The 72,089-nt window shown below is 39.9% G+C and overlaps 3 protein-coding genes across 3 annotated transcripts; 2 read left to right on the top strand and 1 right to left on the bottom strand.

Annotated features, from left to right (window-relative positions):
- Positions 1 to 9,540: 9,540 nt before the first annotated feature.
- On the bottom strand, positions 9,541 to 14,953 carry LOC104111985 (acetate--CoA ligase CCL3-like). Its single transcript, XM_009621809.4, has 3 exons — positions 14,587 to 14,953; positions 11,930 to 12,520; positions 9,541 to 10,725 (listed from the first exon to the last, which is right to left on the bottom strand). Exons 1-3 carry the CDS (start codon positions 14,800 to 14,802, stop codon positions 9,829 to 9,831), a joined length of 1,704 nt encoding a protein of 567 aa, XP_009620104.1. The 5' UTR covers positions 14,803 to 14,953; the 3' UTR covers positions 9,541 to 9,828.
- A 22,883-nt stretch (positions 14,954 to 37,836) lies between these two features.
- LOC138898797 (uncharacterized) lies at positions 37,837 to 39,557 on the top strand. Its single transcript, XM_070184898.1, has 5 exons — positions 37,837 to 38,067; positions 38,547 to 38,666; positions 38,751 to 38,888; positions 39,012 to 39,158; positions 39,306 to 39,557. The coding sequence occupies exons 1-5, from the start codon at positions 37,837 to 37,839 to the stop codon at positions 39,555 to 39,557; spliced, it is 888 nt and encodes a 295-aa protein (XP_070040999.1).
- Positions 39,558 to 53,014: 13,457 nt separating this feature from the next.
- On the top strand, positions 53,015 to 53,386 carry LOC138898796 (uncharacterized). Its single transcript, XM_070184897.1, has one exon. The coding sequence runs from the start codon at positions 53,015 to 53,017 to the stop codon at positions 53,384 to 53,386; it is 372 nt and encodes a 123-aa protein (XP_070040998.1).
- The last annotated feature ends 18,703 nt before the right edge of the window (positions 53,387 to 72,089 follow it).

Below are 72,089 nucleotides of genomic sequence, written 5' to 3'. Positions count from 1 at the left end.
CGTTACAGAGAATTTGTCATTTGCGCTCACCGTTACACCTTCTTCAATGGCCCTCATAATTGACATTAAAGAAGGGCATGATCCTAGGACCTTGTTCCCTAGGTGCAACTATAAATAGTGAGCTCTGTTATCATTATAATGAACACGATTTTTCTAGCAAACTTACGTTATAATCAATAAAAAGCTTCATACAATTTTACTTTCTTGTTCCTTGGTTTCATCACTGTTGTGCCCGAAAGCCCTGTCCCCCAATAATTATTTTTCGTAATTGTATCTTCATTTCAATGCTAAGTATTGTGTATTTCTTTAATTATTTTATTATTTCAGGATCAAATTAATCCACTTGTCTAGAAACCACGTATAAATTCAAATGTACCATTTTACGTGTAAAAAGTTTGGCGCCCACCTAGACAGTTGTGTAATTAAGTTGATCCTTGCATTTTTTACTAACGTGTTCTGATTATTTGTCTTAGCAAAAAATCATAAGAAATCACAGATAATGGTGTTAACAACACACACAATCCTAAGGTTCAAGAAGACCAGCTTCATCTCGAGGATTCCATCAGTGACACCCGAAATGAGGGAGACGATGACACGCTGGTCTACGACAGGCGATATCCACGACATGTTCGGGAAGCAACTCCTGATGATGCTGAACAGGAGCATGTTGTTGATGCGGTAAGGGTCCTACAAGAACAACAACGGATCATTGTAGGCCACCTCACACGGCAGGATAAGGTTATGACAGAGTTGAAGCAGGCACTGTCGGAGGCTTCAAATAATGTGAATAGATGAGGTCCAGTTCCTCCCGGCGCTCCCGCGAATCAAACAACTCAGAGGGTCGACAACAACACCCCAAGGGGAGAGGTTGGATCCGATGGGGCTGGGGGGAGTGGATCCGGACCCAGTAACAAAAATGATCCCTTCAAGAATGAACTCTTACGGTTTATGAGGGAAGTGAACGCCCGCATGGACCAAATCTCGGGCGGACCACCGGTGCTGAAAGGTCCGGAATCAATGAAGTATACTCAGTTTCCATACAAACCAAGCGTGGCACCAGAATTAATCCCGAAGCGGTTTAAAATGCTCGGCGTGCAAAATTATGATGGAACAACAGACCCTCAGAAGCATATTACCACCTATACAACGGCGGTGAAGGGGAATGATTTAGCTCCTTACGAGATTGAATCTATTTTGCTGAAGAAATTTAGAGAGACTCTCACGAGAGGATCCTTGATGTGGTATTCACTGTTACCCGACTATTCCATAGATTCCTTTGAGATGCTCGCAGATTCTTTTATTAAGGTTCATGCTGGGTCCAGAAAAGTGCAGGAGAAGATCCTCCGTGCCAGACGATCAACATGATATTCGGGGGGAATAAAATTAACGGGGACACCTTCTCGGTAGCAAAAAATATGAAAGTATCGATAACCCATAGCAAGAGACTCCGTGAAGTTGCTGAGACGATATTACTTTCACGGAAAAAGAACGCAAACGGATTGTTGCTACCGCACAACGACGCATTGGTAATTTTTGTAAATGTTCTAGACTTTAAAATCAAATGTGTTCTAGTGGATCTAGGAAGTTCAGCCAATATCATACAATGGAGAGTATTGGAGCAAGCTAAACTCACTGGAAGCATCATTCCGGCGACAAAACTTCTCGCCAGATTCAACCTTCGCGACCGTGACAACCCGATGAGAGATTTTGTTGCCCACAAATGCTGAAGGGCTGATGAAAACGACTCTTTTTGAAGTGGTAGATGGTGACATGGGATATAATATTATTCTGGGAAGACCATGGTTGCGCGAGGTGAGAGCTGTACCGTCACCGTATCATCAATTGCTCAAATTTCCAATGCCCGAAGGAATTAAACAGATAAGGGGCGACCAACCGGCGGTAAAGGAGATGTATATGATTTCGATCTCCAGTAGCAAAGATGAAGGAACACGCGGCATAGAAACTACAGGAACCGACACCCACTCCCGAATTGAATGAAGTTAGCCCGGGGGTAGAGGCATCAGAATCTTATCAGGTGCCAAGGTATTTCCAGGTACCAGAAGAGACAGATGCAACAAAATCCACGACGGAAGAGCTCGAACGAGTTGCATTGTTTGACTAGTTCTTATAAAGGAAATTCCACTTGGGGACAGGACTGCACCCCGAGCACAGATCCGGCTTTATTTAATTTCTTAAATTTAATGCCGATTATTTTTCTTAGTCGCATGCGGACATGAAAAGTATCCCCACAGAGGTGGCCATACACAAGCTAAGTTTGGACCCCAACATCCCTCTAGTAAGACAAAAGAAATGCCCTATTGCGGAGGCCAAGAATAAATTCGTCAAAGAAAAGGTAACTCGCTTACTCGATATCGGTTCGATCTGAGAGGTAAAGTATCCAGACTGGCTAGCTAATGTAGTAGTAGTTCCTAAGAAGAACAATAAATTTCGCATATGTGTAGATTATAAGGACTTGAATAAGGCGTGCCCAAAATACCCATTCCCACTGCCAAACATCGATCAAATGATTGATACGACGGTCGGGCACGAGTTAATGAGTTCCCTCGATGCTTATTCCGGGTACAACCAAATTAAGATGAACCCGGAGGATCAGGAAAAGACTTTGTTTATAACGAATTTCGGCACATATTGCTATAATGTGACGCCCCTCAGGTTGAAGAACGCCGAAGCCACTTATCAACGGCTCGTAAACAAGATGTTTGAAAAACAAATAGGGAAAACTATGTAATTTTACATAGATGATATGCTCGTTAAGTCTTTGAATGCAGGTGATCACCTTAAGCATCTGCAAGAAACTTTTCACATCCTAAGGAAGCATAACATGAAGCTTAACCCAGAGAAGTGCGCATTCGGGGTCAGCTCTGATAAGTTCCTAGGATTTCTGGTATAACAAAGGGTGATTGAGGTAAACCCCGATAATATCAAGGCCATCGAACACATCCCAGACCAGCTGCCAAGCGTGAAGCAAGTCCAAAAACTCATGGGGAGATTGCCCGCTTTGAGCAGATTCATTTCTCGGTCATTAGAGAATTGCCACCATTTCTTCGCATTGCTCAAAAAGAAAAACAACTTTGATGGACCCCGGAATGTCAGCAGGCTTTGAGAGATTTGAAAAGGTACTTGTCAAGCCCTCCATTACTTTTGAAATGAAAGGAAGGCGAAACACCGCTGGTATACCTCGCAGTCTCGGAGGTAGCGGTAAGTGCAGTTTTGGTCCGTGAGGATGAAGGCACGCAATCTCAAATTTTTTATGTTAGTAAAATTTTAACGAGAGCGGAAACTCGCTATCTGCACTTGGAGAAGCTGGCCTTAGCTCTCATAGTCGTCACATGGAAGCTGAGGCCCTACTTCCAATGTCACCTGATAGCTGTAGTGATCACATTTCCCCTGCGGAACATCCTCCACAAACCCAAACCCTTGGGTAGGTTGGCCAAATTGTCCGTCGAAATGAGTGAATTCGACATAGAATATAAACCAAGGACTGCAATTAAGTCACAATTCTTGGCTGACTTTGTGGCCGATTTCAGTCGGATTGTTGCCTCTAGCAACCAAAGAGGCAGTCATGGTGTCAGAATCGACATCGGGAGTTTGGACCTTATTTACGGACGGAGCCTCCAACGTAAAAGGGTCCGGGTTTGGCATAGTATTAACCACGCCTTCGGGAGAAACCCTAAGGCAAGCTATCAGAACGGTCCCTTTGACTAACAATGAAGCAGAGTATGAGGCTTTGATTGCCCGACTTGAACTGGTTGGGGACTAGATTCCGAGGTCATAGAAATCAACTCACAGATGGTGGTAAATCAGGTTTACGGGGTCTTTGAAACCATAGAAGAGCGCATGTAGCAATATGTGGTGAAGGAATAGGCTCTGCTGGCTCGATTTCGGGAGTGGTCAATTAATCACATCCTGAAGAAAATACAGAAGCGGATGCACTGGCTAACCTCGGCTCGTCGACGTAAATGAAGGGATCTGAGTCCAGGACGGTGGTATAATTGATACACTCGGTCCTGGATGCAGATAGCTATTATGAGGTAAATACTACTAATTTAGTCTGGGACTAGAGGAATGAGATCATCGATTATCTTGAGCACGGGAAATTTCCCGAAGATTCCAAGGCATCTCGGGCGTTGCGTGTCAAAGCAACACAATATAGCTTTAAAGGAGGACAATTATACAGAAAATCTTTCCAAGGACCGCTGGCCCAATGTTTGGGTCATCCAAAGCAAATTATGTTATGCAGGAGGTCCACGAAGGGATATGCGGAAACCATTCGGGCACATATTCCATAGTGTTAAAACTGGTAAGGGTAGGATATTATTGGCCCCGCATGGAATAAGATGCCAAAGCTTTCGTACAAAAATGTGGTAAGTGTCAATGCTACACATTACTAGTACATCAACCTGTGGAACCACTACATTCGGTCATATCTCCGTAGCCATTCATGAAGTGGGGGATGGACATCGTCGGACCGCTGCCACTAGTTCCCGGTAAGGTAACATTTCTTTTGATTTTAACTGATTATTTTTCTAAGTGGGTGGAAGAAGGTCCTTATCTGAAGATCGGCAAACGCGAAGTGGTGGATTTCTTGTGGGAAAACATAATCTGCAGGTTTGGAATACGAAAAGAGATAGCATGCGACAATGGGCCACAATTTATCGGTGCAAAGATCACAAAGTTCCTTCAAGATTTGAAAGTAAAGAGGATCATATCTTCACCCTATCATTCGAGTGCAAATGGTCAAGCGGAGTCAACGAACAAAGTGATTATCTCAAACCTCAAGAAAAGGTTGGAAGCGGCTAAAGGTAAATGGCCTGAGGAACTACCCGGAGTTTTATGGGCATACTGAACAACGGCCAAATCGAGCACGGGGGAAACTCCGTTTTCCCTTGTGTACGGAGCAGAAGCCTTAATTCCAGTGGAAGTAAGGGAGTCTGCCTTTAGGTATTTCCAGGCAAGCGAAGAAGCGAACAATGAAGCGATGTTAGTCATCTTGGAGTTACTCGATGAGTGCAGGGACTTGGCACATATAAGGATGACAGTGCAAAAGAAAAGAATTGAAAGATATTACAATCGAAGGGCCAACCTTTGTTACTTTAAAATGGGAGATTTGGTTTTAGGGAAAGTAACTCAAAACACTCGGGAACTCAACGCAAGGAAGTTAAGCCCAACTTAGGAAGGGCCCTACCGGGTTTCAGCTATCACCAGGAAAGGTTCGTAAGAGTTAGAGAATCAGAATGGAGAAAAGTTGCCAAGCAATTGGAATGTGGCACACCTCAAGAGATATTATTGCTGACAAACATCGTTTGTACTGAAAGTATGCGCTGCACTCTTTTTTCCTTCGTCCAGTTTTTGTTCCAATTGGGTTTTTCTGGCAAGGTTTTTGACAAGGAAGAAACGAAAATCATACTACGAGAAAGTTTCAACGGCAGCAATAAGACCTTTAATAGCAAGGCACGCAAGTCAAGAACCACTCCGGGGCGGTTAGATAATCTTTGGCTCTATAGCAAAATTCCCACTGGAAGGTTACCCAACCGTTCACAAGTGCAAACCACTAAAGGATTGTTAGATAGTCATTTGCTCGATAGCATAAAATCCTAATGGGAAGCGAAGTTTGTTACCGAGCGAAAGGTTGTCTAGTAATTCATTAGTGGGATCCTCGAAGGTACATGATTCCCAATGTTCCAATTCGCATTCTTCACATTTGAACATTGGGGGGAGGGATGATATGGGAATGCAGCAACAATGATTGCCACGTCAACCGGAGCACAAAAACCGGGAACATAATTGTGTCATAGGGACTACGCGGACAGCCCCGTAGAAACAAGTTGTATAAATTAGCCACAAGAAATGGCAATCTCTTTAACATAATGAATGGTTATGTACTTTTTGAAAACGAAAGGAATAAAGTAAAGTCCTTTTATTTTCCATCTTATTTCTTGTCTAATCGATGAATTGATTTTATAATTTGGAAGTTAAACAAGTACTTCAAGTGCTAGTGCTGTAATGAACATGAGACGTCCTCTTCAAGAGCACCGTAAACATAAGAGGGCCCTATCTTATGAAAACCCTCGTGTTAAGGGGTTGATTTTGGTAGAACTTATGCCCGGAATCAAAATGCTTTCGAGGAAAAATACACCCAAGGCTTCACATAATAAGACGCAAATAGTAAAACTTGCGCAAAACTCTTAAGCAAAACGAAGAGAATGCAAAGATTAAAACTTGCATAAATGTTCAAACGAAAGAAAGACTCAAACAATACTTGAGAAAAAGGATGCTTTTATTTACAATAACGTGCCAAAATGGCACAGATACAAAAGTTGGAAAAAGAAAAGAATAGCTAAATTGTTGCATCTCCGGAACCCGGAGGAAGAGAAGTGTCCACGCCCCCAGGGGAAGTGGGTAGATCCGCCGATGGCTCAATATTTTGGCCCTCATCAGTTTGACCTACAACATCTTCACCTTTCGTTTCCTCTTCAGTTCTCGAAGTTTCAAAATCGGAACCGGAAGAACCAGAAGAATCAGGCTCTACCTGGAGACCACTTTTAGCAGCTAACTCAAGCTCACGGGCCTTTGCAATTTCGGCATCAAAGTCAATGATACCAGCTTTGGCCTCTTCCAAGGTTTTTCTCTAAATGTTGTACATAACGTAAGTTTTCTCAACAACGAGGTAAGCCTCTCGGTGCTTAAGTTCTTCTTTGAGTTGGGTTACATCGGGAGAAAGGTTTTCCCGGGCGGATCTACCGGATCTGAGGCTAACATCAAGGTCACGGATAGATGAGGTAAAGAGCCTATTATGCTCGATAGTTTTCTTATACTTCTCCTCTAGCTGGGCATGTTTCACCCCCGCAACAGTAAGCTCGTCAGTTTTGGAGTTCAAGGCTGCCTCTAAGTTGGTCAATCTTTCAGCGGAAGCAGCCTCGCGGTCGGTTGCAGCAAGAACAGTGATATGGACTTCAGCCCTTTTGGCCCTGGCTTCGTCAAATTTAACCCTCAGCGGGAAAATCTCTTGGCTAAGGGCTACCACTTCTTGCTCGCTTCGCTACAAACGAGTCTCCAATACAACAACCTCAGCAGCTTTTGCTTCCAATTTTGAGAGGCGAGCGGCAGTTTGCTCCTGCTCGGCCAAAAGTTAATCCCGTGCGGAGGTAAGTTCTTCCTTTTCCCGAATCAACCTTTGGAGGCCCTCGGAAGCAAGAAAGTTGGCCTACAGAGCAAGAAAGGCAAACCTAGGATATTTTCAGGAAAAAGCAAAAGAAATAATGAAGGAAGTAAAGAAAGTATCACTGCGGCGATGTGCATGGCATTGTTCAACAAGCACTCGAGAGAGAGAGCCTGTATCTTTTCCCAATCTTTTTCTGAAGCCAAAGGCTTCAGATAGTTAGCAAGTTCCACCGGTCGGAATAGCAATTAACATCCGGTGGAAACTGAGAGAGTAACGCTCCTCCTCCTTTGCGGATCTTCTGAGGGGGGAGCATAGTTTTTCCCCAAATTCCCATGAACTGGGGACCGGAGGAGAAGGACACCCTCTTCTCGGGTAGATGTGGCCGGTAGAGATGATGTAGCAGTTGATGGTGTTGGTGATGATGGAGGTGAAGCTGATGGAGTTGAAGGGTAAGAAGCAGATGCGACAAACGCAATGCTGGTTGTTGGTTGCTCGTCAGCTGAAGATGGAAGGGACCCGGTACTCAGCCCCAAAATACCGGGCGCAACGACTAGGACACGGAAGCGGGAGTTGGCATTTTCCACCATTTCATACTCCTCCCAGAGCGTCGAGACATCGTCCTCGGCCGGTGTAACTAACTCAATGGATTGAGAGGTCCGTTGAGTTGAGGAAGGTCGTCGTCTTCTATGTAGAGAAGCTTCTTCCTCGCTAGCTTCTCTATCATCGTCAATCATCACGGTATCAATGGCCGGCCCGGGCGGAGTGCTCCTTACCACGACTTCCGGAGACTGCTCGGGGGAATCTTTCTTTGCCCTCTTATTTTTCCCTCCGGCTGCAGAGAAATTCCTTCTTTTTGGTTGCTTGTTCTCCGGCCGGGGACTCCGAGAAGAAGCACTTGTACCAAAGACAGGCCCGGAGACGCCTGTTTGTGAAAAAGCTTTTTGCAGCAGCCTCGTCGTATCAGCAGGATCAGCCAAAATGTCCTCATCGGGGACAACAACTGAGCCTTGGGGTAGACCTAAATTCAACAGAAGGAAGGATTCAGATAATTTTCTCATAAGAAAAGGTAAGGACATAACAAGTTAAACTTACCATGATTTTTGTCCTTCCACCCGTATTTCAGGGACATTTCTTTCCACGAGCGGGTTCAGGCGCGGTAATGTCCAAAATCTTCTAAACCCATTGGTTCAGGCCCTCAACCCTAGGGGGAACCCACTGAGCAGCTGAGGTAGAAAATAGAAGGAGAGTTAATAATGACGAGGACAAGATCTTTAACAAGGAAAGAAAAGAGGTTGATGCGTATAAGTAAAGGTTTAGGCGGCTAAATTCGTGGCCATGATTACCTCGATAATCGGGAAAAGTTATGCTGAATTGTGGGATGACGCGTGTTCGGGACATTAAATATGGAGAGACGTGTGTCTAATCAACCGTTAGAAGTTTTTTAGAAGGAATCATAGTAATTCCCGCCAAAAAGAGTGTTTCTACCAACTTCCTGGTGACACAAAGTTATGTCACCGGAAAGCAGGGGGACTATTTGTATAGGGTAAAGTATGCTATGCTACGTGGCTGTCCAAAAGAGGGACACGTGGAACCTAAGGCGGGGATAGCTAAAACCGAAGGCGATTGTCCCGTTTGTCACCGGAAAGGATAATGTTCATAAATATGCAATAAATACCCTCCGTCCGGTAGTATTTAATGGAGAATATTCCACAACATTTAGTGCGCTGTCCGTTAGAGAGAATTTTCCATTTACGCTCACCGTTACACCTTCTTCAATGGCCCTCATAATTGACATTAAAGAAAGACATGATCCTAGGACCTTGTTCCTTAGGTGCAACTATAAATAGTGAGCTCTCTTATTATTGTAGTGAACATAATTTTTTTGGCAAACTTTTGCTATAATCAATAAAAAACTTTATACAATTTTACTTTTTTGTTCCTTGGTTTCATCACTGTTGTGCCCGGAAGCCCTGTCCCTGAATCATTGTTTTTCGTGATTTTATCTTCATTTCAAGGCTAAGTATTATGCATTTCTTTAATTATTTCATTATTTCAGGATCAAATTAATTTACTTGTCTAGAAATCACGTATAAATTCAACTGTACCGTTTTACGGGTAAACATAACTTAAATACACTAACTAAAAAAGTATCTGGTAAAAGGTTACTTAGCTTTTCTTAAGATAACCACATATATTTAACTATAAACTGTTGCATGCAATTACCTTGTAAATGACTTTCTTCTATGAAACATATAGACATTAAGAAACATACAACTCCATCAATTTCCAGTGTCTTAATAATAAAGAAATTATCAAGTGGTAAGATGACAATCTGAGATGCTGTTTCATAACAATCATTTACCGAAAACATAGTGAATTACTACTTCATGAAAAGATCTGGCATTTCACCAGAATATCAAGATACAATTTACCAAACAGCTTGAAAATGCAATACACATCTATAGTTCATGGTAAGAAAAAGTTTCACAGTGCCGTCCCATGATTATCTGACAAAACCGACTCGTAAACCTTATTTATCTGCAATGAGAGTGAAGATACACAAAGAGATGCATAGACCGATCACTAAACAGCAGATAATTTATACATACAAAGACAAATTTGACAGCAAGTCAATCGTGTTACATCTACAATCTACTCTTTCTCACCGGTCCCATCTCCTTTGCCTTTGCCCTTAACAAGTGCTTCTGTATTTTCCCTGTAGCTGTCTTTGGCAATGGTCCAAAAACCACAGACTTTGGAACCCAGTACCTTGGCATCTTCGATCGACTGAAGTTCATAATATCCTCTGCCAACTGTTGTTGATCCGTTTCCTTTACATTAGGCTTTAATGTCACAAATGCACAAGGTGACTCCCCCCATTGCTCATCAGGCCTTGCAACAACAGAGACCTCAAGTATTGCTGGGTGTTGATATAAGATATTCTCGACCTCAACACTACTAATATTTTCACCACCAGAAATAATTATGTCTTTTGATCTGTCTTTTATTTCTATATACCCATCTGGATGTTTTACAGCAAGATCACCAGAATGATACCACCCTCCTGCAAAAGCAGCTTCATTGGCTTTAGGGTTCTTCAGGTAGCCTTTCATCACAACATTACCCTTGAAGACGATTTCTCCCATCGTTTTTCCATCGGCTGGAACAGGTGTCATGTCCTTTGGGTTAATTACATCTAGTTTCTCCAAGCTTACATATCTGACACCTTGACGCGCATTGAGACGTGCTTGGACATCTGTGGGAAGTAAATCCCATTCTGGCTTCCATGTGCATATAGTGGAGGGGCCATAGGTTTCGGAGAGGCCATAAGTGTGTAAGACACGGAAGCCACGTTGAGTCATTGCAGCGAGAACTGAAGGAGGAGGAGAAGCACCAGCTGTGCTTACATGTACTAGACGAGGCAGGGGAAGGATAGTCTCTTCTTTTGGGGCATTAACCATGGTGTTGAGCACCACAGGTGCAGCAGAGAAATGGGTCACACCAAGGTGGGTTATAGCTGAATAAACAGCCTTTGCTGTTACCTGCATATGGACCCAGGACAGAAATTAAAGGCAAACTTGTCATGAACCAGCATAAGCAAGGGAAGAAAACTATGCGTTCAACCAGCCTCAAAGACGTTATGTTTTTCTTTTTATCTCCATCTAGAAATTGACCTAATTCCTAAGAGCCAAGTACTCCTTTTCTCCTCTCTTTCTTTTTTTTTTTTTTTTTTTGAGAATGGTAACAAGTGCCCCTTTTCTCATAGCGTATTCAAACTTATCCGCACTCTAGAACTCATGCAAAATCCTTTGGGGTGTTAACTAGGAAGTAAGCTACGTGTTACTACTTTTTTTAATGAACATCCTAAGATAGTAAAAATATTGATATTTTCTTTTTAAGATTCTTCTAGTCGATTAACCTACTTTAGGATGAAATACTGTATAATTGTTTCTTACCCTGATAGTTTGAACAATAAGATGCCATTGCTTCTTGTTGGTGACTCGCATGTCTTGTATGATCAGATGACTAAATACTGATTTTTTGTTGAATTTCAGCTTGGAAACTGGAAGGGGGGGGGGGGTGTGAAGTAACTAACTCCTCCATATTTTTCAAGAGGATTCTATCTACATCTCCGTTTATAATCACCCATTATTTGAACATTTTATCATGTATGTGGGAGAAGAAATGAGTAAAGGTAGATAGCAGAAGGGGAAGGATTGTGCTTTTTTATTAGTGAAATAAGCAGTTTTCATTTTATTAAAAATTCAATGGTAAGAGTTGGCAGTTCATATCTTTTTATGACCCCCAGAACAAGAATTAGGAGCGTCTTTCTAAAAAAAAAAAAAAATAGAATTAGGAGAGTGGGCAGAGCTCTTGGAGAACATAGCAGGCAGCAAATGCTATCCCCCCACGTTTCGACCCTTTTTTGATGGATAAGGCTAAATACTTCTGTCATATACATTCAGGTCATACAAAAAGGAAATCACCAGATACGCATCTACTCTAAAACAGACTTGTCAACTAAAGTGGCGGGGCAATGTGGTAAAAAATAAACAAACATGACTTTCATCTGTTCATTCGTATTTCTATTGTACACTCTCATGCCAAAGCCTGGTATCTTGTTATCAACTACATTTATCCTACATTATTTGCATGTGCATTAACAAGGTTGCACAGTACTCAGAACTAAGTACCATAAATAGGACATATGAACCTCCATGTGCAAGAAAAGAGCCAAGCGATTACCTGTCTAAGACATATGTTAGTCCCACAAATTGCAGCAAGTGTCCATGTGAAACACCAACCGTTGCAGTGAAACATAGGTAGAGTCCAAAGGTACACAGCTCCCTCTTTCATACTCCAAACAACAGCATTACTCATAGCCATAAGATAAGCTCCACGATGATGAAGCACCACTCCTTTAGGACTAGCTGTCGTTCCAGAAGTATAACCTAGAGCAATACTTTGCCACTCATCTTGCGGTGGCTTCCAAGGAAACTCCGGATCACCAGTTTCCAGGAATTGCTCATATTCAATTGCCCCTTTCTCTAACGCATACTGGACTGGGGCTGGATCACAGTTTTTATCAGCAATAACAATAAGAAGTGGTCGATTTGATTTTCCTTTGCTCTTATTTTCTGAAAATTTTAAAGCTTCCTCAGCCAAGGAAAAGAATTCTTGGTCCACCATGACAACTGCAGCTGTGCAGTGATCCAAAAGAAAAGCAATTGTGTCTGCATTTAAACGAACATTGACAGCATTTAAAACAGCTCCAGCCATTGGAATTCCAAAATGAGCTTCATACATAGCAGGAACATTTGGTGCAATCACTGCAACCTGCCATGACGCCAAAAAGGAAAGGACTTAAAAGGCTCCCACTGGATACCAGAAAATGCATTTTGTCACGAGGATAAAACTGTACATCCATAAAGAACTATAGAAAGTTCCTGTCTGTCCATTCAATTGATATGGAGAAACATGCGATAGGTGATGCAACATTTAAAAATATAATACTCCCTGCGTTTAAATTAATGTGAACATGCTTGACCGGGCACAGAGTTTAAGAAAGAAAGAACTATAAGACTTTTGAAACTTATGTCTTAAGCATGTCATAACATTGAGTAGCGATAAAAGCTTGTTATTAAGAGTAAAATGGGACATTCAAGTTAAATTGTTTCCAAATCTACTAAGGGGCAATTCTTTAGAAACGGATTAAAAAAGAAGATAGGGTACATAAACTGGAATGGAGGGAGTAGTTTCTTTAACCCTGAGGAGAGGCTATTCAAAACCTGATCATTTGTATCCAAAATATTACATTTTCAATCAAATGTACTCTTCTTCGAAGACAATAGGTTTAGCTTATTTAGACTTTTAGTGAATAATCTGGAAGAATTTTAGGAAGTTACGGGCTCCCTTCAATTGTAACCAGGACGATGCCTGAAACATTTGTAAAGTACAGAACTTCATTAGCGCTGATTTTTGAATAATGTAGTTTACTCACTTTAGCAACTCTACTCTTATTCACCCTTTCTAAGTTCCCTAAAATTCCTAAAAATGGGGGTTAAGAAGTTTAAAGTAAGAACACATAGATATTAACATTAATATTTATTTGGACTCCTGATAACCCCAGAACAAGAAAAAAAAAATGGGGAACGGTCAACTCCATCCAGAGAATGAACCTACAGAAAGGCAAGGCACAAAACCATGTGATGAATCTGCCAGATATATGAGCTTTATCAACAAATCAAAGATCTTTCTGTAATTTCCAATCTAAAGACCAATCTGACTCCACCCACTCATTTTCTCCACACGGGACAGTGCGAGCTAAGTCTGTAGACTCTGTTACATTGTTTACATAAAATCTCCAATAGGCCAAATAAGTATTCCTCTTCTTTCCCTCGTATACCCAGAAAATTCAGCTAACGCGTATGGTCAGTTTGTGATCCCTAAAGAGTAAATGCGGGAGTATGGAATGAAGATGTAAGACAGTTTGCACCAAACCATTCAAGTTGAAGTGCCAAATTCTCACTTAGCAACGGATGGAACTCCAACACACCAACTCATGTCCAAGGCAATTTCTCCTAGATATTGGATACTATGCATTTGCATTAGTCTATTTTACATGGACTAGTGTCCAAGAATCACCCTTATCCATACTGCATTGAGTCTTGAGAAACACTATCAAATATGCTATGTAGATCAGAATGGTGAGGACTGATGTAAATCAATGCCAGCAAAACCCCCGATGGAATCTCTATAACAGTGGCAGGGTGCAAAGATCCTCATACGAATGTAGTCTCTAGTAGATGTTGGAACAGATTCTTATATGATTAACTACGAGTATCTCATCCGTTATACTGATTTGACCAAGAATAGAAAATAGATTTGCAGGGATCATATTGGATTAGATCAGTGTAGAGGAAAAGTTATTTGGTTTAGTCGAATAAACCAAACAAGACAACGTCAAAACAAATTACTTATCAAACTAGAGTAATCTCATACATTTCACAAAAATCATCATATTGCCTTTACTTCCATGACAGCAATTAAGCTTAATTAAAAAAAAAAGGAAATCCGCTGCTGCAACACACAAGACATGAAACAAACTAACAACATAAAGAAGCAAAGGAGAAAATGGAAATTACTCTAATAAGAAAGAGGGGAAAAAAAACAGAAGCCCGATTCTTACAAAATAAAGCTAGTGTTGCCCATAAAAATCCTTTATACATAGTCTATTGTTCCCACTGGTCCTCCGGGATTTCTTGATTATAAAAAGAAATCCTTTATACTTGGTTAAATCAATTCTAAACTGATGAACTTACCACAACTCTCTTCCTATAATGTGAAGGAAAACAGAGAAAAGAATAATGGAGGAGTAAAATGAAGTAAAGAAGCGGAGATACCGTGCTTCCAAAAGTGACGGAGCATTTGGTAAGAGCAGAAGCCAGTTGACGGCAACGGCGATAAGTCTGAAGCCACGTGTATTCAACGGAGCCGTGAACTAACGATTTTCGGTTGGGATACACCATCGCCGCCCTCTCCAAGAACCATAACGGCGTCAAAGCGGTGTAGTTCGCCTCATTCTTTGGAAGATCGTCGATATCTCTCTCTACCACCATTTTTCTCTCTCTTTGGACTTGAGAAGAGGAGTTTTGTGAAAATGGAGAGCAGAAATGCTATGTATATAATATGTTGGAGTTCAGAAAAATGTGTGACTCAGGTGTGTTGCGTTGAGATTTTTTTTTTTTAAATTGCCGTTGTGTTAGAGTGGAGTAGTATTCTTTTCTCGTCCTTTTATATTGGATATGTTGGCTATGGTGATGACTTTTTTCCTTCTTTTTCCGATTTTATTATGGTGATGATTTTGATGAGCAGAAAAGACAACCTTGGCTAGAATTTGTATAAGAATTTGTTCTTTGCTTCTTTCAAAATTGGAACTCGTCTAAAAAACTTTTGTGAAGTGTCTTGAATTTTTATGCTTACTATGAAATACAGTCACGGAGTTTTTTAGTAGTTATATATGCCATTGGAGCTAATTTCGAGTTTCTTTTTAATAAACGAAGAATTTATAACTGTCAAATTCTGGAATTTTACTACACTTGCGGAATTTTTATTTGGAAATTTGGTAGGGTTGACATTTCATTTCAATTCTTATTTAAAAAATTGCATAAGATAAGAGGTTGTAACGAGCCGGTCGGTCGTTTTGTGTATTGTAGTTCCGTTTCCCTATTTATTGCTTCTTCTATGTTCATTTGTGGTTACGTGACTTGGAAGGGGAGGCTTGGTTTGGTTCCGGGATGTTTCGTAGTGAATTGGGACACTTAGTCCCAAGGTTGGAAGCTTAAGTTGGAAGAGTTGACCGGAGTTTTACTTTTATGTAGACGACTCCGGAATTGAGTTTTGATGGTTCCGATAGCTTCGTACAGTGATTTTGGACTTAGGCGTATGTCCGAATATTGATTTGGAGATTCGTAGGTTGGTTTGAGGCTTTTTGACGAACGTTGGAAAGTTGAAGGTTTGGAAGGTTGAGAGGTTTGACCGAGAGTTGACTTTATTGATATCGGGTTTGAATTTTGGTTCTGGAAGTTAGAATACGGTTGTTGTGTCATTTGGAACTTGCATGCAAAATTTGAGGTCATTCGGAGTTGTTTTGATATGGTTCGGCATTGGTTTTAGAAGTTGGAAGTTCATTAGGCTTGAATTGATGTGTGATTCGTGGCTTTGGTGTTGTTTGATGTGATTTGAGGCTTCAAGTAAGTTTGTATGGAGTTTTAGGACATGTTGGTATATTCGGACGGGGTTCCGGGGGCCTCGGGTATGTTTCGGATCAAGTTCGGCTTCATTTTCGACTTAGTGGGACTGCTTATTTTTGTTCTTCTGGTTAACTTCTTCGTGATCGCGAAGAATGGGTCGCAATCGTGTAGAGTCTTTACTAGCAGGTGACTTTTTGTTCATCGCGGACACGAGTGTGGGTCTGCGGTCGTGTATAAGGAAGGTGAGGCGGTGTGGTGGCACGTGTTGTTCTTGCGGCCGCGAGGTATGGTCCGCGATCGCGAAGCTTGGGGCAGTTGATCATCGCGTTCGCGACAATAGACCCGCGTTCGAGTAAGAGGTTTGGCAGCTGGTGAACTTTATTCTTCGCGATTGCAAAGGACTTTACGCGATCATGAAAGGTAAACACATGGGCGGAATGTTTAAATCCCATTTTGAGGGTTAGAGTTATTATAACACATTTTGAGGTAGAGAGCTCGGTTTTAGGCGATTTTGGAGGGGATTTTCAAGATTTGGATCGGGGTAAGTATTTTTAACTCGGATTTGTTATTATTCATGATTCCATCTTTATTTTTAGCATTTAATTAGTGAATTAAAGTGAATAAATGGGGGATTTTTGTAAAAACTTCTTAAAGTAAAAATTAAGGATTTGAAGGTCAAATCGAGATCGGAATTGGATAAAATTGGTATGGTTATGATGTTCAGCCAAAATGCATATATTTAACTATTATTACTTCACATTATAACTCTTTTAGTCATCTTTTGAATGTTAATTATAATAATTTGTGCATAATATTATATTTTTACTATGTAGGAATAAAGCGGTGCAAAAATAGAAAGATTCGAAGCAAAAATTGGGCAAAGAAAAAGAGAGCACAAAATTTTAATCGAAAAGAGGATAGGTAAAAATTCTACATAGATGAGACAATTTGGAGCAACACACAAAATGAAGAAAAATGGAGGACTCAAGATGTTTGTCCACGTTACAATAAAAATTAGAAAGGGGGACATAATGATCGGAGATTAAAGGAAACAAAAAATAAAGAAAAAAAATGTTTATAAGGAAAGTTTGAAGTTGGCCGCAAGAAAAGTGTTGGGAGTGTAAAATAATTACTGGTTTCTGCGTCAGGGCCAGCGCTAGGCGTTGGTGTGGACGCTAGAAGTGCGAATTTTTCTTATTTCATCCGAAATAAGGTTATTTAGGGCTTACACGATCTAAACTCGTATAAAAGGGGCTCTAAATCTAATTTAGGGGGAGGGATCTAATATATTTTTGGGTGGAGAACATGCCACTTTGGAGGGAAGAACATAAATCACGCTTGTAAGAGGCTTTCAACTAGTTTTCTTTTTCTCTTCTCTTCCTTTAATTTCATAGTTCATTAGTTCTAGAGTTTTGGGTGCTACATGAACGTTGTAGTTTGAAATTTGAATTGTTCTTATTATTTTATCATATTGGTTTATTTATTTAATCTTGCGCTTAATTATTTGATTGCTTGATAACCAATTAAATACTATCTACGAATTTATGATTGAACTCGGGAGAGAGCAAGATCTTGTTCTTAACAGGGTTATCTCATTTCTAAAGGCTCAGCGGATGGTTGAGAAGGGGTGTAATGCTTATCTAGTTTTTGTGCGGAATGTCAGTGTTGATACTCCTACCGTTGAGTTAGTTTCTGTAGTGAGGGACTTCCCAAATGTATTTCCAGCAGATCTTCTGGGCATACCGCCCAACAGGGATATCGATTTAGGTATTGACTTGTTGCCGGGCACTCAGCCCATTTCTATTCCACCATATCGTATGGCCCAGCAGAGCTGAATGAGTTAAAGTAGCAGTTGCAAAAGTTGTTTGATAAATGATTCATTCTGCCTAGTATGTCACCGTCGGGTAGTCCGATCTTATTTCTAAAGAAGAAGGATGGTTCCATGCGCATGTTTATTGATTATCGTCAGTTGAACAAGGTTATAGTGAAGAACAGATATCCATTTCCATGCATTGATGGCCTATTTGATCAGCTACAGGGTGCCACAGTGTTCTCCAAGATTGATTTGCGGTCGGGTTATCGCCAGTTGAAGATTAGGGATCCGAATATTCTGAAGATTGCCTTTAAAACTCGGTATGGTCACTACGAGTTCCTCATGATGTCATTTGGGCTGACCGATTCCCCAACAACATTTATGCACCTAATGAACAGTGTATTCCATCCTTATCTTAAATCATTTGTCATTGTGTTTATTGATGAAATCTTGGTGTACTCCCGCAGTCAGGAAGATCATGACCAACACTTGAGGATCGTGCTCCAGACCTTGAGAGAGAAGAAGTTATATGCAAAGTTCTCAAAGTGTGAATTCTGGCTTGATTCAGTGGTGGTTTTGGGTCATATGGTGTCTAGTGAGGGGATCAATGTAGATCCGAAGAAGATTGAGGCAGTGTAGAGTTGGCTCAGACCGTCTTCAGCTACTGAGATATGGAGTTTCCTTGGTTTGGCCGGGTATTATTGTTGTTTCTTGGAGGGCTTCTCATCTATTACTACACCTATGACCAGATTGACCAAAGAAGGGTGCTCCTTTTAGATGGACTGAGGAGTGTTTGGAGAGCTTTCAAAAGCTCAAGACTGTGAGCTCGGGGTCTTATACAGTGTATTGTGATGTGTCACATGTTGGACTTGGCGCGGTGTTGAAGCAAGACGGTAGGGTGATTGCCTATGCGTATCGACAGATGAAGACTCGTGAGAAGAATTATCTAGTCGACGATTTGGAGTTGGCAGATATTGTTCATGCATTGAATATATGGCGGTATTATTTGTACGGTGTTCCTTGTGAGGTCTTTACCGACCACCGGAGTCTACAACATCTGTTCAAACAGAAAGATCATAACTTGCGACAACGGAGGTGGTTAGAGTTACTGAAGGACTATGATATCACCATTCTATATCATCCCGGGAAGGCCTACGTGGTGGCCGATGAGTTGAGTCGAAAGGCATAGAGTTTGGGTAGTTTAGCATATCTACCGGTAGCAGAGAGGCCATTAGCATTGGAGGTTCAGGCCTTAGCCAACCAGTTTATTATATTGGATGTTTCGGAGCCCAGTCGAGTTCTTGCATGCGTGGTTTCTTGGTCTTTTCTATATGGTCGTATTAGAGAGTGTCAGTATGACGATCCCCATCAAATGTTACTATCACATCATGATTCCCTCCGATAATGTAATCTAGCATGATCAATGTACCGAAGGTGTTGTGATTTAAAAATCATGTTTCCATTGCAAGTTGGTATGCCTAATTGTGGAAGAGAAGCTCAATGTGCTTAAGACTCTTGTTTGTTCATATGTGTGCTTCAAATCTTGGTTTAAAATTCTCTTATTGATGATAATTCATGGTAACGCTTGAAAGCTATAGAGGTTAGTATGAAATATGAAATACGAAATACGGCCGACGTGCCGAGGATGATATAACAATTATGGCCACTAGTGCCAATAAAATGGAAAGATGCGTGAAATATTATGAAATGAGCTATAAATCTTTTAAATAATAAATGCTTTGGGACTATCGTTTAGTCACCGAGGAAGGGTAGGTTGAAATAACCTAACTCCAAAATTACACGTGCCGGTGTAGGAGTGATTGAGGGGTAAATCCCCGTGTTGATGTGGTGAGATTGTTTCCCCTATACTGGATGAGATTGATGTGTTGAGATATTTCCCCTTATATGGGATGAGATTATTGCTAGCGAGATGTGATGTGATGTCGACCCGCACGACATTGTGGTAAGATGGCTTAGCCGGTCGGGCCGAGATCGAGCACCATGCCGCGCACATGGTGGTGTTGTGATTGGATGTCTCAGGGTAAGGCGGCTTAGCCGATCCGGCTGAGATTGGACTTTGTGCTAAAATCACGGTGGAATATCAGTACTAAATATCTCCCAACTTAAAAATATTTAAAATTACTCGAAATATCTCTCTCTCATAACTTGACACCCTGAAACTGTTTGAGGCTCTCACCGATTTCATGTTTCCTTCTCATTTTACTGTTATTCATTCTATTGAGAGGGTGATTGGTTTTACATACTAGTACTATTCCATATATACTAACGTCCCCTTTACCGGAAGGGGGGGGTGCAAACCCTAGGGAGAGGAGTAGAGTCCAGCAACATCTTTAATGGATGCATCTGGTTCCACAGCACACGGTATTGATCAATGATAGTAGTACATTCTTTCCTCAACTGACTTTGTGAGCCTCACTTCATTTTGAGGTCATGTATCTCATGTCCTCTATGTATATTGTTTTGAGGTATAGTCAGAACCTTGTTGCCGGCACCATCATGCTAATCTTTCTATCTATTAGAGGATCCATAGACATAGAGTGGGTGGTACCTTTGTTTTGGGAAGTCAAATTAGAAATGTTGTATTTGTATCATATGTTTTCACTTCTAAACTATGAATGTGAAAAGTAATAATTTTGGAAACCTTGATAGAAGTTCTAACGGAAATGAAATTTGGATTGTTCATGTAACCTTCTCATTATCTAATTAATGAAAATATATCTTCTCTTTATTAATGGGTGAGTTTGGGTAGAAGGCATTGTACAGGGTTGCTTGGTCGGGTTATCTCGGTTGAGCGCCAGTCGCGCTCCCCGAGGTCGGGGCGTGACAAAAGATCTTAACTTTATCTATTGCAATTGAATTCCCCAGCATTGTTTGATGATATTGAGTCGATTTTGGTTAGATTTGAGCCGTGTGGAGGAGGATTTTAAGGGAAAAGCTATTTTCGAGTGTTGAATTGGCCTAGTTGAGGTTAGTGTCTTGCCTAACTTCGTATGGGGGAACTACCCCTTAGGATTGGTATTTTTTGATTCAATTGTACTAAGTGAAATTCGTGTACGCAAGGTGACAAGTACGTACACGGGTTGTATGTGGCATTTGACCGGTATAAGTTAGTTAGACTATTTCCATGCTTTAGTTGAAATGCTATATTATGTTCTAAATTCTCATAGTCAAATTATTCTTAATTGTGTTAGACTATCCTTAAATGCCTTAGTTTACTTGTTTAGTATTTGTTTTGCATCCTACTTGCTAAATTGCTCCCATGCTTTAGGTGAACTTGTTGTCTCCCTTATTGTTACATGTTATCTCTTCATTGTTAATTATCACTGTTCGAATTAATTGTTCGTGTTATCCCTTTACTTGTTGATTTCCATTATTTGAGATTCATTGTTGAATATTATTTCCTTTATTGTGAGTTAGTCTTATCTAATATCGTGGTTATACATTATTTCCTCGTTGTTGAGTTATTTGGTGTTGAAATTGTGAAAGACATTAATACGTTGAGCGATGTTGGTTATTATTGACACACCTATCTTATTGAGCATTTTTCATCCATTGTTGTTGTTGATATTCTTGCATACGTTGTAATGGAGCCATGGGCTATTGTTATGGAAACCTTGATATTGTTGTAGTTGGCAAGTTGTGATATGCGGGCACTTGTGGTGCAAATTGTTATTGTAATATGATACTGACGCGCATGCGGTAGTATAAAGCTTGGGTTGATGTGCATGCGGCGGTATAAGGTGGGACCTTTGTGCGTGTTGCTTGTAGGGGAACTACGTGAAGCCACGTAGCATCATAAGGTGGGCTAAAGTGCTTGTAGATATTTCGGGAAAACTATTTTTAAAACCTATTTTCAAATGTAAGGCTCATGCGGCGGTATAAAGAAATATTGTGATTTAATTTGAGAAAAGTGAATACGACGCGGTACCTCGGTTGCGATTCTTGATTATATGAGGCGGTACCTCGGTTTGATCTCATTATACACGAGGCGGTACCTCGTTGTGATTCTTGTTGTCATTTCATGTTGCAAAGTATTTTGGTGGAAATATATCTTGTTGTTTCACTCATTGTTATAGTATGATGGGCCGTACATGATCATTATAGCTCTTTAGTTGCTTCTTTTCTGCTATTTCCATTGTTGGTTTCCGGAACTCGTTCATGTTATTATCTTGGTTCCATTTCAGTTGTTCTTCATTTTCCTTTACATGCCTGTATTACACTTTTATACTGTCTATTTCATATCCTAGTAGGTGTCTTGATTTGGCATCGTCACTACTCTACCGAGGTTAGGCTTGATACTTATTGGGTACCATTGTGGTGTACTCTTACTACGCTTCTGCATATCTTTTTGTGCAGATCCAGGTACGTTTGCTCCTGCCATTCGTTATAGGATTATTGTAGCTGCTGCTTGGGAGACTTCAAGGTATACCTGCACCACGTCCGCAGGCCTCGGAGTTACCTTCCTTATTTTACTTCCTGTTGCATTTTCTTTCGGACAGTGATGTAGTAGTACTCTAATTGTATTTTGTAGAGCTTATGACTCACTTCCATCGGTTTTTGGGTGCGTTTTGTGAGATTTTTGTTTTTCAGAAGGATTTATCTATTATTCAGTTATTTTTCGTAACTTGTTAATTTATATTCATTCAGTTGTTATTATTTGTTAAACTTACCTAGTTGTAGAGATTAGGTGCTATCACGACATTCTTCAGAGGGAAATTAGGGTCGTGAAACCCCCAATTAGCTCAAAGCCATAGAACACGTCGTCGGTAACCCATAATATCATTACCTCATAGCTGACCCGGCCACACGTTGTTTTTTAGCTGAATACTTCATAAGCTTATGTAATACTAGTCATAAAACACTCTGCAGACTCTGCAGAGCGCATACTCATCCTTGTAACAGTCAAACCAATTTCCTCAAATGCTCCAAAATTATAATATATGCATTCTACTGAATAGAAACCTCATACGAAACACGCCAACTTTAATCCTCGCGTAGGAGATAACCCACCGGTTAGGCTCAAATCAACAACTCCACATGACCCCACCAGGGTCACAACAACTAGGCAACCGAATAATACTCTCGAATATACACTCGTCCACAAGATAAAAGAATATGCTCCATTCCACAAATGAATAACTGAACGATCTACCATTACGTCAACATCAAGACCTGAAAAACACATCGCGACAGTAATCAAGAATCCACAACCCTTCGCAGCCCATTCGCAACATCACAGGTCGTTGGTGCACAATGATACTTGGTGCTCCACATCACATAAGGACTAATAGGATAAATCAAAGCATAGGATTCAAGCTGAAATAAGGCCGCATGATAAGGAAAGAAGGAAGGGAAGTTTCCTAAATGCTCTGTAGCCTCTCAAAGATAGGTATTGACGTCATCATACTGAACAACAAGACTCTACTAGAAATTTTCTCTTAACTCGTATAACCTACAAACCTAGTGCTCTGATACCAACTTGTCATGACCCAAAATCTACCTAGTCAGGATTGTAGCTAACCCGACCCGCTAGGTAATCCAAGTATAGTGTAATGACACGGCAAGTCATTTTGAGTATTGTAGACCTACGATTTTCTTCTCTTTTAATTTATCAAGTTACAGGGGGGAGAGCAAAAAATGGTTCCCCTATTTATTGCCTTTTCTATGTTCATTTGTGGTTATGTGACTTGTCGGTGTTGGTTGGTTTGGCTTCAGGTAAGTTTTAGGGTTAATTGGGACACTTAGTCACAAAGTTGGAAGCTTAAGTTGAAAACATTGACCGGAGTTTGACTTGTGTGTAGATGATTCCGGAATAGTGTATTTATGGTTCCAATAGCTTCGTATTGTGATATTGAACTTAGGCATATGTTTGGATATTGAATTGGAGGTCCGTAGGTTGGTTGATTTGGTGCTTTTTGGCGAACATTGAAAAGTTAATTGTTTAGAAGGTTGATAGGTTTGACCGAGGGTTGACTTTATTGATATCGGGCTCGGATTGTGATTTCAGGAGTTGGTATAGGTCGGTTGTGTCATTTAGTACTTGCATGAAAAATTTGAGGTAATTCTGAGTTGTTTAGGCTTGTTCGACACAAGTTTGGGATTTGGAAATGTTCATTAGTTTATTAGGATTGAATTGGGGTGCGATTCATAGTTTTGATGTTGTTTGGAGTGATTTAAGGCCTCGAGTAGGTTTGTGTTGTGTTTTGGGATTGGTTGATGTGATTGGACGGGGTCTCGGGGGCCTCGGGTGTGTTTCAGATAGGTTTCAGACCATTTCTCTAAGTTTTGGATTGTTGTCAGCTGATATCCGGTTTCCTTATTTGTGACCACATAGGGGAAGTCGCGATCACGTAGATCTATTTAGTGGCAGGTGGGATTGTGCATCACATTTTCTAATATAGGTACGTGTTCGCGAAGCTTGAGGTAGGAGGTTCATCGCGAACACGAGCTGGGAGCTGCGTTCGGGTAGACAGAAAGTAAGGCTGAGGGGTGGCACGCATTTGTTCTTCATGGTTGCGAGGTCTGGACCGTGATCGCATATCTTCGAGTGGATGGTCATAGCCTTCGCGACTAGATTGTTGCATTTGTGCAAGAGATTCTGGAAGCTGTGCAATTTTGTTCTTCGCGATCGCAAGTCTACTTTCGCGATCGCGATGTATAACACCTAGGCAGATTAGATAGTACTCTATTTCGATGGTTTGGTTCATTTTAACATATTTTGAGTTGTAGAGTTCGTATTTGGGCGATTTTAGAGGGGAATTTCAGGATTTGGACCAGATTAAGTGTTTTGGACTTGGATTTGTCCATTGTACATGATTCCATATTTGTTTTTATCATTAAAATAGTGATGTGAATTGGAGAAATTAGGGATTTTTCGTAAAACCTTTCCTAAAGTATTAATTGAGGATTTGAAGGTCGATTTGAGGTCGAAATTGGATGATTTTGGTATGGTTGGACTCTTACCAGAATGGGTGTTCGAAATTTGTGAGCTTGGTCGGGTTCTGAGGTGCAGGCCCGGGGTTGACGTTTTTAGTTAGCTTTTTTATTTTCATTAAAAATACAATCTTTATTATCTGGAATTGCTTGCTATGGATTTTATTTATAATATTAAGTTATTTTGGCAAGATTTGAGCCGTCCAGAGTTGGATTTGCACGGGAAAGACTTATTAGTGGATTGATTTAGCTTGCTTAAGGTAAGTGTCATGTCTAACTTTTTATGGGGGAAGTACCCATTAGTATTTGGGTTGTTTGTACTATTTGAATTACGTGGAAGACGTGTACATGAGGTGACGAGTGTGTACACAAACTTATATGTGGTATTTGATCGATTTAGACTCTTAGGTTACTTATAAACACTTAATTAAAGATATTATTATTTGTTCTATCTTTCGGTGTAAAATTTATTCTCATATTCTTTAATTGAAGTTGTTATTACATGTTCTCATTTCCCTTGTCAAGGTTTCCGTATGTACATTTATCTGTAGTTGTTGTTACATGCTATTCTTTCCATTGTTGAGTTATTCTCAGGCATTTAGTCATAGTTGTTATTTCATGCTATCTCTTTTATTGTTAAGCTTATGTCATGCATTAGAATAAGAAGATGACGTTTCATGAAAATACTTTCATTGTTGAATATTGAAGTTGTAGTTGTTGAAAACTATTAACACAGCTGTGATTGAGATTGTTGGTTATTGGAATACCTTTCCTTGTAGAGTTATTTCTCGTTCATTTGTTGTTACTGAGATTAGTGTACACATTATGGTCGAGTCGTGGGCAATGTGTTGTGGTACATTGGTATTGTTGATTTGGCACGTGTGGTGTAAGGTGATTATTTTGTTGTGATATTTATATGCATACGATGGTATGAGGGTGGGCATCGAAGCGCATGCGGTGAGATAAGGTGGGATTTATACACGTGTTTCTAGTAAGAAAATTACTTGATGCCACTCAGTGAGATAAGGGGGCTAAAATGCGTGTAGCTATTTCGGGAAAAATATTTTTAAAAATAAATGCAAGGCTCACAAGGTGATATAAGGAACATTGTGATTGTGACTTGTGAAAGGAGATTGTGAAGTGTGGTACCTCAGTTGTGATTCTTGTTGCACATTCTATGTTCAAAAGGCTTGTGTTTGAACGGTTATTAATTTTCCTTCGTTGTTTTACTTGCATTTTTACGGTACCTGATCACTTGTTGTTCCTATCACATGTTCACTCTTCATTGCCTTTATTGCCTTAATTTCTGTTATTACCCTTATATCATTGTACTGCTCTATTATATTTTATTTCATGCCTTCCGTTTTTAGATTATATTATATTATGTTTAGGTTTCTATTGTCTAGTAGGTATCATGACCTGGACTAGTCACTACTCTACTAAGGTTAAGCTTGTTACTTATTGAGTACCGTTGAGGTGTACTCATACTACGCTTCTGCACTTTTTTGCAGATCCAAGTAGATCTGCTCGTATCTGATGCTAGTGATTGCACCTCGTTACATCAGGAGACTTCAAGGTATACCTGCTTGGTGCTCGCAGTTCTTGGAGTCACCTTCTTCTATTGCTTTACTACTATTATTATTAGTTCATTCTCTGTAAAGTTTATGACCCAGTTCCACCAATTTTTGGGATTTTGTGATTGTTAGAAAGAATTGATGTTATCATGAGATTTGCTAGTTTTATTTGATATCTAAATCATTATTTTTTTTAAAATTCTCTTGTATGTTAGGCTTACCTAGTCTTAGATATTTGGTTCCATCATGACATCCTAAGGTAGGAATTTGGGGTCGTGAGAAGTTGGTATTAGAGCTCTAGGTTCATAGTGTTACACCCCATGTTTTCGTACGTACGAGTACGTCGTAAGACAATTGATGTAAGCTCAGAAATGAGATCATTTTTTAAAGTACATAAGGAAAGTTAATCATGTTACCTTAGAGGTTAAAAATCTTTAAGATCATGGATAACAAGTACCAAGAGGGTTGAAAGACTTAGAAGCTAAACAAACTAAAGAAAATAAATTTCGTCGGATGTTGACAAGTTGGGAATGTTATAACATGTACTTTTGGGTGAGACTAGGGCGCTTAACATGATAAGGAGATTATTTTATGAGCTATTTTATTCGTATGATAGTCATGTATTACGTTTTAAAGTCAAGCGAGTTGTGGAACAAACGTTGGCAAAGGTCATCACAAGTGTTATACCGTGTGCGTCCCAAAGTGACGTATAATGAATATGAGACTTGTTAATCATGTTTTAAATTAGTGTAAATTAATAATATGACTATATATATGATGTTTGGATATAAAATATAAAGTTTGGGAAAAATTGGATTTTAGTTGCGGAAATATCAACTAAGGATTTGCCTTCTAATGAAGATTTTTTAGCAATACATTTCGTGTTCTATATGAGGTCTTTTAGGGACATATTATATACCAGATGGAAGGTCATGTAATGTAGTTTCCAATGCTCTTAACCGTTCATTCATACGGAATTCGGATAAAGCGATATAAGCATCGGAAGAAGGGCCAATGCTAGGGTGCCCAACTAGTACCTCTTTGACTTTTCAAAAGTTGATATATATAGGGTTTAAGTTGTCTTTCTCTTCATTTTTCATAGAACACGAACAGAGAACCCCCAAAAACCTATCCTTAAGCTCTCTACAAGGGTTTCAAAGAAGATTAATATCCCACGTACGAAATCAAGAAGTGATAACATTAGAATGATCCCTACGACATATGTATCATTATACTGCCTCTCTTTTTCTTTGTAGTTTGAGTTTTGTAAGGTACTTCATAGTTAGGAAAACTCCTACTTTCTGTATGTAAGCTTTTAAATATCAATGAAGGTTGATAAATTCGTTTCCTAATAGTTAGAACTCACGGGACGGTGATCGGAAGTCGCGACTTCGATTTATTTTACTTTTAGTGGACTATTTTGTAGTCCACTCGTGTTGGCCTATTGTGCTGCTAATTTATGGAGTTTGAAAGTATAAAGGGCGTGGATAAATGCCACATGTGGTAAGGTAGTGGGCTGGTTGCTCGTCATTGCAATTTCATGCTAATTGATAACATGTTGATTGGGTGTGTTATGGTGTATTTGGGGTTTTTGTTGTATTAAAGGTCCCGAATTGTAGTTAGTTTTTTTTTTGAATTGCTGGTTGTATTGTGTTGTTGTCTCGCCTATAGTAGGCTTGAGGAAGCAGTAAAATCCGGGGAAATGCTACCAGTTTTATTTTAGAATCGAGTTATTGTTTGAGATACGTGTTATACTAGCGCCATCTAAGTTATACATGTATTTCTTTATTAGAGGGTTAGGGCGCTAGTTGTCATAAGCTTGTTATTGAATTTAATTGACGACTTGAGGTATGTTAAGACTATCCCTTCTTTCCTTTTGGCGTGATCCATATGATACAACGAAACGAGCAAGCATGCAACTTTCACAAATAATTCTATTGTTAGAAGTACTAGGGTTGCCTATGTTCTTGATTCCCCATATGTCCTACTATCATATCGTATGTTCATGGGTCTCGGAAAATATTTAAGTTGATAAAGATTATTTCGTTATATTAACCGAAGGCATATTGATCTTATGACATTCCGAGAGAAGTTATTGACTTACTTCTTATGCATTGCATTAATTTATACATGTACATTGACCCATGAATAGATGGAATTATATACGCATATATTATATGTATATGGGGCATGGGGAAAGGTTATGGTGTTATATACGCACCACCACCTGATCAGTTGTTATACGTTGATGATTTTGTCCACATAGGCCGAGATGATATGATGGGATGCCCTCAGAGGCTTGATGATGTTATGTACGCACCTATGCATGACATGACATTTATACGCACATGCATGATATTATAAATGTTTCATGATTCACAAAGCTATTCAGACTTACGGGTTGAGTACTTTACTCCATGTTTCTTTCATGTCTTTTATATACTACTTTTCATTCCTTACATACTCGGTACTTTATCTGTACTAATGCCCCTTTTGCCCGGGGATGTTGTGTTTCATGCCCGCAGGACCCAATAGACAAGTTGACAGTCCTCCTAGTAGGCTATCAACTCAGGGGAAGGTGTTGGTGAACTCCAGTTGCTTCGGAGTTGCCTATTTGGTCAGTATGATTTGGACATGTATTGATTGGTATGGCGGGGCCCTATTCCGACCTTTATGATGTTTATATACTCTTAGAGGTTTGTAGACAGATATCATATATATGGATACTTGTATGGCCTTGCTGACCTTTGTTTTGAGTGTACAAATGATCATGTCGGCCTTATAGGCCCGTATGTCACATGTATAAGTTTCTATATCATGTTGGGTCATCCTATATCTAGTATTCCCTTATGTTTTATTTTGGTTATCACATGACGACCCTTCTGGCCCATTTACCCATGATGATGTGATAATAAAGATACATTATGCTGGTACTCGGTTGAGTAAGGCACCGGGTGCCCGTCGCGGCTCTCTGATTTGGGTCGTGACAAAAGTGGTATCAGAGCAATCCTGTCCTAGGGATTCTACAAGCCGTGTCTAGTTGAGTCTTGTTTATGGGTGTGTGGTGCACCATACTTATAAGTAGGAGGCTACCATGCATTGTCGACTGTTACTCTTTCTTCTTACACTAGATCGTGTGGTAGAGTTCAATTGTATGAATTCAAACTCCTAAATTCTACTTTATTCGTAATATAATGATACCTACATCCAGAAACACAGTTGGTAAGAGATTAAATATGGATGTGGAAGAGTTGAGTAAGAGGAACTCGATTTTGCATCATGTGTGTGTATTAAGATGTGTAAGCTTCTTGATAAGGAGCCCTGAGGCATGAATATCCATCAACCCATATAATAAAAAGCAACAAGAGAATCAGAAGGTAGATACAAGTTTCAACAAGTAAAAGAAGCAAAGTGAAGAAGGGTACGAGGTACCCAGTTAGTGAAGATTACCAGTATTCACAATTCATGTAGAGAAATACAAGCATTCTGAGTTACTTTCAACAGTAACAAAGATATATACAATTGGCCACACCCATCTCAGTTATGCCCTATGAGAGCTAACAGATATAGTTTAAGAGAAGGATGGGATATCAGGATCCAGCTGGGGTTAGAGTAACCCCCAATGGTGGATGGAGTGTTATAATTAGCTAACATTTTCGAAGGATAGTGCAAATATGGTAATATAACTCCTTGTGAGACAACCAAATGGTGCACTCTAGAATAGAACAGTCAGATACAAATACTAGAATGTTCAGAAATTTCAGAAGATAGGCAGTGGAATCCTAGAAGGGATAAATTATTACCTTTGTATGGCTCCCGCCCCTAGTAAAGAGAGAATACTAGGCGACCCGAAGAGCCAGTGGATAGAGCAAGGGGTGTTAAAAGCGAATGAATGTTTTGTTGATTTTTTCAGAATAAGGTGATAAACAGAAATATTAGAAGGAGAATAAGAAGAGAGTAAATGAAGCATTATGAGTAAGATGTGATAAATGAGTGATAATGGTAAATCAAAATATAACAGGATGGCATAGTCTATAGTCAAGTGAAGGGAAAGACAAGAGGAGACAAGCCTTGAAACAATAAAAGTGTATATGCCATAAAGTCATATCCTTATTTTGAGAAATGAGTTGGTGACTCCAACATGATTACCAGAAGGCTAAGTTAGACCCCCGGAGTAATAAATTAGTATGGGCTAGTAAACAAGATAAAATTGAAATGAATTAGAGACCAAAGAATTTGATAATAGTCGACATCGTGTGAATTTTAGAGATCCCATTCCAGCAATAGTAGAATGGACAACAGAATAATAACCTTTAAAGGTCACTCAGGAAGACGCTTCACTAAAAGCAAGCATTGTGAGTAGAGTTAAGCTTAAGGGACTAAGTGTGCCAGTTACACTAGGTGTCACCCTTTTGCGTAAGAAATTCAATTATCCTTGGTACATAAGGGTTACTGCAAGCCGAGTAAGAGTCGGTGAAGATGTGACAAGATGCCAAAGATGAAGAGGTAAAACATTTATAGGTAAATTTTCATAGCATTAAATGTTAGTACTCCACTAAAGGAAGGAAGATGGTGTGATATGGTATTAAGTCGGAGTTATGTTGTTCAGGTAACTATGGAATAGTAAAGGAAGAATGTGGTAGAAAGGAGAAAGGAATGAGATTGTATTTATTTAGATTCTACAGATATGATACGACTCAAGAACATTATGCAAGCACGACACCGAGGAGAGAAAGTAAGAGTTCCAGTACTAGATTTTATTGGTAAATAAGAGAAAATAAACACCTGATACATAAGGAGCAAGTGTGAGGGGTAAGTTAAGACAAAGGACATAATCCAAGAGAGATTACGAAGAATATAGATATTTGAATGGACCAACGAGTAGTTAATAGTTGATTCAGGAAGAGCCTAGTTATGGCTATACAAGAGGATACAGACAAATCAGTAGATTGTGCAAGTTAAACGTGGTGAACCCTAACATAGTGAATTCAGTCTCGCAGATATGATGTCGTAATCCTTGAGAAATATTCAGATAGGAGTTGGGGTAGTTAAAGGTACCATATAAGTGTTACCAAAATATAAGACGGTGCCACTGGGAAGACAGTCAAAAATTTCAGTTTAGAAGTAACCCTACGAGCACAAGGGCGCTAAGGTAAGTAAATAAGGATAATTATAGGTGAGTAAGAACATCAAAAATCTTTCAGGTATATGATGTAATAAACTCGCAGCTTTACAAGAGTCATAGGGTCTCCCCTAAGTACTACAACTAAAGACTAGCTGAGGAAATAAGGAAGAAGGCTTCAACCTAAGCATAGTAACTTAAAGAAGAAATGGTCTTGTAACAACAGTGTCAGTACAATACTGTATACACTCCATAAGAAAGTGGCATCGATCGTGGCTAATGAACGGAAAAAACAAAATCAAAGGTGATATTTGAGATCATATGAGTTACAGGAAATTCCAGTATTCATGGGCAATAAGATAAGCCAAGTATTCATGCAACAAGTGGCAGAACGATCAGGAAAAGAAATTACTTATGTTTAAAGGCAACTGAGAAGGCAAGAAAGGAAATCTATGGTCTTAACAAGTTAAAGGAAGGTTGCGAGTAGTATCAATAGATATGTGTAGGTCACAAGCTAAAATATCTTAGAGCGACAAGGTTTTAGGTAGATAGGAGTAAGGATAAGAAATGATGAGTGAGAAGGTGACAAGAATATGTAAGGACTAGGGATTAAGCCCATCAAAACAAGAGAGCTGATGGTTTCCGTAAGTTATAGAAAGCTCAGTATAACTTGAATTAACTCGGAGGAGTCTAAGACTAGGTGCATTTAGAAGAGATGGAATGCCTCCCTGGTAGTAGAATAAGGGTGTAATTGTGATAGATAAGAGGATGACGCTTAGGCCTTTGATTGAGTAATGATTTAAAGAAAAGGTATTTTATGAATTGCAAAGGATTAGAATACCCCCCATAACATGAATCACGTTGGGATACTATAAAATACAGTTATTGAAGAATAGTATTGTCCCTATGTGGATCAGGCAAATCACTTCAAATGTTCCGCGATGTGACATGAGCCCTAGTGACAATGTATTACCTAAGAGGTTTCAAGTTATCAGTTGTAGATTATTGATCAACATTAAGGTGAAACAACAATGGATGGATAAAAGTTGCAAAGTATGAGATGAGATTAGGTCTTCATTCTTAAGATGAATAGTAATAAAGAAGAATTAAAGGACTTAGATTTATACATACAAGATAAGCAGCGAGAGAGTAACCTGGAGTTGGGTAGCAGACCTCGGTAATAATGAAGTAAGTGTTATGGTATAGTATAACCTACCTAGATGTATTACAGCTATAAACATAGATAACCGAGGCTATGAAGCAAGATATATCAATAGTCGTAAGTCTAACAAAGTACAGAGTGAAGTACATCAATACACCTATAGATGCCCAGAGGAACAACTTGTCATAGTTTGTATGTGTTCACAAAGTGAGGCCAAAAGATTGGCTAACAAGTGGAGGAAAAAGAAGAGAAGAGTCGCATAGGCGCACTTACAAGGTCAGAGTCGTACATGCTGCATAATAGAGGGTAGCAACGGTTATGAGATTGGAAGAATTCCGATCACAAGTCATGTTATGAGAAAGAGGCCTAAAGGGGAGGTTATAAGACTAATAAGAACATCAGTCAACATTCGAGGACGAATGTTCCAAAGGGGGGAATGATGTTACACCCTATATTTTTGTACGTAAGAGTACATCGTAAGACAATTGATGTAAGCACAGAAATGAGATAATTTTTAAAAGTACATAAAGTAAGTTAATCATGTTACCTTGGAGGTTACAAATCTTTAAGATCATGGATAACAAGTACCAAGAGGGTCGAAAGACTTAGAAGCTAAACAAACTAAAGAAAATAAGTTTCGTCGAATGTCGACAAGTTGGGAATGTTATAATATATACTTTTGGGGTGAGACTACGGTGCTTAACATGATAAGAAGGTTATGTTATGAGTTATTTTATTCGTATGATAGTCGTGTATTACGTTTTAAAGTCAAGCGAGTTGTGGAGCAAAAGTTGGCAAAGGTCATCACAAGTGTTACACCCTGTTCGTCCAAAGGTGACATATAATGAATATGAGACTTGTTAATCATGATTTAAATGCATGTAAATTCATAATATGACTATATATATGATATTTGGATATAAAATATAAAGTTTGGGTAAAATCAAATTTTTGTTGCAGACAAACCGACTAAGGATTTGCCTTCTAATGAAGCTTTTTGAGAAATACATTTCGTGTGTTATAAGAGGTCTTTTTGGGATATATTATATACCAAATTTAAGGTCATAGAATATAGTTTCCAACTCTCTTATCCGTTCATTCATACGAAATCCAGATAAAAATATATAAGCATCAGAAGAAGGGTAAATGCTAGGGTGCCAAGCTAGCACCTCTTTGACTTTTCAAAAGTTGATATATATAGGTTTTAAGTTTTATTTCTCTTCATTTTTTATATAACACGAATATATAACCCCCATAAACCTATCCTTAAGTTCTCTGCAAGTGTTTCAAAGAATATTAACATCCCGGGTACGAAATCAAGAAGCGATAATATTAGAACGATTCCTACGACGTAAGTATCATTATACCGCCTCTCTTTTTCTTTGTAGTTTGAGTTTTGGAAGGTACTTTATAGTTAATAAAATACATAATTTCTGTATTTAAGCTTTTAAATATCAAGGAAGGTTTATAAATTCGTTTCCTAATATTTAGAACTCACGGGACGGTGATCGGAAGCCGTGAGTTTGATTTATTTCACTTTTAGTGGACTGTTTTATAGTCCACTCATGTTGACCTATTGTGCTGCTGATACATAGAGGTTGGAAGGATAAAGGATGTGGAGAAAAGCCACATGTGGTAGGGTAGTGGGCTGGTCGCTCGTCGTTGCAATTTCAGGCTAATTGATAATTTGTTGATTGGGTGTGTTATGGTGTATTTCGGTTTTTTGTTGTATTAAAGGTCCCAAATTGTAGTTAGGTTGTTTTTGAGTTGCTGGTTATATTGTGTTGTTGTATCACCTATAGTAGGCTTGAGGGAGTAGTAAAATCAGGGGAAATGCTGCCCGTTTTATTTTAGAATCGTGTTATCGTTTGAGATACGTGGTATACTAGCGCCATCTAAGTTGTACATGTATTTCTTTGTTATAGGGTTGGCGCGTTAGTTGTCATAAGCTTGTTGTTGAGTTGAATTAACGACTTGAGGTATGTTAAGGCTATCCCTTCTTTCCTTTTGGCATGAGCCATATGATACAATTAAACGAGCAATCACACAACTTTCACAAATGATTCTATTCTTAGAAGTTCTAGGGTTGCATATGTTCTTGATTCCCCATATGTACTACTATCATATCCTCTATTCATGGGTCTCAGAAAATATTTAAGTTGATAAAGATTATTTGTTGATATTAACCGAAGGCATGATCTTATGACATTCCGAGAGATGTTATTGACTTACTTCTTATGCATTGCATTCATTTATACATGTACATTAACCCATGATCAGATGGCGTTATATACATGTATATTATATGTATATGGGGTATGGTGAAAGATTATGGCATTATATACGCACCACCACCTGATCAGTTGGTATACGTTGATGATTTTGATCACAGAGTCCGAGATGATATGATGGGATGACCTAAGAGGCTTGATGATATTATGTACGTATATACCTATTCATGATATGATATTTATATGCGCATGCATGACATTATAAATGTTTCATGATTCACAAAGCTATTCAGACTTACAGGTTGAGTACTTTACCCCATGTTTCTTTCATGTCTTTTATATACTACTTTTTATTCCTTACATACTCGGTACTTAATTTGTATTGATGTCCCTTTTGCCTGGGGACCCGATAGACATGTTGACAGTCCTCCTAGTAGGCTATCACCTTAGCGGAATGTGTTGGTGCACTCCACTTTCTCCGGAGTTGCTTATTTGGTCAGTATGATTTGGACATATATTGATTGGTATGGCGGGGCCCTTTCTGGACCTTTATGATATTTATATACTATTAGAGGCTTCTTGACAAATGTCATATTAATGGATACTTGTATGGTCATGCTGGCCTATTGTTTTAGTGTACAAGTGATCTTGTCGGCCTTATAAGACCGTGTGTCACATGTATAAGTTTCTATATCATGTTGGGTCATCCTATGTCTAGTATTCCCTTTTTTTTCGTGGTTATCTCATGACGACCCTTCTGACCCATTTACCCATGATGATGTGATAATAAAGATACGTTACATTGGTACTCGATTGAGTAAGGCACCGGGTGCCCATCGCGGCTCTCCAATTTGGGTCGTGACACATAGGTGCTATGAGTGATAAGCAGGTTTGGTATAGTCTCGCGGATTAGTACGAAGATGTTTGTACTTATTTTCGAGAGGCTGCAGAACTATTAGGAAAATTCCACTTCTTTGATTCCTTGTCGTGTGAATTTGTTGATTTAAAAATATGAGGCTTTGTCTTTCTATTCTCTCATAGATGTTGAGGACACGCACTGCTGGATCAAATGTTCAGACACCCGCGCTCTCTACTATAGCTGTGAGAGGTCGGGGTTGGGGTAGAGGCCGAGGAGGGGCACGTGCTACAGCCAAAGCACCTGCCCAAGCAGTGACTGAGGAGCCACCCGTAGCTCCGGTTGGGGGACAGACCCTAGCACACTTCCTCAGTATGTTCAGTACTTTCGCTCAAGCGGGATTGATCCCGGCTACTCCAGCTACATCTTAGGATGGGTGAGGAGCTCAAACTCCCGTAGACCATACTCTAGAGCAGCGGGTCTATATTGATCAGGTTCCGGGTATCATTCCAGCATAACGCATCTTTTTGATTCAGTGAGGTCAAGCTAGCGACATATAAGGAGGAGTAGAGGAGACTTGAGAGGTTCAAGAAGTATGATCCTCCTACCATCAGTGGCGTGGTTACTAAGGATGCGCAGGGTATTCTAGAAATGTATCATCGTATTCTCTACACCATGGGTAATGGGGAGTTGAGTGTAGTTGCTTTTACTACATTTCAGCTCTCGGGGGCAGTATACAGGTGGTGGAAGGCTTATACGGAGGGTAGGCCAGCTGATGCAACCCCACTCACTTGAGCTCAGTTTTCAGATATGTTTTTGAGAGAGTTTGTTCCCCAGACCCTTCGGGATGCATGGTGCACAGAGTTTGAGCAGCTGCGTAAGGAAACTATGACAGTGTCAAAGTATGCCATCAGATTAAGTGAGATATCCTAACATGCACCTACCTTGGTTTCTACAGTCCGAGAGCAAGTCCGCAGATTTATCAAGGGGCTCAGTTATGGTCTTAGATTCAACATGGCTTGAGAGTTGGAGACGGATACTATGTTTTAGCAGGTTATAAAGATCGCTTGGAGGATGGAGGGTATGCATGGCTGAGAGAGAGAGGACATGGAGGCCAAAAGGCCTCGAGATTCTGGAAGATATATTGGTGCCACACTAGCGTTTCAGCCTGTCATGGCACAAGCTATGTGAGTTGGCCAGTTCATTCAGCACTTACAGCTACTAGTAGCGCTCTGGCTATTCCGAGGTCTCAGGTTGGCCATTATGTAGAACCACTTTCCAGTGCACCTCCTACACGGGGTGCCTTCAGCAATCAGTCTACTCGACCAGGCTAAAGTAAGTTTCAGTAGCCATGCCCACAGAGAGCTTGTTTCGAATGTGGGGATACCAGGCATATGGTGAGCAACTATCCCAGACTTAGGAGGGGTGCACCTCTATAGGCTACACATGATCCATGGATTCCAAAGGGTTCACAAATTATGGTTGTTGCTGTAGTTGCCACTCCACCCGCACCACCAGCTAGGCGTGGGGTTTAGGTGGGTAGAGGTCTCCCTAGAGATATGCCAGGCTTGTTTCTATGCTTTTTCGAGTAGGAAGAAGGTTGCTGCATCAGATGCTGTCATCATAAGTATTATTTTGGTATGTCATAGGGATGCATCAGTCTTATTTGATCCGGGTTCCACTTATTCATATGTGTTATCTTACTTTGCTCTGTATTTGGATATATCTCGTGATTCTTTGAGTGTTCCTGTATGTGTCCACGCTTTTGGGAAATTCTATTGTAGTAGACCGTGTTTACTGGTCGTGTTTAGCCACTATTGGTGGTTATGAGACCAAAGTTGATATATTGCTACTCAGTATGGTAGACTTTGATGTAATATTGGGCATGTATTGGTTGTCACCCTATCACGCTATCTTTTACTGTCACGCCAAGACCGTGACATTTTGCTATGCCAGAGTAGTGTCCTTTCTAAAGGCACAACGGATGGTTGAGAAGGGATGTGAGGTATATCTAACCTTTGTGAGGGATGTTAGTGCTGATACTCCTACTATTGAGTCAGTTCCAATAGTGAGAGATTTCCTAGATGTGTTCCCAGCAGACCTACTGGGCATGTAGCCCGATAGGGATATCGATTTTGGTATTGACCTGGTATTGGGCACTCAGCCCATTTCTATTCCACTATATCGTATGGCGCTAGAGGAGTTAATGGAAGTAAAAGAAGAACTTCAAGAGTTGCTTGATAAGGGTGTCATCCGACCAAGTGTCTCACCTTGGGATGCTCCAGTTCTATTTGCGAAGAAGAAAGAAGGCTATTTGAGGGTGTGTATTGATTACAGGCAGTGTAACAAAGTTACAGTCAAGAACAATTACCCACTATCGCATATTGATGATCTGTTCGACCAACTTCAAGGTGGTCGAGTATTCTCGAAGATTTATTTGAGGTCAGGGTACCATCAGCTAAAGATTCGAGATTCAGATATTCCGAAGACTGCTTTCAGAACTCAGTATGTCACTATCAGTTTCTGGTGATGTTATTTGGATTGACCAATTTCCAACAACCTTTATGCACTTGATGAACATTGTGTTCCTGCCATATCTTGATTCTTTCATCATCGTGTTCATTAATGACATATTGGTGATTCTCGCAGCCGGGAGGATAATGAGGAACACTTGAGGATCGTACTCCAGACCTTGAGAGAGAAGAAATTATATGCAAAATTCTGTAAGTGTTAGTTTGGACTTGATTTAGTTGTATTTTTGGGTCACGTGGTGTTTAGTGAGGGGATTAAGGTGGATACGAAGAAGTTGAGGCAATTCAGAGTTGGCCTAGAACATCTTCAACTACAGAGAACTGAAGTTTTCTTGGCTTGGCTGGTTATTATCGTCGTTTTGTATAGGGGTTTTCATCCATCGCAGTTCCTTTGACCAGATTGACTCAGAATGGTGCCCCAATCAAGTGGCTTGATGAGTGTGAGGAGAGCTTTCAGAAGCTGAAGACTGCCTTTACCACAACCCCAGTTCTAGTTTTTCCTTTCACATCAGGCTATTATACAGTGTATTGTGATGCTTCACGGATTGACATTAGATGTGTATTGATGTAGGAGGGTAGGTTGATTGATTTTGCTTCGCATCAGTTGAAGCCCCGTGAGAAGAACTACCCTGTTCATGATTTAAAATTGGCTGCCATTGTTCACGGATTGATGATTTGGAGGCACTATCTATATGGAGTGTATTGTGAGGTATTCACAGATCATAAGATTCTACAACACTTGTTTAAGAAAAATGATATTAACTTGAGGTAGTAGAGGTAGTTAGAGCTGTTGAAAGACTATGATAACACTATTTTATATCATCCCGGGAAGGCCAATGTGGTGGACGATGCCTTAAGTAGGAAGGCGGAGAGTATGGGTAGCCTTGCATATATTCTAGTTGGGGAGAGACCTTTAGCATTGGATGTTAAGGCTTTGGCAAATCGGTTCATGGGGTTGGATATTTCGGAGCCTAGTTGGGTTCTTGCTTGCGTGGTTTCTCGGTCTTCTTTGTATGAGCGCATCAGGGCGCATTAGTATGATGATGCCCATTTACTTGTCCTTAAGGCTACGGTACAACACGGTGATGCCAAGGAGGTTTCTATTTGAGAAGATATGGTGTTGCAGATGCAGGGACGGATATGTGTGCCCAATATGGATGGGTTGGGTGAGTTGATTCTTGAGGAGGCCCACAATTTGCGATATTCCATTCATCGGGGTGCTGCTAAGATGTATCAGGTTTTGAGGCAGCGCTACTGGTGGAGAAGAATGAAGAAAGATATAATGGAATATGTTGCTCGATGTTTGAACTATCAGCGGGTGAAGTACGAGCATCATAGTACGGACGGGTTGCTTCAGAGACTTGAGATTCCAGAGTGAAAGTGGGAGCGTATCACCATGAATTTCGTTGTTGGACTCTTAGGGACCTTGAAGAAATTAGACACGGTGTGGGTTATTACGGGCAGACTGACTAAGTCTGCACACTTCATTCCGGTTGTCACTACCTATTCTTGAGAGCAGCTATGTCAGATCTATATCCATGAGATTGTTCATCTTCATGGTGTGCCGGTGTCCATTATCTCAAATTGAGGCACGCAGTTCACATCACATTTCTGGAGAGTTGTGCAATGCGAGTTAGGCAACAGGTTGAGTTGAGCACGACATTTCACCCCAAACGTAAGTGTTATAGATTTCAGGGGTTTCTTACGGCTTGCAGAGTTTACCTACAACAACAGATACAAATCGAGTATCCAGATGGATCCTTATGAGGCCTTATATGGGAGGCGGTGTCATTCTCTAGTTTGTTGGTTTGAGCCGGGAGAGGCTACGTTGTTGGGGACTAATTTGGTTCGGGGTGCCTTGGAGAAAGTCAAGTTTATTCTTGATCGGCTTCGTACAGCATAGTCTAGGTAGAAGTGTTATGCTGATTGGAAGGTTTGTGATGGAGTATTTATGGTGGGAGAGAGGGTTTTTCTCAGAGAATCACCCATGAAGAGTGTGATGAGGTTCGGGAAGAAGGTCAATTTGAGCTCTAGGTATATTGGTCCTTTTTAGATCTTTGAGAGAGTGGGTGAGGTGACATACAGACTTGTATTGCACCCAGCTTATCGACAATTCACTCGGTGTTCCATGTTTCCATGATCCGAAACTATTATGGTGATATGTCTCATGTATTAGATTTCAGCTTAATCGAATTGGACAAGGATTTGACTTATGTTGAGAAGCCGGTAGCTATGTTGGATAGGCAGGTTCAGAAGTTGAGGTGAAAAAACATTTCTTCAGTGATGGTTCAATGGAGAGGCCAACCGGTCGATGAGGCAACTTGGGAGACCGAGCATGATATGCGTAGCTGTTATCATCACCTTTTCGGCACTTGAGGTATGCCTATATACTCATTCGAGGACGAACATTTGATTTAAGAGGGGGAGAATGTTATGACCTGGCCGGTCATTTTGCGTATTCTATCCCTATTAAATATTTATTGCCTTTTCTATTTTCATTTGTTATTATGTGACTTGCCGAGGTGGATGGTTTGGTTTCGGGTAAGTTTCGGGGTGAATTGGGCACTTCGTCCCAAAGTTGGAAGCTTAAGTTGAAAGAGTTTACCGGAGTTTGACTTGTGTGTAGATGACTCCGGAAATGAGTTTTGATGGTTCCAATAACTTCGTATGGTGATTTTAGACTTTCGCGTTTGCCTGAATGTTGATTCGGAGGTCCGTAGATTGATTTGGTTCGTTTTGGTAAAAGTTGGAAAGTTAAAGGTTTGGAAGATTGATAGGATTAACCTAGGGTTGAATTTATTTATATCGGGCGCGGATTGTGATTCATGGGAGTTGGTATATGTGTGTTGTGTTATTTGGGACTTGTATGCAAAATTTGAGGTCATTCGGAGTTATTTAGGCTTGTTCGGCGCAAGTTTAGGATTTGGAAATGTTTATTAGTTCATTAGGCTTGAATTGGGGTGTGATTCATAGTTTTGATGTTTTTGGGAGTGATTTAAGTCCTCAAGTAGGTTCATTTTGTGTTGTGGGATTGGTGTGGGCCTCGGGTGTGTTTCTGATAGGTTTCGGACCATTTCTCTAAGTTTTGGATTGCGGCCAACTAATATCTAGTTTCGTTCTTCGCGGTCACATAGCTCTATTTTGGGGTATATGGGATTTGTGCATCCCGTTCGCGAATATAGGGATGCGTTCAAGAAGCTTGGGGTATCTTGTTCATCGAGAACGCAAGCTGGGAGCCGCATTCGTGTTGAAAGAATGTAAGGTTGAGGGGTGATACACGTTTGTTCTTCGCGGTCGCGAGGTTCGGACCGCGATTGCGTAGCTTCGAGCGGATGGTCATCGCGTTCGCGACTGGATTGTCATACTCGCATAAGAGGTTCTGGCTGCTGGGCAATTCTGTTCTTCGTGATCGCAAGTCTGCTTTCGCGATCGTGATGTATAACACCTAGCCAGATTATATAGTACTCTATTTCGAGGGGTTGGTTCATTTTAGCATATTTTGAGTTGTAGAGCTCGGATTTGGGCGATTTTGAAGGGGATTTTTACATTTGGATCGGGGTAAGTAGTTTTGCGTGGATTTGTCCAGTATTCATGATTTCATCTTTGTTTTTATCATTAAATTAGTGATTTCAATTGGAGAAATTGGAGATTTTTGCAAAAGCTTTCCTAAAGTTTAAAATGAGGATTTGAAGGTCAATTTGAGGTCGGAATTGGATGATTTTTATATGGTTAGACTCATATCGGAATGGGTGTTTGAAATTTGTGATTTTGGTCGGCTCCCAGGGTGTGGGCCCGGGGTTGACATTTTTAGTTGACTTTTTAATTTTCATTAAAGATCGAATCTTTATTATATGGAATTGTTTCCTATGGCTTTTATTTATGATATTAAGTTATTTTTGCTAGAATCGAGTCGTCCGGAGTTGGATTTTCATGTGAATGTCTTATTGGTTGATTAATTTAGCTTGTTCGAGGTAAGTATCTTGTCCAAATTTGTGTAGGCGAACTACCCCTTAGGATTTGGTTGTTTGTATTATTTAAATTATGTGCAAGACGTGTAAATGAGGTGATGAGTGTGTATACGGGATTATATGTGGTATTTGACAGGTTTAGACTCTTAGGATACTTATAAGCACTTAATTGAATGTCACGACCCGATTCCCACTATAGGCTGTGATGGCCCAATGTCGCCGTCAGTCTAGACAACAGTGAACTATGCATTCAATTATTCATTTTAATACTTTCAAAAATATAAATTTTATTTAATATAGAAAATAAAGAATAAATGGCCATAGTGATATAAAGCATAGGATAAAACATAAGAATGAAGTAGTGGAATTTATATGCAAAAATCATAGATATCTACTAGAAATTCCCAAAACCTGGTGTCACAAGTGCATGAGCAATCTAGTAGAATATACAAAACTCCTACAACTACTGTGTAATGTAAAATAGACAGAAATAATAAGTACAATGAGAGAAGGCTTTGGCTGCTCCATAACGGAGCATGGAAAGCATCTCACCTCCAGATAATGCGGGTGCGCGCCTGGACGGACACCAGATATACCTGCCTCAGAACCTCCATAATTAGTGCAGAAGTGTAGCGTGATTACGTAAAACAACGCGTACCCAATAAGATCTAGTTTAACCTCGAATAAGTAGTGACGAGGGGTCGGCATCGACACTTACTAGAGGTCAATAAATAAAGTGCAAGAATTATAAATAAGTAGGAAATACAACAGTAATGATGGAGAAAGAAGCATTAAATAAGTGATTCCTTAACAAACTATCAATATAAAACCCATAAATATCACATGCCAATTTCAACGAATATACGTTGTCAAGTATTTGTTAAATCTCAAGTCATGAAGAAAATATCAAGTACAATCGGACTCCTTGTGACACCATGCACGAGTTTTGCCGAGGTCGTACGGCTCGATCCTTAATAATCGTGTACATACACTATCGAGGTCTTGCTTCCCGATCCATGGATGATTCTCATTAGAAATAAATATTGGCGAGATGTTTGGCCCGATCCACAGGAATAAGGAAACTATTCGCATTAAGGAGCATACCGTTACAACACCAAGATAAGCACATAAAGGAACATAAACTTTCTATTAATAATCGAATATTTTACCAAAACGCAAAGTAACGAAGATCGGTCTAACATAATATCTAATCAAATTTCATTTATTAATACAAGTAATTAAACTAACAAGTTGGGTTCAAATAGTACAAGTATTGCATAATAATGTCCTATGTCTACCCGGACACAACATTATTTTAGCTACGTACCGACTCTCGTCACTTCGTGCGTACGTAGCACCCACAATTTTAACAATTAACAATTCAAACACATATGGGGTTAGTTCCCTCTTACAAGGTTAGGCAAGAGACTTACCTCGTTTCCAAGCCCTCTTCCCGGTCCTCAAATCACACTAATAGCCTCAAGTCGGTGCCGAGCAATCCGAAACTAGCCAAAGGTCGTACAAACTAATTAATATGTGCAAAGTTCATAATTTAACTATTAGAGTAATACCCAACCCAATTTGGAAAAATTCCTAAAAGTTACTCCCAGGCCCACGTGCCCGGATTTCGGAATTTGTAGATAAATGTTACCCATAATCTTACAAACTCAAATATATAATTTCTATTATATTCCATAATCATTTTCGTGGTCTAATTCCATTTTTACCAAAACCTAGATTTTTCAACAAAATCCTATAATTTCAACAATTTACATTTTAAAGGATACCCATAATCTATGTATTAAATTCACATTAAGTAGAAATCACTTACCTCAAAATGCTAGGTGAAAAATCCCTCTCCAAGAGCTCCAAAATCGACCAACCATAGTGAAATGAGAGAAAATTAGCCTATGTCTCGATTTAAAACATGTTTCTACCCAATGGTCCCTTCTCCGCGATCGCGATAGGCCTCTCGCGCTCGCGAAGGAAAAAATGTGCCATCGCCCAAAAACATTCTTTGCGAACGTGACATGACCATCACAAATGCTAAGGTCAACCTGACCAACCCTTTGTGAACGCGGTCAGCCAATCGCGAATGCCAAGAGTAACGACCAGCTCCCCTGAACCAGCTCCCCCCTTCCATGCAAACGAGATACAACCATCATGAACATGAATGACCTATCACAAACGCGAAGAACTAAATGCCCCAGACGAAATTCCTTCATCGCGAACGCGAGGCCATCTACGCATTCGATAAGAAGGAAACTAGAATAGCAAATCGCAAAAAAGTTGAACTTAGCTCCGGGTGGTCCGAAACTCAGCCGAGCAACCTGGGACCCCGTCCAACGGTACCAAAAAGTTCATAAACATAATACCGTCCTGATCGAAGCCTTGGAACACATAAGACAACATCGAAACTAAGAATCGTACCCTAAAACCAAGTTGATCAACTTATGAACTTCAAACTTCTTCAACTAGTTACGAACGCGACGAATCCTACTTAGTCAACTCGGAATGATACAAAAATTTTCGTACAAGTCATAAATCACCATACAAACCTATTACCAGGTTCAAAATCACAAATGGAAATCCACAACACCAAATCTTACTTCAAACCAAATTTAAGAAACTCTAAAAACTTTAAGGCGCCAACTTTCAACATTGAGCGTTGAAACGCTCCTTGATCTCCCGAAACTAGATCCGAACACATGCCTAAGTCCAAAATCATCATACAAACCTATTAGAATAATCAATTCCCTATTTCGAGGTCGTTTACACAAAATATTTACTCAAGTCAAACTTGGCCACCTTAGGCCACTGTCAAGGAACTAAGTGTTCCGATTTCAATCCGAACCTTCCAAAACCTAACCAACCATCCCCGCAAGTCATAAAAGAGTAAAAATAAATACGGAGAGTCTTAATAAGGGAACATGGATCTAGAAAGAAAAACGATCGGTCGGGTCGTTACATTCACCACATCTTAAACAAATGTTCTTCCTCGTACGGGCCTAGAATCATACCACGGAGTGCTGAATAAATGTGGATATGTGTTCCGCATGTCCTCGTCGGTCTCCCAAGTCGCCTCCTTGACTGGTTGACCCCTTCACTGAACCTTTACCACTGCAATCTTTTTAGACCTCAACTGGCGAACCTACCTATCAACTATAAAAACTGGCTCCTCCTCATAACCCAAGCTCTCATCTAGTCGAAGTGTGCTGTAATCTAACATATGTGACATGTCGGCATGGTACTTCCAGAGCATAGACCCATGGAAAACCGGATGACCTCCCGATAGATAAGAAACCTCCCCAACTTGCCTCAATACCTCAAATGGGCCAATAAACCTCGGACTCAGCTTGCCCTTCTTTCCAAATCTCATGATACCCTTTATCGGCGAGACTTTTAAGAGTACTTTTTCTCCCACCACAAATGATAAGTTACACGATTTCTGATCCGTGTAACTCTTCTGTCAGAACTGTGCTGTGCGAAGTCGCTCCTGAATCAACCTTACCTTATCCAAGGCATCCTTTATCAAATCAGTTACATATAACCTAGCCTTGTCGGGCTCGAACCAACCGATGAGGGAACGACATCGACGACCATTTAAAGCCTCAAATGGAGCCATCTGGATGCTAGATTGATAACTGTTGTTATAAGCAAGCTCGACCAATGGTAAGAATCGATCCCTCTACCCGCCGAAGTAAATCACACACTCTCTTAGCATATCCTTCAGAATCTGAACTTTCAGCTCCGACTGCCCATCTGTCTACGGATGGAATATTGTGTTGAGCTTTGACTCCGTCACACTTGAAGACCATTGATGATGTTCTTTATTTGCATAATTGGTCGTAATCTATTTGCAAAATTGGCCACATTTCCAGTTTTTTAGCTTGGTTTCCCCTTATGCACTTTGATGCCCTCAAAATGATCCCATGAGGTACTCTCCATTGAATTTATGATTCTGTATGCAACAAGAATCCATCCCAGTTCTTAATGATCTCCTTATGTTGTATCTTACATGGCTGAACACCTGCAAATTTATGAAAATTAACATTGTCACATGCAAAAGCCACTACCTCCATTATCCAGCGATGGACGAATACAGCCTTTTTGCACTAGCTTGCATGAGACCTCCCAGTGTAATCTGCTACCATTTTTGCATAAACCTTATAGTGAGTTATTGTATTAATGAAATACATTGAGGTTTGAATCCACAATGCATCCAAAAGCTCCATGTTTGCTCTCAAATGCATGTGCATCAAGTGGTCATGAATGTTGTTATCATTCAAGTCGACAACTAGAGTAGTATGGTGTTTTAAGCAGATCGTAGACCTTCAATATGTGAAGACCAAAACATCAATTCCAGTTCCTTGTAAGAAGTGAATAAGCATTTTTCCAGGATTGTCAAGTGTATAGCACTGCCCATTTCTCCTGGCTTAAATCATTCTTGTGCCTACCATTGGCCTCCCTTCATAGGAATGAGCAACAATTGCTAATAACACCCATAGAAGTTTAGTCAATGAATAGGGAATGATCACAGTACCGTTCCCTACAAAACATAATACAGTATTAGTGATAAAAAGGATCCCTATGCTCTCCTCCCTAAGGACTCGAGCATAGAAATATAAGTGATCTCCGTATAGAACTCCCCTATCATCCTTGACCACATCCCTCATCTCGTGCGACATTTACCCTCATGTATGGACACCGTAATTTGTCATTATTTACAATTCTTCAACCTTGTGAGTAAAGCTCTGCAAAACAATGAGCTTCAATGTCTCCCATATCTAGGTCATAATTAGCTAAATGGTCAGCCAAAAAATTTCCCTCCCTCATAATATACGAAAACCTCACATTACATCTTGCCATAATACTTGCTATCTCCTCAATGTGCTCAGCAACAGCCTATGGCACAACCCAACTTCCTTCAATTGCATTCTTCAACAATAGCGAGTATTTTTGCATCATGATGTGTGTATAGCCTTGGCCTTCACAGTACTCCAGTGCCTCAAGAATCGCCAAATCCTCTTCCTCATTATTGGTCATATCATGTATGTAAGGCCCCGTAAAATTTTACCTAAAACCCGGGGTCGTACCTAGAACTGATCTGGGTACCGCATATCTACCGCAGACTGAAGCAGATAATTGGGCAAAAGTTTTGGATCATTATGCGGTCCATTATGCGTCGGCATAATCATTTTACGGGCCGCAGAACTCATCGCAGATCCAACATAAAACTTTTCGGAGGTAAGTTCTGCGGTGCATTATGCGATCGCAGAATAGGTTTGCGGATTGTAGATCGGTCGCAGAGTGAGGCAGTAATGCCTAGTTCCAGTGGGCAATTATGCACTCAATTTTGCTGATCGCGGAAGCATTATGCGGTCGCATATGCGACCGTAGATCTGCATCGGGTTTCATTTTTTCTACTTTTTGATCCGACCCTATTTCGATATTTTGAAGCAAAGGGCCACTTTTGAAGGAAAAATTTGATATTTCTAGAGAGAGGTGTTACCATAGAGTGAGAGGGGGAGTTCCTAAGATTATTGATCATTAACTCTTGCTCAAAGTTGAAGAATTCACAAGGAAATTCACTAGGTCTTCATCCTAGAGGTAAGATTCTACTCCCTAGCCCTCAATTTTAAGATTTTACTGAAAATAGGTAATGAGAAAAGCAATTATTGGGTGTGGGAGTTGTCCAATATGCATGCATGCACTGTCAAGGGTTGGGGGAAGAATGTTGAGCTAAATTAGGTAGACTTTGGGTAGTGGGATGGAGGAATCCACCATAGGAGGACCTTGAAATCATAATACCCACCTAGTATTTGATAAAATGCTCAGATGAGCTGGAACCATAAACTCTCTCCTAATTTGTATTCAATTTTTGCTACATTTCTAAACAGATCAAGGAGGCTAAGAATTTTGAAACACTGTAGTAATTTAAAAAGCTCGAGGCGAGGTCTGTTGGTTAAACTCATCTCTTAGAATTGAATCCTACATTATCCTTGTCAGTCTCGAGTTATTCACTATGAGTTGATTAGTCCGAATAAGCCTTGTGTCGAAAGATATATGTTTAATATGTAGTCCAACATTCTTGTTATGTTATATTCTATTTGAAAATGTGCTCAAAGCATGGGTTGCATATCCAAATATTATATCTTTAAGTCGTGATTCAAATGAAGGCTATTATGCCAAATTGTGTAAGAAATCTCAATGTGTTTAACATTCTTATTTGCTCAATATGTGAACTTAGTGTCTTGAATAGAAATGCTCTGTTGTTGATGATCCGTGATAATGTTTGAAAGTGAAAGGGATGAATATGAAATATGAATTACGGCCAACATGCCAAGACTGACATTGTATTATGGCCATCGGTGCCAATGAACTGAATGATGTATAAAAGATTATGAAATGAGTTGTCAATCCTTTAAATAAATAAACACCCTGGGAGTATCGTTAGTAACTGAGGAAAGGTAGTTTGAAACACCCTCAAAACTGCACGTGCCGGTGTAGGAGTGAATTGTGATTGTACCCCTTTATTGGGAAAAGATTGTTGTGATGCAAATATTCCCCTTTATTGGGATGAGATGATTGCTATAAAGGGTGATGTCGATCTACACGACATTGTGGTGATACGGCCTAGCCGGTCGGGTCGTGATCGGATGCCATGCCGCACACATAGTGGTGATTGTGCTTGAGATTACAATTAAAACAATGATTAAGACTGAGCTAATGATTGTGATTGTGGTTGATGTCTTTGGGTGAGACGGCCTAGCCGATCGTGTCATGATCAGACTCCGTGCTCAAGATCACGGTGGTATATCAGTGCTAAGAACTCCCAAACATAAAATATGGAAATTTACTTGAAAGCATGTCTTGCTCCTAATTTGATGTTTTGGTATTGTTTGAGGCTCCCATTGATTTTATGATTGCCCTTCTTTGTGTTATCATTTGTTCTCTTGAGAGGGTGATAAGTCATTCATACTAGTACTATTCCATATGTACTAATGTCTCTTTTGTCAGGGGCTCTGCATATTTAATGGATGCAGGTGGTTCCGCAGCAGGTGGCAGTGATCATTAATAGCAATACACCCTCTTCTCAGTAGATTTGGTGAGCCCCACTTCATTCGGGGTCATGTATCTTTTGTCCCACGAGTATTATGTTTTGAGGTATAGTTGGGGCCTTGTTGCTGGCGTTATCATAGTATTTTGTATCCATTAAGGCTTCGTAGACACAATGTGGGTTGTATATGGGTTTTGGGAAAGTCAAACTAGCCTTGGTGTATTTGAATCACTTGTGCTCTTTAACTATGATTGTGCATGTATTTTGAGACTATAAAATGAAGTGACTAGTGGTAATGGAATTGGCATTGTTCATGAAATCCACCCAATGTTTAATTAATGATATAAATGTATCTTATCTTTTTTCATGGGCGACTTTGGTAGAAGGCATTGTAAAGGCTTGCTTCACCGGGGTATCTTGGTTGATCATCGGTCGCGCTCCCCAAGGTCGGAGCATGACAAACTTGGTATCAGAGCCTGAGGTTTAAAGTTTCCTAGGATGTCTCGGAGCCGGGTCTAGTAGAGTCCTTATTATCAATATGTTGTCGACCACATCTATAATTAGAAGGCTACTTGGGCATTTAGGAATAATACCCTTCTTTGATGTTCTAGAATCGTGCGATAAAGCTAATTGTAAGATTGGTCCTCCTCTAACTCGTGCATTGATATAGCTTCAGTACATGGCACTTAGGAAGAAAGCAAGAACTGGTCAAGGAGCCAATGCCACCCAGGAGTGGCAGTTGATACTTTACTTGATGGTGAGGGTGAGCACTCGAGGGGTGAGAATATTCCCCCGACTATTGCACTCCCTGATTCCACCATACCTGATCAGACCACACCAGTTCCTGCCCAGATACTTCAGTTCCACCTCCATCCCCAGCTTCCGATCCCGATGTTTCTGAGGGGGATCTTAGGGCAGCCATACAGATGTTGGCTCAACTAGTGGCTTCTCAGGCCCAAAGATCGAATGTTGTGCCTACTTCTTCTAGTCAGCTAGGGGAATCTCCTAGTTCCAGGGTGAACAAGTTTCTTCAGTTAGATCCTCCATTGTTCACGGGTACTAATCCCGAGGAGGACCCCCACGACTTTATTGATGAGATGCATAAGACTCTTCAGTTATGTGTGCTAGCGAGACAAAAGCAGTGGAGTTGGCTTCTTACCGCCTTAAAAAGGTTGTAGATTCTTGGTTTGAATCATGGGAGGAGTCTCGTGAGGAGGGGAGCCCTCCGGCGAGGTAGAATTAGTTCACTGATGCTTTCATTGATCATTTCTTGCCTACCGAGACTAAGGCACCCCGTGCTGATGAGTTTGAGAGCTTAAGACAAGGTAGACTGAGTGTGTGGGAGTACCATATGAGATTCACACGCCTGTCCAAGTATGCTGTATATATGCTGCCCACTATGGAGGCGAGAGTACGCTAGTTTATGTAGGGCCTTAGACCCTTGGTTGTTAATGAGGCCAGTACAGCTGCCTTGAATTCCGATATGAACTATGGGAAGATTGTGGCATTTGCTCAAGCTACTGAGAACCGTAAATTGAAGAATAGGATGAAGCGAGAGAGTAACAGCAAGGCCCGGTCCGCGGGAAATCTTGGAGGTTCTTTGGGTGGTGGTGATGGTAGGTCAGTATTAAGGGGAGGGTCATCAGGGCCATCCCAGCCTTTTGCTTAGTCTTCAATTAGTGCAGCACCGTCGGGGCCCAGTCAGCAGCAGCAGAGTCGTTATAGGCCTGGTCAGGGAAATATGGGATCCTACCAGTAATGTCGGCCTGGTGGGAGATTCCAACAGCAGCAAAGGCCCCTATGCCCTAGGTGTGGAAAGATGCACTTGGGAATCTGCTACATGGACCTACCCATATGATATGGGTGCGGATTGAGGGGTCACATTCATAGGGATTGTCGTTTGTCCCGCCAGGGTACGGGCAGGGGGTACGACATGGCTAGCCAGTTCTTCAGCTACTACATCCACAACACCTCCTCCATCTCGAGCCACTCCAGTACCCGTAGGGCGTGGTACAGCTAGGTGTGGTACACAGAGTTCGGAAGGACCCAACCATTTCTATGATATGCAGGGTTGCTAGAGTTTATAGGCTTCTCCAAATGTTGTCACAAGTATATTGACTATCCAATATCATGATGTATATGCTCTTATTGATCCCAGCTCCACTTTGTACTATGTCACTCCCTATGTTGCTATGTAATTTGGGAAAGAATCGGAACAGCTTTATGAGCCGTTCTCTGTATCTACCCTGGTTGGCGAGTCTATTGTTATTGCGCGGGTTTATATGGGTTGTGTTGTCACGGTGCTTGGTCGGGACACCATGGCCGATCTCATTGAATTGTGGATGGTTTATTTTGATGTAATAATGGGGAAGGATTGGCTTTATTCATGTTTTTCCAAGCTTGACTGTCGAACCATAACCGTTAGGTTTGAATTTTCAAATGAGTCAGTGATTGAATGGAAGGGGGATGATGTGGTGCCGAAGGGTAGGTTTATTTTTTACCTTAAGGCCATGAAGATGATTAACAAAGGGTGTATTTACCATTTGGTCTGGGCTACGGACACCGACGCTGAGGAACCTACACTTGAGTCCGTGCCGGTTGTGAATGAATTTTCAGAGGCCTTTCCGAGTGAGCTCCATGGGATCCCAACAGACAGGGAGATTGATTTTGGGATTGATATGATGCCAGGCACGCAGCCTATATCTATTCAACCCTACGGAATGGTACTAACAGAATTGAAGGATCTAAAGGAACAATTGGAGGATTTGTTAGAGAAAAGTTTCATTTGTCTGAGTGTGTCGCCATGGGGCGCACTAGTTCTATTTGTAAGAAAGAAGGATAGGTTGCTAAGAATGTGTATTGACTATCGGCAACTCAACAAGGTTACAATAAAAAATGAGTACCCGCTACCAAGGATAGATGACTTGTTTGATCAATTGCAGGGTGCTAAGTACTTCTTCAAGATTGATTTAAGATCCAGGTATCACCAATTGAAGATCAGGGTGCAGGATATTCCGAAAATTGCATTCAGGACCTGGTATGGGCACTTTGAATTCCTGGTAATGTCTTTTGGGCTAACAAATGCCCGCGCAACTTTCATGGATTTTAGAATCGAGTCTTCAACCCTTTTCTTGACTCCTTCGTGATAGTGTTTATTGACAATATCCTTGTATATTCGCTAAGTCGAGAGAACCATGTCGATCATCTCAGGGAAGTTCTACATACCCTGTATCAGCACTAATTATATGCAAAGTTTTCGAAATATGAATTTTGGCTTGAATCTGTCACGTTCTTAGGTCATGTTGTCTCTAGAGAATGAATTAAGGTTGATCCTCAGAAGATTGCAGTTGTGAAGAATTGTCATAGACCTACTACCCTAACTGAGATTCATAGTTTCTTGGGCTTAACTGGATATTACAGGAAGTTTGTGGAGGGGTTCTCTACCCTTGCCTCTCCGTTGACTAAATTGACACAGAAGGCGGTTAAGTTCCAATGGTCAAATGCTTGAAATTGAGATTGACTACGGCACTAGTGTTGACTCTACTAAATGGTACAGATAGGTTTGTGGTATATTGCGACGCTTCAAGAATCGGACTTGGGTGTGTATTAATGCAACATGGCAGGGTGATAGCTTATGCTTCTAGGCAACTCCAGAATCATGAAAAGAACTATCCAACACAAGAGTTAGAGCTTGCAGTGGTGGTCATTGCATTGAAGATTTGGCATCATTAATTGTATGGGGTTCATCTGGATATATTCACAGACCATAAGAGCCTTTAATATATTTTCAATTAGAAGGAATTAAATATGAGGCAGAGAAGATGGCTTGAGTTAATCAAGGATTACGACATCGATATCCTATATCATTCGAGGAAGGCTAATGTTGTGGAGGATGCTCTTAGCCGGAAATCTATGGGTAGTTTGACTCACTTGGAGGCATATCAATGTCCGTTATCCAATGAGGTTCATCGGGTGGATAGTTTGGGAGTTCATCTTGCGGACTCTAGTGAAAGAGGGGTGATTGTGCAAAATAGGACTAAATCATCTCTTGTGGTAGAAGTCAAGGAGAAGCAATACAACGATCCATTGTTGGTACATTTAAAGGAGGGGATTCATAAATACAGGACCATGGCCTTTTCTCTTGGCGTGAATGATGGTACACTAAGGTACCAAGGGTGACTATGTGTTCCAAAAGTAGATGATCTCTGGGAAAGAATTATGACCGAGGCACACACTTTTAGGTATTCCGTGAACCCGGGCTCTACAAAGATGTATCATGATCTTAGGGAAGTCTACTGGTGGATTGTAGCGGACTTTGTGGCAAGATGTCAAAATTGTCAGCAAGTGAAGGCCGAGCACCAAAGGCCCGGTGGGTTGGCACAAAACATAGAAATTCAAATTTGGAACTAGAGATGATCAATATGGACTTTGTGGTGGTACTACCTGTCACGCCTCGCAAGTTCGACTTGATTTGGGTGATTGTGGACCGACTCATGAAATCACCACACTTCTTACTTGTTAAGGCTACCGACACAGCAAAATAGTATGCTCGGTTGTATATCAAGGAAATAGTCAGGTTGCATGGCACTCCAGTTTCTATTATCTCAGATCGAGGTGCACAATTCACGGCTTATTTTTGGAAGAAAGTTTAGCAAGGTTTGGGTACTCAGGTATATTTTAGTACAACTTTCCATCCACAGACCAACAGGCAAGCAGAGTGGACAATTCAGACGCTTGAGGATATGTTGCGCGCTTGTGTTCTTGACTTCAAGGGTAGCTGGGATGACCATTTGCCGCTCATAGAGTTTGTCTACAACAACAATTATCATGCTAGCATTCAGATGGCACCATTCGAGGCTTTATATGGTATGAGATGTAGATCTCCCATTGGGTGGTTCGAGATTATGGAAGCGGAGTTGATAGGGCCAGATATCGTGCATCAGGCTATGGAAAAGGTTAAGATCATTACAGAACGGTTGAAAACTAATCAGAGTCATCGGAAGTCCTATTCAGATGTATGTCATAGGGATTTGGAGTTCAAAGAAGATTATTGGGTATTATTTAAGGTTTCCCCTATGAAGGGTAAAATGCAGTTCAATAAGAAAGGGAAATTGAGTCTGAGGTATATGAGACAGTACAGAATCATTCAGAGGATTGGTCAGGTGGCTTACAGGCTAGAACTACCTCCAGAGATGTCTTTAGTGCACCCGGTGTTTCATGTATCCATGTTGAAGAAGGTGGTTGGAGATCCGTTGCTTATTGTTCCGGTTGAGACTATTGAGGTTAATGAAGAATTGACTTATGAAGAAATTTCAGCCGCCATTATTGATAAGCAAGTTCGTAAGTTGAGAAATAAGGAAATTGCCTCCGGGAAAGTACTATGGCGGAACCAACAGGTTGAAGAGGCCACCTGGGAGGCCGAGGAAGAATTGAAGAAGAAATACCCTCATTTGTTGGAATAAGCATGTATTTATAAAGTTGTGTGTCTATGAAAATGCTAAGAGCTTACCTTCTATGAATTATGTATCAATTGTATAGTTTATGTTAAGGGTTTTCCTTTTTGGCGATATACTGCTCGTAAGGCTATAGTTGCCATTGTTTTTATGTTATGTTGCGTCATTTGTTCATGTATATGTTGTTAAAGTAAGTTTCTGTGATTCTCTGACAGGTGGTTAGGCCCAGTTACAGGGGAAACTCTGGTGAAAACTTTGGAAATTTGGGGGAGTTAGTCAAAAGTTTGGAACTGTTGGTGTGTGTTATAGCAGTTGGATCACATTGGTTTCTAATGGTAGATTTTGGCCCTCATCCGAGGACGAATGATCTTAAGCGGGGAGGATAAAAGGCCCCGTAAAATTTTGCCTAAAACCTGGGGTTTCATGGTGCCGATGTGGACTTATGTGTTGATGATTGTAGAGATATGTGGGCCTGCTGGATTGGCTCATCATGAACTGACCTCTGCCCCTAGACGGGGCACCACTGAATCCTCCCGAATGCCGAGGCCTCTTCTCCCCCGTCGTATACAATTAGCTTTGTCTGCGGATACCCTCGATCCTCCAAGCTATCTCTATAACCTGCTTATAAAAAGTCACATCTCAACCTCTCGGGCCATAGTAACCTAGATACCTTCATGAAATCCCGCAATAAATCTTCGCACTCTCTCTGCATTGGTAGGGAGTATCATAAGTACATGGCGAGACAATTCACATAATCTCGCCTCGTAATTGGTCACAAACGCTGACCCTGCTAGAGCCGCACGATTTGACCTCGTAGCACTTTCCTCTGAGAGGGTGGAATATACCTATCTAGAAAGAGGCGTGTGAACTGGTCCCAAGTTAAGGGAGGTGAATTTGCTGGCCTGCTGCAAAGATAGGACTGCCACCATCTACGGGCCCTGCCCTCCAACTGAAATGAAGTGAAGTCCACCCCTTTGAACTTCAATACTCCCATGTTGTGTACCATGTCCCTACAATGATAAAAAAAGTCAGGTGGGTCCTCATGCCACTCACCACCAAAGACAGGAGGATGAAACATGGTCCATTTTTCCAGCTGCTTCTTCTTTTTAACGGTCACGGTTGGTATGGGCTCTAGCATAACCGCTGCAACTGGCTGGGCCCCGCCCATAAGTAGTCCACCCGGGGTCTAACAAAATGCAGCAACGTGCCTTAGAGCCTGAGCTGTAGGAGTCTGTGCTCCCCCTCCCACCTGAGATGTGGCTAGGTCCACATCATAAGGTCCATGACCTCCTAAAATCCCGGTGCAGTCATAAAATCTGACGGGGCTGGCTCAGCTGCAGGCCCCTCGTCCTGCTACTCAATGACATGATCTTCCACTAGATCCACTGGTGGTACAATGGGGGTAACTCTAGGATGCCCTCATCTTCTAACATGAGTTGGAGCACTCCCTCGGCCTCTGCCTCAACCTCTAGCAGCAGGGGAAGCAACTCCTCTATCGTCGGGTACATCGACTGTGCGCGTTCTCACCATCTGTGGGAGATTAAGAGCAAGATACTTAGCACAACATCAACTGCACGATGGGAGATGAAGAAAGAGAAGTTTCCTAACACCCTATAGCCTCTTGAATATGAGTACAGATGTCTCCGCACCGATCCGCAAGACTCTATTAGGCTTGCTCATGACTTGTGAGACCAATGTAAACCTAGTGCTCTAATACCAAGCTATCACGGCCCAATTCCCACTATAGGTTGTGATTGCGCCCAATGTCGTCGCCAAGCTAGCCAATAGTGAACTATCCATTTAATTATTCATTTTTTTGCAAAATCCACTATGCAAGGTGCCTAGGGCTAGTTTTTATATATATCTAACATAAAAAACACAATGACGTGAAGTCTTATAACATGTACGAAATAAAATTTGACAAACACATAATCCCAATTACCAAAGTTGAGTGTGATACTCAACACTGATAGTACATGATGTATTCTAATAAAGTTGATAAAATAAGATATAAACATTAGCCAGCCTACTCTGTCACACTTGAAGACCATCGCTGATGTCCTTTCTTTGCATAATTGGTCGCAATTTATTTGCAAAATTGGCCACATTTCCAGTTTTTCAGCTTGGTTTCCCCTTATGCACTTTGATGCCCTCAAAATGATCCCATGAGGTACTCTCCCTTGAATTTGTGATTATGTATGCAATAAGAATCCATCCAGTTCTTAATGATCTCCTATGTTGTATCTTAAATGGGTGAACACCTGCAACTTTATGAAAATTAACATTGTCATATGCAAATGTCAGTGCCTCCACTGTTCAGCGATGGACGAACACAACCTTTTTGCACCAGCTTGCATGAGACCTCCTAGTATAATCTGCTACCATCTTTACATGAACCTTATCCTGAGTTATTGTATTAATGAAATACATTGAGGTTTGAATCCACAATGCATCAATAAGCTCCATATTTGCTCTCAAAAGCTTTGGCCTTTTTTTGTTATAGGTATTTAACAAGTTCAGAAGATAAACTATCAGTTAATGATGTTGCCAAGGTAGATGTTTTTCTTTGACTTTCAAGATATTGCATATAAAGAGAAAGATATCCAATCCTCTTGGCCGGCCGAGAGTGTTATGTAAAAAGGACCAAGGAGGATCTTATCCTAAAAGAGAAGGAGGAGTAGGAGTTAGATTTAGGGGCGGAATCAAAGCAAAGAAATGCCTATGCATCAAGTGGTCATGGATGCTGCTATCATTCAAGTCGACAACTAGAGTAGTATGGTGTTCTAAGATGATCGTAGACCTTCGATAGGTGAAGGCCAAAAAATCAATTCCAGTTCCTTGTACGAAGTGTATAAGCATTTTCCTAGGATTGTCAAAAGTAAAGCACTGCCCATCTCTCCTAGCTAAATTTATGCTTGTGCCTACCATTGGCCACCTATCCTGGAAATGAGCAACAATTTCTAATACCTCCCTAAGGACTCGAGCATAGAAATATAAGTGATCTTCATTACTACATTCCACCTCCTTCATCCCCATATAGAACTACCCTATCATCTTTGACGACATCCCTAATCTCGTGCAACCTTAACCCTCGGGTATGGACATTGTAATTTGTCATTATTGACAATTCTTTGACCTAGTGAGTCAAGCTCAGCAAAACAATGAGCTTCAATGTCTCCCATATCTAGGGCATAATTAGCTAAATGGTCAGCCAAGTAATTTCCCTCCATAATAATATGCGAAAACCTCACGTTACATCTTGCCATAATACTTGTTATCTCCTCAATATGCTCAGCAATAGCCCATGGGACAGCCCAACTTCCTTTAATTGCATTCTTCAACAATAGCGAGTGTGTTTGCATCATTATGTGTGTATAGCCCGAACCTTCATAGTACTTCAGTGCCTCAAGAATCTCTAAAGCCTCTGCCTCATTATTGGTTGTATCATGTATGTAAGGCCCCGTAAATGTTTACCTAAAACTCAGGGTTTCGTGGTACCAAAGTGGACTTATGTGTTGATGATTGTAGAGATTCTTCGCGGCGAGGTTGCTCGCTGCGGTTCGGATTTTTTGGGTTGAACAGTGCGTTGGGGAGTTGAAGAAAATGTTTTTGAAGTGCAGGGCATTTCTGCGGTCGCAGAACTGATTTGCGGACAACATATCTGCCGCAAACTGAAGCAGAAATTTGGGCAAATATTTTGGACCATTATGCAGCTGCATAATCATTTCACTGGCCGCACAACTCATCGCAGATCCAACACAAAAATTGTCGCAGGGAAGTTCTGTTAGGTCTGCGAACCGCAGACTGGTCGCAGAGTGACGCAAGAGTGCCCAGTTCCGGATGGCCATTATGCAGTCCATTTTGCGGACTACATAAGCATTATGCGGTCGCATATGCGATCGCAGATCTGCATCTGGGCTTCATTTATTCTAATTTTTGACCCGACCCTATTTCGATATGTTGAAGCAAATGGCCACTTTTGAAGCAACAATCTGATATTTCAAGAGAGAGGGATTACCATAGAGTGAGAGGGGAAGTTCCTAAGCTTATTAATCATTACCTCTTGCTCAAAGTTGAAGAATTCACAAGATAATTCACTAGGTCTTCATCCTAGAGGTAAGATTCTTCTCCCTAGCCCTCAATTTCATGATTTTACTGAAAATAGATAATGAGAAAAGCAATTCATGGGTGTGGGAGTTTTTCATTATGCATGCATGTACTATCAAGGGTTGGGGAAAGAATGTTGATCTAAATTGGGTAGACTTTGGGTAGTGGGATGGAGGAATCCACCATAGGAGAACCTTGAAATCATAATACCCACCTAGTATTTGATAAAATACTCAAATGAGCCGGAACTATAAACTCTCTCCTAATTTGTGTTCAATTTTGCTATATATCTAAATAGATCGAAGAGGCTAAGAATTCTGGAACATTGTAGTAATTTAAAAATCTTGAGGCGAGGTATGTTGGCTAAGCGCATCTCTTAGAATTGATCCCCACAATATCCTTGTAAGTCCCGAGTTGTTCACTATGAGTTGATTATTCCGAATAAGCCTTGTGTCGAAAGATATATGTTCAATATGTATTCCAATGTTCTTGTTATGTTATAATCTATTTGAAAATGTTCTCAAAGCATGGGTTGCATATCCAAATGATTTTTTTAAGTCGTGATTCAAATGAAGGCTATTATGCCAAATTGTGTAAGAAATCTCAATGTGTTTAATATTCTTATTTGCTCAATATGTAGACTTAAAGTTTTTAATAGAAATGCTATGTTGTTGATGATTCCTGATAATGTTTGAAAATGAAATAGATGAATATAAAATATGAAATATTGTGTTATGGCCATCGGTGCCAATGAACTGAATGATGTATAAAAGTTAATGAAATGAGTTGTCAATCCTTTAAATAAATAAACACCCTTGGAGTATCGTTAGTCACCGAGGAAGGGTAGGTTGAAATAACCTAACCCCAAAAATATATGTGCCGGCGTAGGAGTTAATTGTGATTGTACTCCTTTATTGTGATGAGATGATTTCTATAAAGGGTGATGTTGATCCACATGGCATTGTGGTAAGACAGACTAGCCGATCATGTCGTGATCGGATGCCATGCCTCATACATGGTGGTGATTGTGCTTGAGATTACGGTTAAAACAATGATTGAGACTAAGATAATGATTGTGATTGTGGTTGATGTCTTTGGGTGAGACGGCCTAGCCGATCGGGCCGTGATCGGACTCTGTGCTCAAGATCTTTGTGGATCTCCCAAACTTAATATATTAAAATTTACTTGAAAACTTATCTTGCTCTTAACTTGATGTTTTGGTATTGTTTGAGGCTCCCATTGATTTTATGATTGTCCTTCCTTGTGTTACCATTCGTTCTCTTTGGAGGGTATTTAGTCATTCATACTAGTACTATTCCATATGTACTAACATCCCTTTTTTCAGGGGCGCTGCATCTGTAATGGATGCAGATGGTTCCCCATCAGGTGGCAGTGATCAATGATATCAGTACACCCTCTTCTCAGCAGATTTGGTGAGCCCTACTTCATTCGGGGCCGTGTATCTTTTATCCCACGTGTATTATGTTTTGAGGTATAATAGGGGCCTTGTTGTCGGCGTTATCATAGTATTTTGTGTACGTAGAGGCTCCGTAGACACAGTGTGGGTTGTATATGGGTGTTGGAAAAGTCAAACTAGCCTTGTTATATTTGAATCACTTGTGCCCTTTAACTATGATTGTGTATGTATTTTGAGACTATAAAATGAAGTGACTAATGGTAATGAAATTGGCATTGTTCATGGAATCCATTCAATGTTTAATTAATGATATGAATGTATCTTCTCTTTATTCATGGGCGCGTTGGGTAGAAGGCATTGTAAAGGCTTGCTTGACCGGGGTATCTTAGTTGAGCGCCGGTCGCGCTCCCCAAGGTCGAGGCGTGACAATGTATCAACTTTTCATATGCAAACCTTAAATATCCTTCCTCCTAGTGACATTACGCACGAGTTATGCTGAAGTCGTACGGATCGATCCATAATAATCGTGTACATACACTACCTAGGTCGTACAACCTAATCTATAGATACATCTCATTATATATAAATATTGTTGAGGCATTCGGCCTGATCCACATGAATAGAGAAACTGTTCGAACTACCGAACATACTGTTACAACACCAAAATAAGCATATAAAGGAACATAAATTTTCTACTAATAATCGAATATTCTACCAAAACTCAAAGTAACGAAGCTTGGTCTAACATAATCTCTAATCAAATTTCATTTATTAATACAAGTAATTAAACTAACAAGTTGGGTTCAAATAGTACAAGTATTGCATAATAAAGTCATATGTCTACCTGGACATAACATGATTTTAGCTACGTACAGACTCTCGTCACTTCGTGCATACGTAGCACCCACAATTATTAACAATTAACAATTCAAACACCTATAGGGTTAACTCCTTCTTAAAAGGTTAGGCAAGAGACTTACCTCATTTCCAAGCCCTCTTCCTAGTCCTCAAATCTCACTATTAGCCTTAAGTTGGTGTTGGGCAATCTGAAACTAGCCAAAGTTCGTACATACTAATCAATATGTGCATAAAAGTTCATAATTTAACTATATATAATTACCCAACCAAATTTGGAAAATTTCTAAAAGTCACCCCGGGCCAACGTGCCCGTATTCCAAAAATATTTGTAGATAAATGTTACCCATAACCTTACGAACTCTAATATATTATTTCTACTCTATTCCATAATAATTTTCGTAGTCTAATTTCATTTTTACGAAAACCTGGGTTTCTCAATAAAATCCTATAATTTCCACAATTTATGTGTTAAAATCTACCCATAATCTATGTATTAAACTCACATCAAGTAGAAATCACTTATCTTAAAATGCTAGGTAAAATTCCATCTCCACGAGCTCTAAATTCGGCCAACCCAAAGTGAAATGAGAGGCTTATCACGATCCCGATTTAAAACATGTTTCTGTCCAGTGATCCCATCTTCACGATCCGGAGAGGCTTATCACGATCGCGAAGGCAAAAATCTTCCATCGCCCAAAAATGCTCTTCGCGAACGTGACATGGCCATCACAAACGAGGTCAGCCAATCGCGAACACGAAGAGTAATGAACAACTTCCTAGGCCCAGCTCCCCCCTTCTACGCGAACATGATACAACCATCGCTAACGCGACGACTATTAGTCTCTAGCCTTCGTGAACTATCGCAAATGCGAAACACTAAATTCCCCAGCCCAAATTCCTTCATCACGAACGCGAGGCCTTCTTTGCGTTCGCGAAGAAGGAAACTAGAATAGCAAATTGCAGAAATTTGAACTTACCTCCAGGTGGTCCGAAACTCACCCGAGCCGCCCGGGACCCCCCGTCCAACTGCACCAACAGGTTCATAAGCATAATAGGAACCTGTTCGAAACCTCGTAACACAAAAAACAACATCAAAACTAAGAATTTCACCCTAAATCTAAGTTGACCAACTTATGAACATCAAACGTCTTCAACTAGCTCTGAACGCAACAAATCATACTTAGGAAACTTGGAATGACGCCAAATTTTGCGTGCAAGTCATAAATCGCCATACGGACCTATTACCAGGCTTAGAATCTCAAATGAACATCGATAACACCAAATCCTACATCAAACCATATTTAAGAAACTCTAAAACCCTCAAGGCACCAACGTTCAACATTAAGCGCTGAAACTCTCCCGAATCACCCAAAACTCGATCCGAACACACGCCCAAGTCAAACATCATCATATGAACCTATTGGAACCATAAAATCCCAATTTTGAGTCATTTACCCAAAATGTTGACTTAAGTCAAAGTTGGCCACCTTAGGCCACTATTAAGGAACTAAGTATTCGATTTCAACCCGAACCCTTCCAAAGTCAAACCAACCATCCCCGCAAGTCATAAAATAGTAAAAGAACATATGAGGAGTCTTAAATAGGGGAACATGGATATAGAAAGTAAAATGACCGATCAGGTTGTTATATTGACGATCTTATTATTCGCTCTATCATTCATTGTCAAGTTTATTCTCACATGCTTTAATTGAAGTTGTTATTACATGTTCTCATTTCCCTTTTCAAGGTTTCCTTATGTGTATTTATTTGTAGTTGTTGCTACATGTTATTCTTTTCATTGTTGAGTTATTCTCATGTATTTAGTCATGGTTTCTATTTCATCCTATCTCTTTTATTGTTAAGCTTATGTTATGCATTAGAATTGGAAGATGTCGTTATTTCTTGTTCATTTGTTGTTATTGAGATTATTGCACACATTTTGGTTAAACTGCGAGCTATGTGTTTTAGTAACATTGGTATTGTTGATTTGGCATGTGTGGTGCAGTTGATTATTATGTTGTGATATTGATACACATGCAATGGTATAAGGGTCGGCATTGAAATGCATATGGAAAGATAAGGTGGGATTTATACACGTGTTGCTAGTAAGGGAATTACGTGAAGCAACGCGGTGAGACAAGGGGGCTAAACCGCTTGTAGCTATTTCGGGAAAAATATTTTTTAAAATAAATGCAAGGCTCACGTTGTGATATAAGGAAGATTGTGATTGTGACTTGTGAAATGAGAATGTGAAGTGTGGTACCTTGGTTGTGATTCTTGTTGTACATTCTATGTTCAAAAGTCTTGTTGTTTGAATGGTTATTAATTTTCCTTCACTGTTTTACTTGCATTTTCACGGTACCTGATCACTTGTTGTTCCTATCACATGTTTACTCTTTGTTGCCTTTATTTCCTTAATTTAGTAGTTAGCCTTATATCATTGTACTGCTCTGTTGTCTTTTATTTCTTGTCTTCCGTTTTTATATTATATTATATTCAGTTCAGGTTTCTTTTGTCTAGTAAGATTCTTAATTTGGCCTTATCACTACTCTTTTGAGGTTAGGCTTGATACTTACTGTGTACTGTTGTGGTGTACTCATGCTATGCTTATGCATATTTTTGTGCAGATCCAGGTACATCTTTTGTGCCAGACGCTAGTGAGTGGACCACGTTTCTTCAGGAGACATCAAGGTATACCTGCTTGGCACTCACAAGCCTCAAAGTCACCTTCTTCTATTACTTTACTACTGTTTATATTTATTTCAAACATAGTTGTATTTAGAGATTATTAGTGCATTCTCTGTAGAGCTTATGACTCAGTTCCACCGGTTTTGGGAATTTTGTGATTGTTAGTCAGAATTGATGCTATCATGAGATTTGCTAGTTATATTTTATATCAAAATCATTATTTCTATTAAATTCTCTTGAATGTTAGGCTTACCTAGTCTTCGAGACTAGGTGCCATCACGACATCCTAAGGTGGGAATTTCGGGTCGAGACATACAATCAACACAATTCTACTCAAATTAATGTGAAGCCAATAACTGAAATAACTGAAAAATTTATACAACTTTCCAAGGACTGGTACTACAAGTCACGAGCCACTATAATTTTAGATTTACAAGATGGTATGAAGAATAAATACAGTATATGTTTGAAGTTTTTTTTAAGTTCTAACTATCATGTGTTGACACTCAATTTTGACCCTCCATATTTAAAAATTAACTTCTCCATGCTTCCTAGTTAAAAGTGATAAAATATAGTTTCTTGCATATTATTTAGCTTTATTGCAATCTATTAATAATTATTCCTATTTTTACAAAATATAGAAACTTATATCATTTTATTGCAATTAGTTAAATACTACCATTTTTGTGCATTATTTCTAAATTTCATATAATTTATTGATAATTATCCTATTTTTTAAATATTAGGATATTCTATCAATTTATTGTCCTTTAAGTAATAAAAAAGATAATTATTACAATATTATTGTAGTAGTTGACATTTAAATAAATACTACAAAATTTCTTAAATAAATAAATATTTTTCAATACTTACAACATAGTCTATTTAATTGCCAAGAAGCCAGTAAAATTTATTTCAAAAGTACGGATAGAATCCAGTAAAATCTAGTGTCCCGTCAACGCTTGATGTGACTAGGCATTCAATGTGACTAGACATCTGGTGTGACTTTGATATGACATGACCTTTGACTTGACTTAAATTGATGTTTATACACTGGGTAATAACCATAGGAAATATTAAAAAGTAATGATAACCTTTTACATATAATTGGTAAAAGGGTGGTTTGTATTTTAATATAAATAAAGGGGGATTGGAAAAAAACCATATTTGTTTTGTTCTTCTCCTCCCTCTCAAAAGAGGAATAGCCGCACCTCCATCTCATTGTCTCTCATTTTTTAGAGTGATGTTTTTAACTTCAATACCACACAAGAGGATGGGTGATTTGTGTGGTACCCAATTTTTCGCCTAAACTGATTATAGAAGGACCGGGTTCTTCTATGTGTTCCTTAACCTACTATTGCTGAAACAGTAAATGCGGAAAGTAAAGAACACAAGTATTTTACGTGGAAAATACCTGGCTCAAAAGGTAAAAAAAACCACGACCTACTTCCCAATAGGATTTTCCCAAACTCTTCCACTAAATCACTAAGCCAAAAACTGCATTTACAAAACACTTTAACAGCCTCTAACTGTTGCGACAACTTCAAGTTAACTCTAACTTGAATACTCTGAGTACCTATTACAATTGCCTCTAGATAAAGCTGAAAGGTACAATATGAAAACACCTACTATAATTGAACTAGAATAAAAGACAGACACTTGGAGCTGGTTCTTCTATCTGGTTCATGTAGCTTCAGGTTTGCACACTTGAATCACACACGAATTGCTTGAAAAATGCCTTGCTATTTTGCTCTCAATTCCCGTTTAACTTCTGCTTTTGTGCATCACCTGTAGAATGAGAACATCCTGCGATTTATAGAGTTAGTAGAGTAGAAAATAACTAGAGTTTTAATGCTATTCTTCCTTGGTGGAAGAGTTCTAGTTGATTTCAACTTGTAACTCCATCCTTATCTTGGATAGTGTTATATTTGATTAAGAAGTCCTTCTCCTTATCAATTATGAAACCTTTTCAATCAGGAGATATCAATTATACCAAGTTAAGCTTATCTCTTTTACGTGCATCCCACATGTTTGAATCTGCCCATGTCTATGCACACAAGGGATGTACCCGGTTCATGCTTGAGCTTCCTTTGTCAATCTTCAAAACTAACCTTCACTTGGGCCAAAAAATTCTCCCTTTTTGATGATGACAAACCATGTACTTTTCATATACTCGACATAAATATAATGTTAGAAATATTTTTCTTTTTAATCACTTATCAAGAAGTACCAGGTACATTAGGTTATAAACATCACTGTTCAAAGTGTAAAGCACAACCTTTTTTTTCCTTTTGGCATCATCAAAAAGTTGCATAAAAAATGTGCGATGCCCATATTTTAAAACTTACTCATGGCCACTGGGGCTACTTCAAATGCAATCATGAATTAATCATCATAGATCAAGCTAAGAATTATAATCATCAAAGAAATATAAACAAACAGTTAGAGCAAAATACAGTGAATTACATTGATGATTGATAAGATTCTACCACAAAGCATAAGAAGAAATAAAAACATTGGAAACATGACCAAAAGAAACAAAAAATACCAAACTGGGTCACTGGTTGATCTACACTAGGCTAGGAGGCTTAAGACTGGGTGCTTGGTTGTTTGGCTTGGAGGAGTTTCAGCATATCTTGAAGAATGCCATCATTTTTCTCCTTTTCTCTTGCCAGCTCAGTTCTGAGAGCATCTCTCTTAGTCTCCACCTCAGCCAACCTTTTCTTCAGCCTCTCAATCTCAGCATCCTTTGCCCCACTCTCCTGCACCAAGGGCCCGACCTTGCTATTTATTGGTACCTTCTTGGATGAAGCAGGTTCATTAGGAGTGGCATGGACCTCATAGTCACAAGTAATAAGAGTATTTGCCCCAAAGTGATCTTTGCTTGTAGCCAACTCCCACTTCATTAGAGGCATCTTAAAATGTGCAAGCATAGTTGTGAGAATGAAGGCATAGGGAATGACATGAGTCTTGGAGCCATTTATAACCCTATCAAGAAGCTGGATTATAAATCCAGGCCAATTGATCTGCCTCCCACTATCCAAACATTCCATCAGAACCAAGTCCATGAATGTGTCTCCTTTCCTGCGTAGGCAGAACACACTTGTTGACGAATTCGAGCAACACCTTGTGGGATGGCTTCATCTCACTCTTGTACACAGCCTTGAGCTCAAGTTCCTCCTCATTTTCACTGAATTGTCTAGTAATGGACATGGCAGTAGGAAGGGTTTCTAGGCTTGGACACTTAAGCTTTGTGTAGTCATTGTACCCCTCAGCAGGTACACTTAGAATTTCGCCCAACTCCTTCACATTGAAAGAGATTTGCACCCCTTTCACCAAGCTGGTAACCTGTCCATCCTTCACTGTAGCATTTGCCATAAATTCAACAATTTCACTCATGGCCAACCTGCCATCCATCGGAAGGATCATCTCCTTCCAGCCTTGCAATTCCAATTTCTCCAACAGTAGCACCATCCCTTCCTCCTCCAAATCCCTGAGGAGTCTACCCTTCAGAATTGTCCTCTTGCCAAACTTGGCCATCTTGTCCTTCTCAGTATCTGAATCATATTCCTCTTCCTATTCCTCTCCACTCCATTCTTCTTCCTCAACAATTTTCACTTATTTTGTCTTCACAGTAGACCTGGTCCTTTTTGCTAGGGTGGATGGTTCAGCAGACTTTGACACAGAGATAGACTTCTTAGTGGAAGTCTTGGATTTCTTGGGTTTGGGAGTATGAACCTCCACTTTTTGAATCACATCTTTATCTTGATGGACCAGTTCTATCTCATCAACATCAACAGGCTCAACCATCTTCTTCTTCCCTTTTGCAACCACTTTTCTTTCGCTTTTTTCTAAGTTTTTTTGCAAATCTGCCTCATTCTACTTTACTTGGCTTCTTGTGGCTCTTCCTCTTGAGGGAGGATTTTCAGCAGAATCAAAAGGAGAAACCTTCCTTTTCTTGTTAGCCCTAGCAGAGCCAGGTATCTTAGCCTTGGAAGTTCTCTTCTTTTTTGGGTTATAGCTCTCACTCACATTCTTCAATAGGTATACGAGGGTTTCTTCTACTAATGAACCAGGTTCATCTACATTTTTCCCAAGTTTAACCAGCCCTTCAGCAGCTTCGCCAGACCTACTTCCCCCTATTTTCTTCACACTTTCCTCCATTTTACCTGATTCTGCTCCACGAACGGCCATTATACCTGTATCAAGAGTGGGTGAAGAATCAACCACTCTTTTACCCATTCCCCTTTATTCACTACGAGCACCCTCACTCTCCTTTTTTTTTTTTTTTTTTTACCACCAATCCTTCTAGACTCAGAAGATTCTACATCAACCACAGATCCAACCAGAATAAACTTGTTCTCCAGATTCTAATCTAACTCATAAATGACTTCAGTTGTAGTATTTGGACCAGAGGTTACCTTTTCTATATCAGAGCACCCAGTTTCTTCTCCCTTAGTAGCAGACTTGAAGGATTCTTTAGATTTCTGGGGTTCATGGGCTTGGCTAGCTTTTAATTGAGCATCTAATTTCTTTGATAATTCACTCACAGCCGCTGTCTTGCGAGCAAGCATCTTAACTCTTCTATTCTTAGGCTTAGGAGTGGTTGAAGATGAGGAGCATGGTGGGGGTGTGCTAGGGTTTTCAGAAGGGTTAGTCATTGCTATGCTTGGTTTTGGAAGAAAAAGAGAGGTAGATTGAAATTTGGAGGATGAGAGAAGATGGAGAGTATTTCGACGACTTGAAAATTTTGGAATGAAGACATAGATGATGATGATCAATTTAAAGGGGGTAGTTAATGGGACAGGCTTTTCAGACTTTTAGAAGTCTAATCAAACTGAATTGTTAGTTTTGAAGAGACGGTGGAGTCTTTCCCTAGTATCTAGGTGGTTTAATTTGGTTAGAATTCTTTTGAACGGAACTGATTCACTTATATTGGATAGGTTTAAAAAGGAATTTGGACTTAGGTAGGACTCTTCTCATGATCCAAATATTATTATTTTAAATTATGCAGAGTGTAGAAAACATACCGTGTTTTCTTGATAAACCAGGTTCTTCACTGAGAATTCTCTTCTGTAAGTCTAAATTTTCCAAAATAGAGAATATATCGTTAGAGATTAATGAGTTATTTTAGCACATGGCACAAGAGTATACTATTGAAAGTATGAGTCTGAGCAAAAATTAATCTAATTATATACATATTTTCAGATTTTCTAACCAAAAATAAAAAAAAATTCAATTTTTTGTTGTTGTTGTTGTGAATTCTGAACTGGTTCTTTTAGGTGATATTAATCATCCCTAATTCTAACCTGTTCCTTTCAAAGTGATCTCTACTTAGGGATTTTGGGAAGATGTCAGCTATTTGCTTGTCAGTAGCACAAAATTCCACAGTGATCAACCCTTTTTCATAGTTCTCCCTCAAAAAGTGATGCCTAACATCTATGTGCTTAGTTCTCTTGTGGTGAACTGGGTTCTTGTTCATACTAATGGCACTAGTGTTATCACAAAAAATGGGGATACAACCAATATCAATTCCAAAGTCCATTAATTGTTGTTTGATCCACAACAATTGAGCACAACATGAAGCAGCAACAACATACTCAGCTTCAGCAGTAGATAAGGCCACTGAATTTTTCTTTTTGGTAGCCCAAGACACAAGACATGAGCCAAGAAAGTGTGCCATACATGAGGTGCTCTTTCTATCCACTAGAAAACCTGCATAATTAGCATCACCATATCCCACTAGATTGAAATTACTACCTTTTGGATACCATAGACAGAGATCAATGGTGCCTTTTAGATATCTCAAAATTCTCTTGACAACAGTCACGTGAGACTCCTTTGGATTTACCTGAAATCTTGCACAAAGGCCTACAATGAAAAAAATGTCAAGTCTACTAGTAGTGAGATACAAAAATGAGCCAATCACTCCCCTATACAACTTCTGATCAATAGATGAACCAGGTTCATCTATATCCAACTTTGTAGCTATTGCAATAGGAGTGTCAATTTCTTTGGAATCTTCCATTTTAAAACTTTTAACCAACTCTTTTACATACTTCTGCTGATGGATCATAGTTCCATTTGAATTTTGTTTAATTTGTAAGCCTAAAAAGAAATTAAACTCACCCATCATGCTCATTTCAAATTCACTCTTTATTAGTTTAGAAAATTCTTTACTTAACTTATTAGTTGTTTCTCCAAAGATTATATCATCAACATATATCTGAACTACCAAGAGATCTTTACCTTTTTCTTACAAGAACAAAGTGTTGTCAATTTTACCTCTCTTGTAGTCATGCTCAAGCAAAAACTTTGATAATCTTTCATACCATGCTCTTGGAGCCTGCTTGAGCCCATAAAGTGCTTTGTCAAGTTTGTACACATGATCAGGACTTTCCTTGCTTTCAAACCCCGGAAGTTGCTTGACAAATACTTCTTCCTTTAGATAGCTATTGAGGAAGGCACTCTTGACATCCATCTGGTGAAGGGTGAATTTCATGTAAGCGGCAAAGGCTATGAGAAGTCTTATTACTTCCAACCTTGAAACTGGAACAAAGGTTTCATCATAGTTTATGCCCTCCTCTTGGCTATATCCTTGAACCACCAATCTTGCATTGTTCCTTGTAACTATTCCATCTTCATCAAGTTTGTTTCTGAAGACCCATTTTGTGCCAATTACTGATCTGTCCTTGAGTCTTCGTACCAGATGCCAAACTTGACTCCTTTCAAATTGGTTGAGGTTTGAGAATCATTTCCTCTTTGTTCTATTCCCCATGTCATATTGCCCTGGGTGGAAGAACCTGTTCCATCACCCGTTCCTTCCTCTAGTGCAGCTTCAGTCTAGGCTGTCATTTCATTTGAGTTCCTGCCTCTCAGAAAGAATGTTAGTTTCATAAAAAACCAAACGAACACTTTCTTCTACACACATAGTTCTTTTGTTATAGACCTTATAAGCTTTGTTGTGTGAAGAATATCCCAAGAATACTCCCTCATCACTTCTGGGATCACACTTACTTAGGGAGTCTTTACCATTATTGTGCATAAAGTATATGCATCTAAATGCCCTAAAATGGTATATGTTTGGTTTTCTCCCTTTAAGTAACTCATAAGGAGTCTTCTCTACAAAAGGTCTAGTCATGCACCTATTTATGATGTAGCATACAATATTTACATCTTCTGCCCATAAGCTATGAGGCAGTTTACTATAAAATAGGATAGTCCTAGCCATATCTTCAAGTGTCCTATTATTTCTTTCATCTATTCCATTTTGTTGTGGAGTCCTAAGAGCAGAAAATTTGTGATTTATGCCATGGTCATCACAAAATTCAGCAAATTTAGCATTTTCAAATTCAGTGCCATGATCGGACCTAATTGATGCAAGTTGATTACCTAGTTGTTTTTGAGTTTTTCTAACAAAAGAAGTAAACATGTCAAATGCTTCATCTTTAGATGTTAAAAACAATGTCCAAGTAAACCTAGAGTAATCATCAATAAGCACCATCACATATCTTTTACCACCTCTGCTTAATGTTTTCATTGGATCATAGAGATCCATATGTACCAGTTCCATCGTCCTGGTGGTGCTTACCACTTTATTGCATTTAAAAGAGGATCTTACTTGCTTCCCTCTTCCACAAGCCTCACAAACTTTATCTTCCTTGAACTTGATGTTAGGCAACCCTATCACCAGGTCCTTGGAGACTAATTTGTTGAGTTGACTCATAATGGCATGTCCAAGTCTCTTGTGCCAAAGGAGTGGATCATTATCCAACACAGTTAAGCAAGTGAGTTCATTTTCTGAAAGTGTGGACAGATCTACAATATATATATTGTTCACTCTTTTTCCCTGCAATACAATCTTGTCAGTGGTAAGATTAATCACAAAACATTTGGTAGATGTGAATGCTACCAAGTTACCTCTATCACACAGTTGTGATACACTGATTAGACTGTATTTTAATCCATCTATCAAGTAGACATTCTCAATAGAGTGAGAATCAGTCTTACCTACCTTTCCAACCCCAATGATCTCACATTTTTTCCCTTTTCCAAAGGAGACATTACCTCATTTGAGGTCCTCTAGTGAAAGGAACTGGTTCTTTTCCTGTCATGTGCTTTGAGTAGCCACTATCCATGTACCATATTTGGATGTACCCCTTCACTTAGACCTCAGATTCCTCATCAGATTCTCCAATGGCCATAAGTGCGTGTTCATCTCCATCTTCATCATCTGAGCTTTCTCCCCAAGCAGCAACCATAGCCTTTGTTGATCCTTTATTCTTCCTAGGTTGAACCTGTTCCTTCTTCCATTTAATTTTCTATTTAGGGTAGTTCTTGATGTGGTGATCAGTCTTAC

The sequence above is a fragment of the Nicotiana tomentosiformis genome, chromosome 9 (genome assembly GCF_000390325.3).
Source record: "Nicotiana tomentosiformis chromosome 9, ASM39032v3, whole genome shotgun sequence".
NCBI lineage: Eukaryota > Viridiplantae > Streptophyta > Magnoliopsida > Solanales > Solanaceae > Nicotiana > Nicotiana tomentosiformis.
This window is presented reverse-complemented; position numbering and strand designations above follow the sequence as displayed.

Coding starts and splice junctions, on each gene's coding strand:
- LOC138898796 (XM_070184897.1), top strand. CDS start 53,015: ATGAGGCAGAGAAGATGGCTTGAGTTAATCAAGGATTACGACATCGAT.
- LOC104111985 (XM_009621809.4), bottom strand. CDS start 14,802: ATGGTGGTAGAGAGAGATATCGACGATCTTCCAAAGAATGAGGCGAAC. Junction 12,521..14,586: donor CCGTCACTTTTGGAAGCACG/GTATCTCCGCTT, acceptor GCGTCATGGCAG/GTTGCAGTGATTGCACCAAA. Junction 10,726..11,929: donor CTAACATATGTCTTAGACAG/GTAATCGCTTGG, acceptor GTCCATATGCAG/GTAACAGCAAAGGCTGTTTA.
- LOC138898797 (XM_070184898.1), top strand. CDS start 37,837: ATGGCGCTAGAGGAGTTAATGGAAGTAAAAGAAGAACTTCAAGAGTTG. Junction 38,889..39,011: donor TATATGGAGTGTATTGTGAG/GTATTCACAGAT, acceptor CATCCCGGGAAG/GCCAATGTGGTGGACGATGC. Junction 39,159..39,305: donor ATATTTCGGAGCCTAGTTGG/GTTCTTGCTTGC, acceptor ATGGTGTTGCAG/ATGCAGGGACGGATATGTGT.